The sequence below is a fragment of the Leiobunum rupestre genome, chromosome 4 (genome assembly GCF_980474605.1).
Source record: "Leiobunum rupestre chromosome 4, qqLeiRupe1.1.hap1, whole genome shotgun sequence".
Classification (NCBI taxonomy): domain Eukaryota; kingdom Metazoa; phylum Arthropoda; class Arachnida; order Opiliones; family Sclerosomatidae; genus Leiobunum; species Leiobunum rupestre.
Genome location: NC_143387.1, coordinates 11,400,860 through 11,472,948, shown reverse-complemented (window position 1 = coordinate 11,472,948; position 72,089 = coordinate 11,400,860). Strand labels below are relative to the sequence as shown.

The 72,089-nt window shown below is 38.8% G+C and overlaps 4 protein-coding genes across 7 annotated transcripts; 3 read left to right on the top strand and 1 right to left on the bottom strand.

The window, feature by feature from the left end:
* Positions 1–11,866: 11,866 nt before the first annotated feature.
* LOC149946396 (uncharacterized) lies at positions 11,867–13,156 on the top strand. The gene has a single exon (XM_090170725.1). The coding sequence runs from the start codon at positions 11,867–11,869 to the stop codon at positions 13,154–13,156; it is 1,290 nt and encodes a 429-aa protein (XP_090026851.1).
* A 7,965-nt stretch (positions 13,157–21,121) lies between these two features.
* On the top strand, positions 21,122–36,931 carry Surf1 (surfeit locus protein 1). 3 transcript variants are annotated; one of them, XM_090171489.1, is made up of 8 exons: positions 21,122–21,381; positions 27,262–27,352; positions 27,948–28,097; positions 28,539–28,660; positions 28,716–28,907; positions 28,966–29,086; positions 35,217–35,428; positions 36,798–36,931. In XM_090171489.1, exons 3-8 carry the CDS (start codon positions 27,948–27,950, stop codon positions 36,865–36,867), a joined length of 867 nt encoding a protein of 288 aa, XP_090027615.1. In that variant the 5' UTR covers positions 21,122–21,381; positions 27,262–27,352; the 3' UTR covers positions 36,868–36,931. The 3 variants fall into 3 exon arrangements, with proteins under 3 accessions (XP_090027615.1, XP_090027614.1, XP_090027616.1); XM_090171488.1 differs by lacking the exon at positions 27,262–27,352 and having other exon boundaries at positions 21,123–21,381; XM_090171490.1 differs by lacking the exons at positions 21,122–21,381; positions 27,262–27,352 and adding an exon at positions 23,108–23,255.
* Hpf1 (Histone PARylation factor 1) lies at positions 23,759–25,765 on the top strand. Its single transcript, XM_090171481.1, has one exon. It carries the CDS (start codon positions 23,871–23,873, stop codon positions 25,575–25,577), a length of 1,707 nt encoding a protein of 568 aa, XP_090027607.1. The 5' UTR covers positions 23,759–23,870; the 3' UTR covers positions 25,578–25,765.
* Positions 36,932–40,236: 3,305 nt separating the features above from the next.
* LOC149946393 (peptidyl-prolyl cis-trans isomerase-like 3) lies at positions 40,237–47,836 on the bottom strand. Of its 2 annotated transcripts, XM_090171332.1 has the most exons (7): positions 46,699–46,801; positions 46,518–46,604; positions 46,044–46,249; positions 45,785–45,953; positions 43,407–43,474; positions 41,652–41,770; positions 40,237–40,459 (listed from the first exon to the last, which is right to left on the bottom strand). In XM_090171332.1, exons 2-7 carry the CDS (start codon positions 46,534–46,536, stop codon positions 40,333–40,335), a joined length of 708 nt encoding a protein of 235 aa, XP_090027458.1. In that variant the 5' UTR covers positions 46,537–46,604; positions 46,699–46,801; the 3' UTR covers positions 40,237–40,332. The 2 variants fall into 2 exon arrangements, with proteins under 2 accessions (XP_090027458.1, XP_090027459.1); XM_090171333.1 differs by lacking the exons at positions 46,044–46,249; positions 46,518–46,604; positions 46,699–46,801 and adding an exon at positions 47,737–47,836.
* Positions 47,837–72,089: the final 24,253 nt, after the last annotated feature.

The window sequence follows — 72,089 nt, the reverse complement described above, 5'->3', positions numbered from 1 at the left end:
AGCTGGCATTTGTGTGAATATGTATGCAAAGTGCGAAATTTATGGTAAACTCTGCGTGGTTTCGCCAGTACCGAGGGGGGTTAAAAAGCACGTTGCCCTTTCTTTTTTTTTACCACAGAGCTTGCGTTGTCCTTTAAGTCAACTAGCGAATTATAAAGCCAAGTGCCTGGCCTTAGTATATAAATGCAGGATTGTTTTTTAATTATGTCTGAAAGTCAGTGGGTTTGTTACATCCAGCTTCTTTAAAGTTTGGCGGACATCAGATAGGGAAGGATTAAAATCAGCCATATGAGGGATTTTTAGATCAGGAAGATCAGTGTGCGAAATATTGTCCTTGTTAAAGTTAGTGGTGAAAGTCTCATTAAAGCAGTTGGCCATTCTAAAGTCAGAGTCTGTTAAGTGATTATCATCCACCATAATGTTTAACCGAGATTTAGGGACACGAATTTCCTTCTTCACAAAACGATAAAAGGCTCTCGGGTTGGTTTTCAGGAGTTGGAATTTCTTCTGAGTTTGCAGAGAACGAGCTCTTGAGACCAGAACTTTGACCAGCTTGACTTGCTCTTTATACTCAGGAAGGACAGAGTTGTAGGCTTCTAGAAGATCAGCCTTAGATAGGTGGCGCAGTTTACCCCAGAGCTTGCTTTTCTTACGAATTTCGCGCTGAATATTCCTCGGAAGTTTGATACGTTTAGATGGGACAGAGGTAGAGAAAAGTGGGACACATTTGTGAACCAAGTCAAATATTTTAAATTAAAAAAAAGACCAGGCATCTTCTATAGGTAAATCCGATTGAGCAATCAAAGAGTTTAGTTTTACATAGTCCCCTTTAGAGTAGTCATAGTCTTTTTCAAAAGAAAGCGGAGGACCGCTAGTGGAAGACAGGGGAAAAATAATCTTCAGAGAGTGATGGTCACTTCCACCGATAGTGGGAAAATGAGTAACTTCTGGAGACACCATATTGGATGTAATCACGAGATCAAGAATATTAGATTTGGAGTGCCGAACTTTGGCTTGAGTAAAACGAGTAGGGCGGGTAACATGTTGTGATAGGAGATTATCTCGTAAGCAATCGACGAAAAGTAGGTGATCTTTGGTAGCTTTTTTGAGCAAAGTCATTGCTGGCCATTGAATGTGGGGGAGGTTAAAGTCCCCAACAACCAATATTTCAGAAGAATTTTGTGCAACAGTATTAATATTAGTAAAAATAACATTCGAATCTTCGGTGGAGGTGGACGGAGGCCGGTAAATGCAACCCATAACAGTCCAATTGGTTGCCGAAGGCGGTTTTAAATTAATCCATATTGATTCCGGGAATTGGTCCTCTATTTCCAATTCATGGAAAATGATGGTAGATTTTATATATACAAGCACCCCACCACCAGAGTGACCAATCCTGTCCTTCCGACAAAGGGTAAAATGATTAATCGACAGAAGAGCGTCACTACAGGTGTTATTTGCCCAGGATTCAACTACACATATACAGTATGCATTCCAGGTAGGCGCAAGCTCCCGAAGTTCCGATAACTTTCCCAAGAGAGACTGGGCATTGAAAAAAATTACATTGAGAGAGGAGGCAGCAGGTGATATAACAGGAGAAAAGTCAGAATGTCTATGTTCGGTATAGTTGACAGAATGATGGGTGGTGAAATGTGACGAGGAAGAAGGGTTTAAAAATTTTTTGAAGCATGGGGGGTGGGGAGAGATGATGATGATGATGATGAGAATTCAAATGGAGGTGCCTGTGCATGAAGTTGGTTGGTGAATTCACTTATTTGAGCCGTAGAAAGAACTTGGCACGTTGAAAATTGAGCCTGGGAGTAGATAGGAACATTTTTTGATCGTGAAGTTCAGGTCGCCAAACAGACATTGGTACTGTCTGTGAGGAAAGTTTTGCAGGAAAATCAAAGAGATCTATAGGAATGAGATGGAGAACAGATTGAGAGGGGTTATTATTAATTTCCGGGTTGGATGAGGCAGAAGGTGAGTTATCCCGAGATTTGATAACTCCATTATTAAAGGGACTTTCAAGAGACCCTCTAGTCAATTTAAAATACGTCATTCGGTCGCCGTTCGTTGTGAAGCCAAAGTTACGACCGAATGACGTATTTCAAATCGACTAGGTCTTTCTTGAAAGTCCCTTTAATAAACAAATCAGATTCCCCGGCATCTCTCCTGCGTCTTAGCTCAATTACAAGATTCCGACGTTCATCTCTTTGGCGTTTTGTGCGATCAGGAAAAACTGGGTAATCAAACTTGTCATGGGGGTCACGTCTTAGTTCCGATGTCCGTTGGACAAATAGTTGACGATGGGAACCTTTACAAAATTTAATACGAAGAGGACGCCGGTTGGAGGATTCAGTGGAAAATTGACCTAGTCTGTCAATTTTTAGCCTCTGACAGTCAGAATGTGAGAAACCCATGGGTTGAAGGATTTGGAAGATCCATTTTTTAACGTCAAAAAGGTTATCATCATCAAAAACATTGAACATTATGGCGTTGAATTTACGTTCGTTTATTTCAAGGCGCTCATCAAGTAAACGTGTTAGAGCGGCAGGGTCCTGCTCTGGAAATTTTAAATGAACGACATTCTCATTAGTCTCATTAGGAACATTAGATTCGTTAGGGACATTCACACAATGACTCTGTTTTAATAGGATGTCATCATGACCTTGGAACTTGGCATTTAGGTTTTGTAGATCCTGCGTGAGACTAGAAAGCTGATCCGGGGCAGAAGATAAGAGCTCGACCCTTGAGTTCAAAGTCAATAATTCAAGGCGAACACCATTTAGAGCTTCCATATTATTCTTCAAATCATTGGCAATAGCTGACATTTCCTATTTATTATCAGAATTGCCAGGAACAAGCTTAGTTCATGGCTACTCACCGGCAAAGCAGCAAACTTTTCAAATTTATCGTTGAGGGCTTTGAAATTGTCAGTAAGTTTGGAGATAGAAGAGAGAACAGAAGGACCTGTTGAGCGACAGACTGAAAAAGAAAATAAAGTTGTCTTACCCGGAGTTGACATGTTCCTGATATAGGGAGTCAGAAATATCAACACAGGCTATGTGACACCAGAATCCACATATTTCACAAAGAAGCGCTCGATGATTGGCAGCAACAGTCTGGGAACAAAACTTGTTTGGCTTTTCGTTTTATAGGTTGTTTGGAAGATATGGTAGGAATCTTAGCTTTTGTAGACTTTGGAGGAGACTTTTAATCAAAGGCTTCTTAGGAAGTAAGCGTGCAGAGTTTCGGAGAGTAAAGTGCTTTCGATGTCTTAACACAGTTTTAGTAGCATATGGTAGTGGAGCAGATAGCGACTCTTCAGAGTGTTGCGTACACAGGTCCAGAAGCGAGCTTGAAGAAGAGTTAGTTGAGGTTGGAGGAAAATTATTCCAGCTGAGAACGTAGAGTAGAATTTAGTTGAAAAACATAACGATTTAGCGTTGTTTTAGGTTTGAAGGGGTCCAGCACAAAAAGAGGAGGACCAGGCGAAAAAGGCACCAAATTGGACGGAATAGCGGCCGAGGCCATAGTTCAAAAACACTAACTAGACCTATCCAATATTGACTAAAATACTAACTAGCCCAAAGAAATTAAATAAAATATCAAATAAAATTTAGCTAAGCCTAATTCTTTTAACAGAAAATTCAAAAACAAAATTTAAAAAAACGGCGCGAGAAAAATTTCATACGCTGCGCGTGAACAAATCTTCATGCCAGTTTTCAGTTACGCGAACGAAAAATCGGATTGAAAATAATACTATAGTGGTTTTTAAAGCCAAGTATTACTTTTTTTGTGAAGCCTGTAACGTTGGTCATAGATGAATATTCTGGTCTAACTAGTTAAAATGATATGATAAAATAGTTCAGTTAGAGCCTATGGATGAGTTCATACGTTCTTTGGTGGGACAACTAATGGAAGCGTAGTCGAAGGTAGCAATCCCAAGGCCAAGTTACTTAATAATATTGCCTATTCTGCGAACAGTTACAATTAACTCTTTAGCACGAATACGAAAAGTAGAAGTATATTTTCTCTAAGAAAAACCATTATTTCTCTACAGATAATGGATTATGTCTCTTAAAACAAGTTTACTTTTTGAGGATTTTCATACCTCGTGTGGGTACTTTCAATGGATTATAAACATTTTAATACTTCTTCAGATTAACATTACACTGTTAAAATATTATTTATGTCAGTCTGGGTTGATATATTTTTGGTTGTATAAGTCTGAACAAATCTGGTTTTAGTTTTATCAGTCTGAGCTGATGCGTCCTTGAGTCTTTTATAACTCGGAATATTAGTTTGAGTAGATGATCCAGCTATTCCAATTGAACAAAACAAAACTGGTACATTATATGATAAGCACCGCAAGTCTGAATTTTCTTCCGGGATACAGCAATTTACACCTTTTGAAACAGTTTTTGGTAAGTAAAAACTATAATTCTTGTAGTATCCTCTAGTCCATAATAGTTACGCGCGCATTTCAAACCATAGATATTGAAAATTAAATCTTAAGCAACGAGCACGAGTCTCGAGCAGGGGCACGAGTAAAAAGGGTTGGGGGATAAAACGACATTCGGGATAGGGAGTTCAAACTGTATAGAACCAAATAAATTCAGTCTTATCATTTTCTCCGAGTCTTCTTTAATTACATCATTTTAACAATAACATAATAGCAACCTTTCACCGAGAACACTACATTGGCGACGGAGATACTTCGAAACCCATTGCGAGACAACTACCCAGCATCTTTTACTCCCAAGTCAAATATTCGTAAGCCTAACAACAAGGGAAAAATTCAAGAGAAAAAAATCTCTTTTTCATTTACCCAGTGCTTTGACACGCGCACGTTTTCAAACTTTATTTTAACGAACTTTCTCACAACGATGATGACGCTTCAACCGCCGACTCTCCCACCATTTTCCATCCAAGAAAATCGAGACGATATTTCATCTAGATGGGAAAAGTGGCTACGACGTTTCAATACATTTCTTGTCGCTTACGATATCAACGATCCTGCAAGGAAAAAGTCGCTCCTTCTTCTACATGCTGGGGAAGAGGTTCAGGACGTCTACGAAACCTTACCAAACCCACCACCACCTGCACCGCAAGCAAACGCCCCAGTTCCTGACGAATACGACAACGCTATTCAGGCCCTCAATGATCATTTTTTACCCCGCCGTCATACGACTTACGAAATTTTCAAATTCAGGGATACTCGCCAACGTGAGTTCGAATGTATTGATGACTATCAAACTCGTTTGCGCTCATTGTCTAGGACATGCGGCTTTACTGAACCCGATACCGAAATTCTTCGACACATTATTCAAACTTGCACGTCTCGTCACCTTCGCCGCATAGCACTTCGAGATCCAAACATGACTTTGAATGACCTTCTAGCCACGGCTAGATCATACGAACGGGCTGACGAGCAAGCATCCAAAATTGAAACCCAGGCCTATAAATCTGCTACCTCTGATATATCCGTGGACGCCGTTCAAAACTCAACTCGTAACATGCCTCAGACAAGCCCAGGTGACGGAAGACCAACAACTCTGTTACCGTATCAACGCCACAATGTACCAATGTCAACACATCAAAACGCACCGCCTCATCAATACGGCCCGTCTCGTCAGATTCAAAGGCCACAACCCACATATTTACAACACGGTAGTCGTTTTCAGTATTGTTTCAATTGCGGAGACCAATTTCCGCATCCACGAGGTCGCTTAGAATGCCCGGCGAGAAATACGCAATGTACATGGTGTGGAAGGTACGGACACTTTGAAAAATTCTGTAGATCAAAACAAAATGAAATGGTGACTCAACATTCAAGAAACTCTACTGCTGCCTTTATTCAACCAGAAGATGAAGTTGTCTCACTGGCGACGCAATTGTGTACCCTTACACCATATTCGGACCATGGCTATCAATGCTGCCCTCTTCTGCCCCCATTGAAATCTTCAGTTAGCAACCAATTGATCCAAGTCTTCAACATTGGTGGAACAAACATTAAAGCACTAATCGATACAGGGGCGTGTGTTAACGTAATTAATTACTTAACTTATCAGAGTCTTCAACACGCACCCGTTCTTACACCATCGGAAATTCGGGTATATCCATTTGCATCTATGGAACCACTTCCCCTCATCGGGAAATTTTCCTCTGAAGTAATTTATGGGACTCAGTCGTCCCGGGCCATGTTTCACGTTTTACACCCTGACAAGTCGGCCTACAACATTGTGGGTGCTTCGACCCTTCAGGCTCTAAATATATTCCCAACTCTTTCGAATTTATCATCACGTACTACAGACAGCAATTGGAAATCTACAGTAAATAAATACAAACAACTTTTCTCAGGAATCGGTAAATTGGAGACGTTCAAAGCCCATCTCCACATTGACTCGTCCATACCACCTGTTGCCATCAATCACCAACGTATACCATTTCACCTCAGGGAACTAGTCAAACGAGAGATAGAAGAACTGGAGCGTTTAGATATCATCGAACGAGCTGTTGGTCCAACCACTTGGCTGTCACCAATAGTCATTGTTCCAAAGAAACAAGCCTTAAGCGCACTACCACACAATCGACATCTAATTGAACCTCAAAAACCCCAATGTATCGACAATTCCACATCAAACTCTGGCATTAGAATATGCGTTGACATGCGCCTTCCAAACACCGCCATCAAACGCGAACGACACATTCCACCTAAAATGGAAGATCTAATTTATGCCATGAATGGCATGACCGTCTTTTCCCGCCTAGACTTGACCAAGGGCTATCACCAAATTGAACTGGATGAAGAATCTCGCGAAATAACTACATTTTCTACACCTATCGGTCCCTTTCGTTACAAACGATTACCATTTGGCATAAATTCAGCCGCCGAGATATTTCAAAAAGCGATTGAAGATACTATTCGTGGCATTCCCAACACAATCAACACAAGTGACGACATAATAATTGGAGGCCGTGGGATTGCTGACCATGACATCAAGCTGGAAGAAGTGATGACACGAATGTCGTCTTCTGGTCTCACTTTGAATAAAGACAAGTGTGAATTTGCTAAATTTGAGATTAATTTTTTTGGTCACATTTTCGGTGCTGATGGAATAAAACCGGACCCAAGGGAGATTGAGGCCCTTCAAGCTTTAGCGGCACCTCGCAACATCTCTGAATTGCGCAGTTTCCTCGGATTAGCGAACTATTGTGCTCGGTTCATACCCAATTTCGCAACACTGACAGAGCCCCTCCGTAATTTGCTCAAAAAGGACGTGGAGTTTATTTGGACTTCCACACAACAAACAACATTCGATCAAATAAAGGCTAAAATAACAGAATGCTCGTCCCTGAAGTTTTTCGATCCTGCGAAACGTACGACGTTGATAGTAGATGCTAGTCCAGTGGGTGTCGGGTCAATCCTTACTCAACATGATACCAACGGTCAAGAATATGTAATTGCCTTCGCCAGTAAAGCATTGTCAGCAACTGAACAGCGTTATTCCCAAGTAGAACGCGAAGCACTAGGTATCGTTTACGGGTGCGAACGTTTCGATCTCTACATAAATGGCTCTTCGTTTCAAATACTCACGGATCATAATCCACTAGTTGCCATTTTCAACAATCCCCGCACACTCACTTCCAATCGAATTCAACGCTGGATCCTTCGACTTCAACACTATCAATTTAGAGTCGCTTACCATCCGGGAAAAACCAACCCAGCCGATTATCTGTCCCGCCATCCTATAACACCGCCTTCACCGATCGTAAACGAATTTAGTTTGAACACACTGGATTTCGAAGATTTCGGTGCAATTACCTTGGTCAATGTCGTTACCGAAACTGAGAAGGATCCTACGCTAAAGAAAGTAAAAGAGGCTATTCTCGATTCAAAAATTTGGGAGTTGTATAAAGCCCCCGAAAGTCAATTAGTAACTTGGAACGCCTACAAAAAGCTGCGCCTTGAACTCTCCGAGAACAATGGAATTGTCCTTCGCGGTGACAAAATTGTCCTCCCGGCTTCGCTCATTGACGAAGCAGTTACTATCGCCCACGAGGGTCATCCAGGCATTATTCGCACGAAGCAAATTATACGCGACAAATTATGGTTCCCAGGAATAAACGAGAAAATCACTTCAAAAGTTGGCACGTGCATTGCTTGTCAAGCCACCACGCCACATTACCAACACACCCCACTACAAATGAATAATCTTCCCGAAAGACCATGGCATTCCGTTGCTATAGATCATTTCGGTCCTACACCGACAGGAGAGTATCTCTTAGCTGTAGCTGATGAATATACCCGGTATCCCGTTATAGCAACAGTCTCATCTACATCCGCCACTTCAAACATCAAAGCTCTGCGTAATATTTTCTCCATGTTTGGTATCCCGACGAACGTTAAAACCGACAATGGGCCACCATTCAACGGCGGTGAATTTTACAAATTTGCAAAAGAATATGGCTTCAATCACCATAAAGTTACTCCCAGATGGCCACAGGCTAATGGGCTAATAGAGAGGCAAATGCCAATGTTAGCCAAAACCATCCGTACCGCTCTTCTGGATCGTACAAATTGGCAAGACGTCCTACCAAACTATCTCATGAATTTTCGAGCCACAACGCACCCAACAACCGGAAAATCACCCGCCGTCCTATTCTTCAATCGATCAATTCAAACTAAATTGCCCACGATTTTACCAAACTCTCCACTCGACGAGGTGGTGCGCGAAAAAGACAGCTACAGAAAAATTCAAATGAAAAATTACTCTGATGAAAACCGCCACTCGTCTCCTCATGGCATTGAAATCGGGAACTCCGTCCTACCCAAGCTGATCCAGCGAACTAAATTTGATCCCCTCTATGACCCACACCCGTGGACAGTAATTGCGGTTCACGGATCATGCGTTACTATTCAAAATAAGGAGGGAAAACAGCTAAAAAGGAACTGTTCTTTGTTGAAACCTGTGAAGAAACAACACATTGAACTGCCACGTGATATCTACGACAGTCCTTACCACGAAAACCTACCCCTACCAGCACCACCAACACAAACACAACCAAATAATATCTTAACACCACTTCGAAGAAAAAGGGGCCGTAACAGCGCACCAGTAAACCATCAAAATTCCCAGAATCGTCAACCCAATCTTCGCCCACGTGAAAGCATTAGACCACCGGAACGATTCCAGCCTTGAAATGGGAATATGAATATGAATATAGATTGGCAAAATTATTTTTCTTAATAATATTTTCTTTATTGTTTTTGTTTTATTCGGCAAAGGGAGAAATGTAGTATCCTCTAGTCCATAATAGTTACGCGCGCATTTCAAACCATAGATATTGAAAATTAAATCTTAAGCAACGAGCACGAGTCTCGAGCAGGGGCACGAGTAAAAAGGGTTGGGGGATAAAACGACATTCTGGATAGGGAGTTCAAACTGTATAGAACCAAATAAATTCAGTCTTATCATTTTCTCCGAGTCTTCTTTAATTACATCATTTTAACAATAACATAATAGCAACCTTTCACCGAGAACACTACAATTCTCAACCGCATCCGTTTCATTTTTAACATTTATCATTTTAGAATTAAGGCTCTCATCCACTTCGATTTTTATGGTAATATGTTCAATGTTTTCAACGCGCTTATTGAAGAAAATTGTTGGTATGTAGTTGGGCTTATAAGGATGATCACTTTTCACTCCATCGACCAAATGCTGGCTGCAAATTCTAGCACTCTTTTTAAAATATCATTCATTAATATAACCATTAATCGAACTCCTGTAAAACCAATTTTGTTAAGATAGTAATTTAGTAAATGCTTTTTTTTGGTGGAAAGAGATGGCAAGACTTCTTCTTCTTCTTAATTATATGCACCAAAGTCGCCAGAGGCTGCTTGTAGGCGCTCAGAGAGTGCGAAGGTTGTTGAGGAAGAGTGGCTAAGACTTGAGAGACACCGTTGACTGTGGAAGCTGATTCCAAAGTGGGACAGTGCGTATGCAAAAATGGTGCTTGCGGTTCGATGTGGTTACACGCGGCACAAAAAGTTTTTTGTCGTGCCCTCGAGTAAACGTTGTAGAAGAACGAGTGAAAAAATCACCTTCTTGTAAAATATTTGTGCCCGATAAAATTGAAAAAACCTCTCCCAAGTCAGTAGCCAAGTGACGTTCCTGAAGAGTTGGTATATGAAGATAATTTCGTCGGTACACAGCTGTTTCGTTCCGAAGGGCTGGCACTAATTTAGTGAGATTGTTGACTGACTTGTTTATGAGGTCCAAGTCAATTTTAAGTGAGGGGACCAAACTGGTGAAGCAAAATCCAATAAAGGTAAGATAAAAGTTGTAAAAATGGTTTTGATGACTTTAGGGGTTTTAAAGTGAAAAGTGCGTCGGACAAGACCAGTGAACATGTTGATTTTCTTTGCAATGATCCTGCAATGACCAGAGAAGGATAGCTTTTCATCCACTTGCACGCCAAGATCTCGAACAGATTTGACTGACGGTATCGCTTGTCCATGAAGGTAGTATGTTTTCTTTGGGTTATCTTTACCGAGGTGAAGAACAATGGATTTCGATGTGTTGAACTCGAGACCAGGCTCAGCAGCCCATGCCTCCACACTGAAGAGATCTTGTTGCAGTTCGGTAGAAGAGGTTAGAGATGCTAGAGCTTTAATTAGTTTAGTATCATCAGCAAACAGGCTGGCAAATGAGTTTAAGACGGTAGAAGGTAAATCGTTAATATAAATTGCGAACAACAAGGGAGCCAACACGGACCCTTGTGGCACACCGCTGTAAACTGCTCAGGAAGTAGAGCTGGAACCACGTATGACAACGCGTTGTGTGTGATCTGAGAGAAACGCCATTAACCAAGTTAGTAAATCTCCGGTTATTCCTGCAGACCGAAGCCGTTGAGATAATGTATGATGGGGAACTTGATCAAAAGCCTTTTTAATGTCAAGATAGATAATGTCGACAGGTTGACCCTTTTCTAAAGCAGCAGTCCAAATGTTTGTGGCTTCCAACAGGTTAGTGGTGCATGAACGCGATGGTAGAAAGCCATGCTGATGACTTGAGAAAAAGGCTGACTCAAGTAGCACTTTTAAAAGCGCGTCGTTTATAATGGATTCCAGAATTTTAACAACTTGGCTGGTGAGGCTGATGGGTCGATAGTTTTCCGGAAGGATTGGGTAGCCTTTTTTTGGCATAGGAGTGGCATTTGCTGATCTCCAACAATCAAGTATTTCCCCAGTAGCTAGACTTAGATTAAATATATGAGTAAGAGGCCATGAAATTTGATGAGAAGCACATTTTAGGAGGTTAGGGTGCAAGTAATCCGGGCCTGGCGCCTTGGTTGAGCAAAGACCTTTGAGTTTTTTAAGGACGTCACGTTTGGAAACTGGAAACCGGTCAATTAAGGTAGCTTGTGCGTTGGAATTTGGAGATACATGAACCGTTGGAATTTGCCGCGGAGAGAAGACGGAAGCAAAATAGTTGTTAAGGGAATTTGTAATGTCAACGTCATTGATATATATTGTAATTTAGTTTATGTCGGTAGCACGAGATGGCGTTGTAGTCTTGGACTCGAAACTAAAAGAGAACCTTCTGGAAGAAGTTACGACATCACTACCGCACCGGAGACAGTTTATTTGTATAAAATATGTAATAACGTCGCAGCATATTAAAGCTTATATTTTGTTACGTTAACTAACGTCTAGATTAGTTATTCTTACATAACCGACTAAATAGAGGTTCTAGTTTAATATTCTACTAAATAAAGGAATATTACATGGTGTCGGAGTGAAAACCAAGCACATTCTAGTCTTCGTTTGCCTTGTCGCTTTCAACCCTCGGCTATGAAACCGCCACCACCTTTCGCCCCGGGCGATACGCCGTCCTCAGCGTGGGAGTTATGGAAGGAGGCTTACGACCTTTACGCTGATATTGAAGATCTCGCCAACAAGCTAGTGAGTTTACAACGCTCTTATTTCCTTCATTGTCTCGGTTTAGAAGGGCGAGAGTTGTTAAAGACGATAACTATACCACAACACGGAGATTTCCGTACAGTCGCTGTTCTTATGGATGCGCTGAGTCTATACTACAGGCCATTTAGAAACCGAACGTATTATAGACATAAATTTAATGAAGTTTCCCAAGGGACTAGAAGCATCGATGAATTTATAGCAGACCTTAAAACTAAAGCGAGGGACTGTGAATTCGATACCCAGGAAGAATCTCTTATCGTTGATAGAGTGATTTGTGGTTTGCGTAGTGCAGAGTTAAGAGAAAAACTTTTACAAGAAGCTAATTTGTCTTTAGCTCTGGCTATCGATTTAAGCAGATGTTGTGAGCGTTCTAAGGAACAAGGTAAAGAATTAGGTGAATCCTCAAAATTAACAGTCGAGGTTTTAACTAAAAATAAACAGTCGACCAGCGGTGTTAAGAATTTCCGGCTAAATAGAGGGAAATCATCGGCCGCGCAGAAGCCGTCTCACGTTACAAACAAAACAGCGGCTCCGAGTTCCGAATTCCAAAAACCCTGTTATAAGTGTGGACGTTTTCATAAAATAAGAGAGTGCCCAGCTTTTGGAAAGCGTTGTAACAACTGTAAATTACTGAACCATTTCGCGAGCGTTTCTATGAAAGCTAAACAAGTACAAGCGTTACATTTGGGAAGGTCACAAGCTAATTACGATGAAGAAGATTCACTCTTCGTGGGAGCTTTGACAATGAATAGCTTAGAACATGATACGTCTACAATGACTGCTGATATCACTATACAAGATAAACTAGTAACGTGTAAAATCGATACCGGATCACAAGTAAATCTTCTCCCGGTACAGATTTATAATTCACTGAAGTCAAAGCCAAAGTTGCAAGCTACGGATGTTACTATTTCCGCGTTTACAGGGCATAAAGTAGACGTTTTGGGAAAATGTACTCTGTGGTGTGAAAGTAAAAGTACACGTCAAGCTGTTCCATTTTATATCTCAAAGGTCAGCACTTCACCCTTGATTGGCGCTAAAACTTCAGTGGAACTGCAACTAATTGCTAGACTGGTCAACATTATAAAGACTTCATCTGGAACTAAAATGAAACTAGAAGAAGCTATAAGTCCAAGATGTAAAGTTATCTTAAAAAATTAACAAGATGTATTCGAAGGCCTTGGAGAACTGAAAATGGTGCACACCATTAGAATTAAAAACGATGCAATACCATACATTTCAGCGCCTAGAAGTATACCGTTAGCGCTACAAGATAAAGTCAAAACTGAATTAGACCGAAAGGAGAATTTAGGAGTTATCCGAAAGATAGATGAACCTACAGAATGGGTTCACCCCATTGTGGTTGTCTCTAGACCGAATGGCACGGTCCGAATTTGTATGGACCCAAGAGAATTAAATAAAGTTCTCCTGAGAGAGCATCATGCTATGCCTACACAAGAAACTGTTCTAGCTCAATTGGAAGCAGCTAGATTATTTACAGTACTGGATGCTTCTGACACGTTTTGGCAAATAAAATTGGACGAAAACAGTTCGAAACTATGTACTATAGCCACGCCGTTTGGAAGATACTCTTTTCTTAGACTCACCTTTGGGTTAGCCAGTGCACCTGAAGTGTTACAAAAAGCGGTGCACGGAATTATCTCAGGATTGGATAGATGTACAAACTTCTACGACGACATTATTATCAAGGGAATAGATAATAACCAACACGATGATGTATTAGAAGCGTTGCTGAAAAGAGCTAGAGAAGCTAACTTAAAATTTAATAAGAAAAAGATGACCGTTTCCTCACCAGAAGTTACGTTTTTGGGACATACTATATCTGGAGCTGGTATTAAAATACACCAAAGTAGAATGGAAGCGATTCAAGCAATCACGTCACCTAACAGCACCGCTGAACTTCAGAGATTCCTAGGCATTGTCACTTACGTTTCTAGATTTGTGCCGAACCTCTCTGAAAAAACTGCGTATCTTAGAAACCTATTGAAGAATAAATCACAATGGCTATGGGACTCACAAGCTGAAAAAGTGTTTCATGAATTAAAGCAAACGATTTGCAGCACTGAGGGTTTGCAACTCTTTGATCACAAGAAAGAAATTGTATTATCCGTAGATGCCAGTAAATATGGCCTCGGTTTTGTTATGTTACAAGACAATAAACCAGTTGCTTACGCTTCGACATCGCTATCCCCGACACAGATGCGATATGCTCAAATAGAAAAGGAACTTTTGGCAGTCACTACAGCATGTGAGAAGTTCCACTATTATGTCTACGGCCGCACCTTTACGATCCAAACTGACCACAAGCCTCTTTTAGCAATAGTCCAGAAACCTCTGGATACTATATCACCTAGATTGCAAAGAATGCTCCTTCGATTGTTACGCTATCAATTTCGCCTCGAATATATTCCTGGGTCTCAGCTTTTAATAGCGGATGCGTTATCAAGAAACCCTATTAAAACAGATATGGTGAACACCGACTATCTAGACTGCGAAGGTCAAGCGGTTTTAGCGATTTCGGTGGTTATTCCACCAAAGGAAGCTCAAATTAAAGAAGCTACCAGTAGGGATGCCACACTAAAACTCGTGACTGAATATATACAAGACGGATAGCCTACGCATAAAACAGTAGCCAAGTTATAAGTCAGAGAATATTGGAAGGTTAAAGACGATTTGTGGATGAAAGATGGTCTTATTTACAAAGAGACTAAAATAGTGGTTCCGAAGGAAATGCGTAACGACATTCTCAATATATTGCACAGCGCTCATCAAGGAGTAGTATCATGCAAGTTAAAAGCACGAAATGGGCTTTACTGGCCTGGAATGTCTAAGGATATTGAAGATTTCGTACTGTCCTGCCAAATCTGCCAAAGCCGAGCAAAAGCTAATGCGCATCAACCATTATCCGTACATGCTATTCCAGAATTCCCATGGGCGAAAGTGGGAACGGATTTTATGAAAATAAACAACGACAACTATCTGTTAGTAATTGACTATCATCCTAAATATGTGGAGGTTCAACACTTAAGATCAACAGCTAGTGAACCTGTTATTCAGGCCATGAAAGCGATATTCGCTCGACATGGAATATGAAATGAAGTGGTTTTACGACCAATGGGGAATCACGGGCCTTACCTCTAGTCCTAGATATCCTCGGTCGAATGGAATGGTAGAACGCCATATCCAAACGGTGAAGAATATACTGCTGAAAGCTAACGCCGACGGGAAAGATTTATACAGCGCATTGTTGGAATATCGAGCTTCTGCAACAGCTTCTTTACCATCGCCCGGTGAAATGTTGATGGGCAGAAAGCTTCGTACTACCTTACCTATGCCACGTACGGAACTTAAGCCAAGTTTTCCAATCGCTGAAAATATTCGGAAGCTGGAATTAAGCCACGGAACTATGTTGAAATATGGTAACCAGCATGCAAAACAACTATCTAAGTTTGCGGTAAATCAGGATGTCTGGTATACAACTAAGACTAGAAATTGGCTACCAGCAATCATTCAATCAATTTGACCGACAGACAATTGCTACTGGATTAAAACACCAAACGGCTCGATGTTCAGAAGAAACCGAGAGCAATTGCATCCTCGACGATTACAAGAACCGACAATGGGACAATCCGGACACGCACCCGCGTCTTCAGTAGAGCCTATAAGTTTGTCTAGTAAAAACTCTGGTGACCCAGTATATGCGCAACAGCAGGGAAGTGGGACTGCTCAGACACACAGTCCAATTCGTCCTAGTAAAACTCCTTTACATCACTCACCATCACCGGAATTGACCCAACCAGAAGACTCAGTCGTGTCGACATCTTCCGATACTCAACCTACTTTCGACACCCCGAAGATACGTACATATATGCGAACTGCGTCAGGTCCACAGATGTCCAATGTTGTACGAACCCGAAGTGGCAGAGCCGTCATACCACCAAAGCGGTTTTAAGAAATGTGAACATTTGAATCTGTCTATTTGAAATTGTAATATGTTATAGTTGTCTATAGTTTTGTTTGTTTCTTAAATGTGTGTTTTTTTTTATTCAAGGAAGAAAGGGCTGATTGAGTCTGAGAAGACCGCGAGCCCGGCGAAACACCATCTGATTAATCAGGGCGAGATATGTGTAACGGCCACGCCAACGGGGGGATACGTGGGGACAGGGGTGGGGACACCCGTGGCGGAAGTATTCCGACCACCCGTTGGGGAATTGGTAGTCGTCCTCACACGACCATCCACAAACTCTGCCTCCCGGACGCCTGGGATTACAGGAGTGAGCCACTACTCCCGGCTTTCTTAAATGTTTCTTTTAAAAAAAAACAGCGTGATATATATTGTAATTTAGTTTATGTCGGTAGCACGAGATGGCGTTGTAGTCTTGGACTCGAAACTAAAAGAGAACCTTCTGGAAGAAGTTACGACATCACTACCGCACCGGAGACAGTTTATTTGTATAAAATATGTAATAACGTCGCAGCATATTAAAGCTTATATTTTGTTACGTTAACTAACGTCTAGATTAGTTATTCTTACATAACCGACTAAATAGAGGTTCTAGTTTAATATTCTACTAAATAAAGGAATATTACAGTCATCAGTGACAGTTGTTCCATTCACTCTGAGGTTCTTCACTCCATTTGTAGATTTGCGGTTCGTATTAATGAATTTTTAAGAAAGCTTTAGGATTATCCTTTATGGTTTTAGTTATAAAAATTTCGTGCCGTTGCCGAGATTTTCTAGCTAGGTGAGTGAGGTGGTTTCTAGCTCTCTTATAGTTATAATGTAGACAGGCTATGTTGGGGGAGTTAAGTTTTTATGTTTACGAAAAAGTCGCCATGCTTGTTCCTTGGATTGTTTTGCAAGTCGCAGTTCTTTGTTAGGATATTTGTGGCGACCAATAGTTTTGATAGAAAGACATGTGGCGGATGCAGAGAGCATTTAATTTTGGAAATTTTTCCAGCACTCGGTGGTCGATTTATTATGAAAAAGATCATTCCAATTAACTTGAGACAAATGATTTTGTAGAGTTTAGGTAGTCAATCTGAGTGACAGGACTTAGGTGAATTGGCATAGGCAAACGTAGATCAAAAGAGACCACGCTATGATCACTTGTGCCCAACGGAGGTAAACATTTCACTCCAAAAACCAATAAAGGGTCAGTGGAGAAAACCAGATCTAAGGTACTATCGCGTTGAGTAGAAAGCCTGGTATGGTCAGAGACAAATTGATGAAGACCATATAGAGAAAGTGCCGAAATAAAGTCTTCATCAGAAGAGGCCTGGGGGGTGACTAGAGATGTCCAGTCAACGTCCGGATAGTTGAAATCACCCACCAACAATACACATTGTTTGTTTGTAGCAGCATAATCATCAATATGCTTAAGTAGGTTAAGTAGATCGAGTTTGTTATTGAAGGACGAGGAGCGATATATGCATACCATGAGATACGACATTTTATTTAAACATAGTTCCACGGCAGAAAAGTCCAATCCATTAAAAGGTTTAGCAATACAGGTATCACAGTTAGTAGTGAGGAGACCACATGAAACAGGAGCCGATGAAAAAGAATTGGATATGTAGATAGCAACACCGCCACCAGAAGTGTTTTTAGCATCAATCCATAGCTTTTTTCTACCAGGAAAGCGCTTATCTGATGGAATATTGTAAAACCTTGTACCTTCAGGACACTTTTTATAAGAATTACTACATCCTGTAACGCCACAGTGACTACTACTCATTTCCAAGACTTCATTAAAGAACCACCCTAAAAACTGAGAAAGAAAATTTATATAATAGAGAGAAGTGGAAGAATTATTAAAGGGCCTCACAGGCGTTTGAATTTTGCTAGATTCCCGCGCGAGACCCGGAAATAGGGGTAAGGATCTCCTAATCATGGGATCAGTGCCGTGCTTAGGGGCGGTCGCCCAGGGCCTCTAAAATTTTACCATAGGGATGTATATACCGGAGGGCCGCTACAATCAGTTTCGCCCATGCATTTGGGGTGGCGGAGTGGTTAGCACTTTCGCCTCGCAGCAAGAGGAGCCGGGTTCGATCCCAGCTTGTGGCACTGGGTGAAAACTCGGAACAACTCCTTCTGCGTAGAGTTTGCAAGTTCTATCCCCACTGGTTTAAGGGGTTTTCCCCCGAGATCTTCGGTTTCCCCTTCCATAAAAACTTGTTGAGGTTAACGGTAATAGTTAGTGTAGGGAGCTGTTGGCTCGAACGCGTGGCATGCAGGGCTTGCCACCACCCTCCTACGCATTGTAACCCGGCCACCTGAATTAATGGCTTCAAAAGTCGCTTGATGACTTAGGCCTAAGGTGGTGCCTTGGGTATTAGCCTAGCTGATGATGATTATTATTATTTCGCCCGGGGCCGCAAGACCTCTAAGCACGGCCCTGCATGGGATAAGGAAGAGGGGTGCTACTTTATTTTAACCCAGATTTCTCAAGAGTAGGTGTGGCCCTTTAAGGAACTCTTGCTTGGAATAATAGGTGAAGATGTCGCTATATTATGATTGAGCTTCGTTACAAGCAGAACTACCTTTAATTATTACAGTTTAACAGCAAAATCCCGGTTGGCTTCAGCCTTTTCAATTTAGATAGAGCCACCTAGCGGATACCGCGAGAATTTCATTCGCTATTGGATTTTCATCTGAGAAGTAGATGTTTCACGCTATTTAAAACCACGCTCACAGCTCTGACTATAAGGCTCATTCTAAAACAACACTGTGATGCCATCATGTCAGAAACCAAATGGGGGTAAGCACCGGGTGTTTATTGACGCTTGAGAATTTCAGATGATAAAATAGTAGCTTTAACGTTATCACTTCTGTTGAAGTAAACAATGAAGATATATGGTTTTCATAACATGCGTTATCTTATCTAATATGTTTAGTTTGTTTTTTAACAAGATAAGGCATTACTATAAAACGTCACCGCAGTAATAGTCAGAGGGTCATTCAGCTTCTGTATTTTCAATAGTAATGGCGCTCACTTATTAACTTAATTATTGTAAATAATTTTGTACATAATGTTTTTAACTTCAATAATAAATTACTAGTTGGAATTGTATTACGTAGTCAGTTTATTCACTCTTCAGTGGCTCTGCTCAGTGTGCGTTGACACAAAACTCAACAACTTCCAACAGTTTTTTTACAACAGCTAGCTAGACTCTGATCCCTTTTTCAATGATCTTTCGTACACATTAAATTTGAAATGGGTTACATCATACAGCATAGCGCCGATTTAATTTCGGTCGGCGGCGGCATTTGGCCTAAAACACTTTCAAAAATCCTCGGCGGCGGCGGCGTGAAGGGGAAAAAAACTGTCTCCTCCCTTTTTGAAAATTTCAAAAATAAATAACAAAATGTTTTTGAAAGATTAAAAATGTGAAGTTACGTAGGAAAACTCGTTTCGGCGGCTGGCACAAAATTAATCGGTGGCGGCTTCGGCGGCGCGCCGAAAAGTAAATGAATCGACGGCGGCGGAAGTGTGTTCGTAATTTTTTAAATTAATATTTGCGAGTTTCATGGAATTTTGTAAAAAAACGCTAGATGAATCGAAGCCAATTTCTAAGGGCCTTGGTTTCAAGGAAGCATTTTTATAAACCTTGGTACTCAACCACAGTTCTTTTGCCTTTTCCCACTTATCAAATTTACCAACAAGATATATTTTCGTATCATCACGTTTCCGTTTTTTATTTGAATTAAACTCGTTCATTTTAATTACATAATACTAAAATACTAGAACCAAAACCACGTGCACGAAGACCCCAATATCTTAACTCTTACACGTTCGTTCGCGTATAAATACCTCCCACTAATCTCTCTCTCGGGTCCGCTCCTCACTATTTTCAAAACCTCTCCATCAGAGCCAAATTCATCAAGCGGGGAAAAAAAGGAAATAAAGCAGGGTCCGGATTTTTTTGGAGATTCTACGTCACTAGACGATTTCAAAACCCCACTTTCCAGCCCCTTTAAATATCAGCGAGAGCGGCGTTAGATGGCGGCGCTAGGCTCTAGTTACATGGGTCAAATGCAGTGAGTTTAAATAACGCTTTCGAGCGTCTGATGTTTTTTATTTCAAAACATTTAATCTAACATAACTGGCTAGCCTAAAGGGCCACTCCGGCGTTTGAAAAATTTGGGTGAAAATCCAGATAGCATATCTGGCGAATCATACTCAGGCATTTTCTAACCCAAAACTCGCGTTGAATACTAGTAAAATTCAAATGCCGGTCTATAATTACGTTCCATACGCGTCACTTAGTTGAAACTGCTGATTGCTATGTGTGTAGTGACGTAGAATAGATGGTATCATAGATATAAGGAATGTATACACCTTTATATACATTTCCTATATCTATGGATGGTATACACAAAAGAAATCAACGCCTCTAGCGAGAAACACAAATAAAAAATAATAATTATAATAAATACAAAAATAATAAATATAATAATAATAATAAATACAATAATAATAAATATAATAATAATATATAATGAAATGAAATCTTTATTTAGAGTGCACTTTACAACAGTACGAATTGTACCAACATGGTAATACACAGCAATAATATAATAATAATAAATATAATAATAACAATAATATAATAATAATAAAAATAATTACAAACTAATATTATTAGATAAACCATAAGCGCTTCTATGAAGAAAAACCCTAAGCTGACGTAATTTTGACGTCAAAGTAGCACACGTGTGTGGTTTTTAACCGGCTGTTAGGTCAAAAGTAGAGGTTTTTTTTTCTTTTTAGTCAAACTGCTTACTTAATTATTGAAATTGGATTCTTCTATGCATAACAGCAGCTTTTATGAGCAAAATAGTGTTAGCCCTACCTTTGATCCTTTTGAATTTGAAATATCTACTGACAAGTGAGAGCTAGTCTGATCATCGACTACAAAACGAACTAGAGGGCTATGTACAATGTAATGAAATTTTTCTCTTTGGTCTTTGGGTCAATCGGTATTCTTTACCGCTCTCCTACACCCTCTTTTTATTTCGCGACAAGCTCTCAGTGAAAAATATAACGTTCTGGCACAATTTTATTAATTATGTGGCTTTTGATAACAGTTATTACACAGACCACACAACATTGTCTCGAAATATAGGGTCGTCACGACTTCAATCTCACCCGAAATTTGTCAAGTTGGAAACATTGAAAATACAGATAAATCTTACTGAGAAACCCAATATTTAGAAGAAATATTTATTACGGCGTTAACTTTGCTTAATGTTTATCTAACGTTAACTTAAGTATAGTAATTAGTGAAACGTTCGAACGAAATAGAAAACGAACGGTGAAAACGTAAGGTTGCAATTCCAACTAAGCCTAACATTACATAAGGTAAGCCCATTTCAATCTCTTAAATGAATCGGCATCTAGCATCTATTTTCCCAACGTGATGTATCGGACACAGTAAAGACCGACTATCTCTCTGATTATCCTATGGAGGAAATAGTTACGGAGAGTCAAATTAGTTAATTCCTTGACCATTTCTTTTAAAATTACAATTTTATCGTCAGATAACGAGATGGCTCTATCAATTTATAGCCATCAATTAAAGCAAAGATAATATTAACTTCGTATCCAAGATTCGAAATAACTACCTAGCGCGTAGTCAATAGCGTTTACCCACTTCCTGACGGAATTCCAGAAAATTAACCAACTATAGATAAGACCACGGTCAACTTGGATGACGTGCGGTTCGCACAACAGCCAGTCATCGAAGTTGGCCAAGATAGGACTATGGCAGCGACCGATGGAGGCTATTTTTTCGTAGGTCTCGTGATTTAAGTGGATAAAAGTTTTGTTACAAAACCGTCAATCTGAAAACTCAGGGTACGGAGTTCTATAGAGTAATATCGCTCTGTAAGTTTGGGCTATAGCCGCCATTTTGAGGGCATGGGTGACGTCGACATACGTCACGATGATATTACTCTAAATTATCATGAATGTATTAATTTCAACCATGAATATCGAACTATATCATTACCCTTTCTACCATCTTTGGCTCAGAGGGGCGGTGATTTTCTACTATTTACGTAATTACTTGAGACAATCGAAAGACAGGCGTTTGTCGTTGACTCGATCCGCAAAACGTTTCCAGGATTGCGCGATTTAACCAGTGAAGAAAATGGCTGGTGATTTCTAGAAAAATACTTGTATTTTAACAAAATTACATGATAATCATAAAAAAGAAATTTATTACTAATATTCTTAATAATTTTAGAAACTGAATTTTGCGCTAAGTCTTGGCACTGAAAGTTAGTCAAATTTTAAAACGTTCCCCTTCAATACAATTTTTGAGCGGCGGTGCGTGACCAACGTCATAATAACTAAGCCCCTCCCATCCTAGTGACTGAGGCTAGAACATAGTTTGCACCGAAGGGAGGGGCCTATGGTCTCCAAGAAACTGGGAGGGCGATCAAAAATTCAAACAATTTCGCGCGTAGCTACTAAATAGGTAGCCATTTTGTTGGTAATCTCGTCAAAGCTACAAAACTAATTAGATTTATGCTTTAAAATTTTAAATGGGCCCTAAACAAAGTCAGATAAGATTCTAAGGCCGGGTTATTTAAATAAAATATCAAATTACGACAGAAATATCTACGAAAAGAAGTTGACAAAGCTTATCAAAGTTAGGCCTTTGCGGTCATCCTTTTTACAATTACCTTCGCTATCGAATAAAATAAACAATTTTCGCTCTCCCTTGGTAATTGAACTACTCGAACAATTTTTAACCAGGCAGATAACCATTTTTAACGTGAAACTAATTTCTTAATCATTTGAAAATAATTAAAATCCGCAAACAGACGATTGAAACTGTTAACCCTCCCGTTCTACTAAGAAATCTACACCGGCAAAATGGCGGCATAGAATCGTTCATTCTTGCTCAAATGGGACCACTAATCCTAAGTTTTTGAGTAAATAAAGTGGTTTTTGACTACTAGACCCCCTTATTTCCGAGCTTGGTCAGCAGTGACGTCTCTTTTCAAAAATCACCTGACAATCAAAAGGTCTTTGTAAGTATTCATTTATAACTACGAAGATTATAGAGTTGCAGCATACCGATTTCTAGGCGTTTACGCGAACTTCTACCAATCTCCTGAACGTTGCAGACGTTCGCGTAAACGCCTTGAAATGGGTTTGCTGTTTGCTGTAACTCTAATAACTATGTTGAAAGAAACAATCCGCGAACATCAATCGCGTTGGAAGACGTAAGTTTGATGGAACCAATAACATTTTGAGCCTATTTGATTGAACTTTAACTGGGTGTCCATGCATTTTTCTTTCAAATTTATTTATTTCGCGTAAAAATGAATAACCATTTTTAAAAAGAAATTTCATCCAAAAACCAATTATTTTTATGTAAAATCGCAACGTAATTTGAGTGCACGGTCTATAAATTGTAAGATCATTGTCAAATTATTCAAATATCAAAGTGACTGTTTCCGCTTGATTCATAGTTCAAAGGTTTAGCATACGAAATTCTTAAAGATAAGTAATTTTTCAACTAAAAAAAATACAATTTGGCAATTAAAAGTTAAACATAGTCTATTTAAGAAATTCCAAGTCCTTTTAAGTTTACTGCTCGTGATTTCCAGAATTTTACTCTTTTCTACCATATTCTTTGTTTCTATACATCATCAGTTCGGCTTTATCCCATTTACGAAGACAAGACCGACAAGTTCAATGTATTATATTTATATTGTTATGCAAAAACGAAAGCGCGCCTAAAAATTAAAAATTGTCTAGGCGCTTAGCCCTAGCTTGGATTAATTAAACACAAGGCCCTAGTTTCATTTCAAAATCAGTTTTGCATTACTGTTAAAATGGGAAAAAATACCAGAAAAACAAAGGTAGATAAACAATCGCCGTCTCAAAAAAATACACTCGCGAAGTATTTTCAAACTAGTGAGAAGAAAGTGGACACAAGAACTTTATGTAAATATGGTGTAACTTGCTACCAAAAAAGTGAAGACCACGTAAAGAAATATAAACATCCTTCTGGTAACCAAACACCAGATAAATCATCAAAGAAAAGTAAGGGAAATTCCGAAAGCGATGAGTCTAATAAGAAGCGTAAAGCACCAACTTCTCATTCCCTATCAGCTACAGAGTCTGATGAATCTACGACCGAGACACCGAGAAATAAAAAACTCAAAAGATACCACCAAAATAAAACACCCATTGTTAGCCAGGATAGTGATAATGTTGACCCTGAAGATAATATTGAGTCACTATCAGATTCATCTGATGATGGTAAAAAAAATGTAAAAGCTACGATACAAACATCTGGCAAAAAGTCTCCAGTAAAAGCAGCTACTAAACAATCACAGGAAAAAGTAACAGCCAATTATGAAACTGATTCTAGCGATGACATTACTAAGGATAGAAGTGTTGAAACTCCAACCAACGCGAAAAATGAAAGAAGAATTCACAAATTGCACAATTCTCCAATTAGTAGTAGTAACTCGGTAAAAAAAAATAAAGTGCTAGGAGGAGATGAAATTAAACCTAGTGATCTTGACAATATCTTCCAAAATATTTACGGTATAGAGGGAATGCCAACCGACTTCTATCACTTTTGGAAATTTTGCTCCACTGTAACTCCGACTGATCCAACACTTGCCTTAAAAGATGCCTTAGGTTTTAAGCTTGTTGGACCTTTTGAAATTCTCTTGAATCCGGAAGATTTTCAAACTGACAACCAAGAAGAGAAAGAGGATATACTTTGTAAATATCGTTATTATTACGATCCTCCTGAATTTCAGACCTGCATAGTTTCCTTGAATCATGAAGACTCTGCAGCGGTAAAAGATGAAAAGCTTTTTGGTTTTCACTTGGGCTACTATAGAGATGATCCCAGTTCAAAATCTTCATTCGTTGCCTTAAATTCACCCGGAGTTCAGTACGGCCCTGCTTCATACAAGATACAGCCAATGGGTGATAACCTTTTTGGGGCGATTTGTTCTGAAATAGCGCATAGATTACAGCAATTACCAAAAACTGACAAAAAACGTGGTGGGTTAGAGAAACTTAAAAATCGCATGAGAAAATTTTTGAGTGACCGAGATTTGACAACAACATACAGTTTGGATAGACAAACTAAAGGCACGAAACTGAGGCAAAAATCAGTCGTTGCTAAGGGTTTTCACGGTGCAGGGATATATGTCCCGTTAGATTCCAATAATGTTGGATATAGAGAACTCCCTGAAAATGATTCAACCTTACTTAAAATTTTCACGAAGATAACAAATAATAAAGACAACCCAAAGAAGGACATTGATGATGTTATGGCGCCTGTTCATGAAATCATTAATTTAGTGCAATTTGCAAATGATGAATGTGATTTTGGAATGGGTCTTGAATTTGGGATTGATCTTTTTTCTTACGGGGATCCCATTTTCAATTCTCGTATTAAGCATGTCTTGCCAGTTGCTTACGATTTATTGAAAAGGTCTGCTTACTCCCGTATTCTTGTAGCACATTTAAATCATCGAGATAAAATGAATGGTTCTACTCATTGGTGTTCTTGAAATTAATGAATTTTAAATAAAACATTTTGGTGTCCAAGGCCTTTGGCCAACACCAAAAAAAAAAATAGATAATTTCTTAAATACAATTTTTCTTTCTCTCTTACTGGTTAATTCAAAAGATCATAAAAATGTACAAAAATTAATGGGATGTATTTTTGTTACTCTGCACTTCACATTTTATGAACAGTTCATCACCTAGTATGTTATCTGTTTACTAATATGTTACATGTGTCATTCTTACTTTAAAATAAACCACATAAGCGAGATTTTATTTTTTCTTTACTTTGCATACATCTCTGACGAAATATTTTGGGTTACTGAAAAACAATTTTTAAAGTTAGTTGTTTGGTTTTTTAAATTAACAAACTGTCCCAAGTTTGGGGAATTTACTGAAAACATTGGCCAGGGTCTGGTATTTGTTGGATTTCATTTTTTGCGTAGTAATCAAAGTAAATTTACCTGATTTTGCTTGCGGTCAAAGGCGTTTAACCATTTTTGGTATCCCCAATTTAGTAGTTGAGGTTTACGTCAGTTGTTTAGGTACTAAGTGTACAAAAAGTGATGGTTTTTCCAATAATAATTTTGAGATACTTTCCTTTGATCCTTTTGCAGGAAAGTTTGAATAATAAAACCACCTATTGTTTGTTTTTTTTTAATAAATAACACTGTCAATGGCTACACTCAAGTTTTATACCTAAAATTTAATATTAAACGTGTTTTATTTTAAAATTGTTTCCATCAGTGTTAGGTTCCAGACATTCTTGAAACATGGTTATGCGTTAAGGTTTAAAAGAGGACAGCTTACCTATCATGACCCCCTGAACATATTCAACACATGGGTTATTTACATAAAAGAGATAGTGTCAGCTTGGACAAATTTCCAATTTTGTGATTAAGGGTACATCATAAGATAGATTTTTATGTCCAGAATTCTATAATATACATGTTATAGCGCCTAAAACAAATAGTTATGAAAATTAACTTTAAAATATTAATATGTTTATCACTTCGCCACAATTTCACCCATTGTTGACGTCATAAATTGTTGTGGAGAGAAAGAAATTAAGAAGCTTTCCTTCCTAATTCCTACTGTTCTAGTTATTGTTAGGATAAAATACATGTATAAAATTATGTTTTGATTCTTTGGGCGTGCGCTCTTGATATTTTAGAGAAGTGTGGCACGCTCAATAACTTGAACAGTGCATCGAAGAACAGCAAAAACCAGCAATGTTTTTCTAAAGTTTATTTAATTATTGTTTCTTTTGGAAATATGGTATTTATTTATGTTTATTGATTATTTAAATTCTTATATGTAAAACAATTGTATGATTTTATTAAAGGTAGAATTTTGATTGCAATGTTGTATTAGTGTTCTCCATAAGGGTTTAAATGATTTTTGAAACTCCCAAAGTTAGGCTTAAGATATTATGCTCGTGAAATTTTTGTCTTGCTATTTTCTCTCTGGTTTCCCTCTAAACATTATCTCTTGGCTCACACTAGTAGCAACCAATATAAACATCTCCTCGCAAATTACGTCAATAATAGGCACCCAAGAAATGCCAGGGAAGCCTACCCTTCCCTTTTAAAAACTTCAATGTTCTAGTGAACATTTATTTTTCAAGTAAATTTGTCATTACCATTATCATAAGTCTATAATATTGTTCCATATGTTTGTCACTTTCAGGAATATTTTACTGACAGCTAGTAATGGAGTGACATGTTAAAATTGAAAATTTCCGCCTAGCGAGCCGGCGCTGATAAAGGCTACATTACATGTGAGGCATTAGCAAAATGGTGACAAAACCAGTTAAGCCGTCTGTCTTGTGAATAGCTCTCAGTAAAACTTTTGCATGTGAAGAATAGGAAGTGTCATACTTTTGTAACATTTTTTTAATTTATGCCAATATTATTATCATTATCTATTTATACCTCATGCAAAAATCTAATGCACGTAGAAAATTCTGACACTATCTCTTTAATGTAAATTACAAATTTGTAATTATTAAGTAGGCTCAGAAGTTTAAAATATATCTTTTCATCTCTGGCAATATATTTTAATATAACATTCAATTACATTTTCGCTGGAGTTATCAAGATCAACATTTATTTTTTCAATAACGAATTGGTGGAATTTAAATTTAGCTGAAGAATAATAAATAAAAAACGTACAAGAATAGTAAATTTCCAGATAATACCAATTTGTCTGTAGCGAGGAAAGGTGATACTAAAAAATTCCCAGACAAGGCTACAATGTCAAAATTTTGTGTATATTACTTTTGCTGTTGTATTTTATTGCATTCCAAAAACATTGTTCAATTACATATCAAACTGCTATTTTGACAAAATAATAACTATACTCTCTCATTACAGATGCTTGGAAGGTACCTCCAGATATCCATAACTGCAATACGCAATGTTAAACAGCCTATGAATATAAATAAAAGATTAATTTCAGTTAGGTCACTTAAAATACCAACAAAAAACGCTAATAAAATTGGCACTCTTGGATATTTTCTTCTGGTAAATGTATAATAGCAGAAGTACTGAACATATCTCTTGGAGAAGTATTCTTCCTTCAATATTGCCAATGCTTTTTGCTTGAAACATTAACCTTCGGGAGGAAAAATTATGTGTGGTGTAATACTTTGTTATAGTGATATTCTGTTACATTCGAAAAATACGGTGTATAAATAATATCCCTTGGCAATGTACATGTAACTATTTTGCATTTCACAATGTTTAGTGGAGAAATGTTAGCTACAATTCCAAGGCTTGGCAAGAAAATAACTTTCTTGGAAAATTAATTTAAGCATGTTAAGATGCATGTTTCATTTTTATGTCCTAGTTGAATACTTCCATGGTAGGAGATATATTGTATACTTTTGATAATAGTTATTTAGATTGTGGCTTTTATTAGCAAATTGTTTTCTTTTGTAAAAAAACATATTTCTATCAATTTAGTTAGTTCCTGGTACAACGTTTTGTCTTGGAACATGGCAAGTTCAAAGACGAAAATGGAAACTGAATTTGATAGAAGAACTGAAGCAGAAAACTATGGCCCCACCCATAGAACTTCCAGAAAAGTATGTGTTCTATGTTCAATTTTCTCTTTGGGTTGTTTATGTAAAATTATTTCAGTTTAGAAGATGTAATGGAACTGGAGTATCGCAGAGTTAAAATTAGAGGGTTTTTCTTGCATGAGCAAGAAATGTATGTTAGACCACGTTCTCTTCTAACACCAGAGGGTGCAGAGAAAGAAAGCAGCGGTCTCATGTCTACCGGTCAAACAGGCGCTCATGTAGTCACACCTTTGAAACTTTCTGACCGAGAGTAAATATATAATTTTGTTATCCCAAGAATAATGACATAATTATCTTTTTAATCTTAGAGACACAATATTAGTGAATCGAGGATGGGTACCACGAAACAAGATACCCCCTAAAACTAGACCAGCGAGCTTGGTATCTGAGGAAGTTGAAATTATAGGACTCGTTAGGAAAACTGAACCAGTAAGTCAACATAGTTTAAAATTTCCTTTTTGTATTTCACTACTGTTTGTTTGTTAATGAGCTTCAATTATCTTGGCAACTCCAATGTAAACTAAATAGAGGATTGCGATTTACCTTGAGTCCCAGTGTACCATAAAAGGCCTTCAACTTTGTTTCAAAGGGATATGTGATGTGTTCTCGTAGGAAACTATGGATTGATTTTCCGAGGTTTTACCTGCCTCTTTATAGATTAAGTCAGACAGTAGCGTCCCCTGTTCAAAAATACTTTTATCTGATCATCTTACAAGATTATTATTATTATTATTAGTGAAAGGGGTGAAGTTCTAAGGACATGAATGTTCGCATACTTTGACCAGTGGTCCATTTTGCAACCCCGAACCTTAAGACTTAAAAAGCCTGATATCCGACACAAAACGGAGAATCCTCTTGGCCAGCATATTATAGAAATCAGAAGTTTCCAGCTGATGCATACCTAGATGCTCAAATCTTTGGGCTGCGTAATAATCACACCTGCAAAGCACATGAGAGGCGGTTTCCTCCTCAGCCTGACATGCCCTACAGATTAGATCATCACTGATTCCAATCAGGTAAAGGTTAAGGAGACAGTGACCTGTTAGTAGGCCAACGACCAACCTAATATTAGATTTGGAAAGCGAGAGCAACTCCTTAGCTCTCTGCCTAGAGGGGACTGAGATAAACTCTTTTGGGTGGTGTAGGCACGTTATGAACTCTCGGTACTGCTCTAGCCGGTGTCGCTGCATTAGGCACATGGGTAGGTGCAGTCGTGGTTATCCGAACATGATTCAAACTCTGGAGTGGTATTAAGTGATATCTGTTCCTTCGAACTTGACCATTTGGCGTGGAAACAATGTACGATCTTGGTTTATCAGATTTCTTAACAACCTGTCCTTCACTTCTCATATCTACAATCCACACTCTCTCCCCCTCTTCAAGATCACGAAGAGGTCTCACACCTCTGCGCTTGTCATAATTGACTTTTTGAGTCCGTTTCAACGACACTTCCCGCGACTCAACTTGACATTGCGGAGGAATTTTGGAAGTCAACAAGGCGGGTGCCGTAGGAAAAGTGGTGCGAAGCCTGCGGTTCATCAATAGTTCAGCAGGGCTAAATCCATTTGGCAAAGGTGTCGTGCGATACGACAACAAGCCCAAGTAGAAATCATCTGATTTCTTCATCCGAGACTTGACAATTTTTACAACTGCTTCCACGAAACCGTTGCTCTGTGGGAACCGCGGACTCGAAGTAACATGATGAAATCCATACTGTTTAGCGAACGTGATGAACGCCGCCGTCTTGGTTGGGTCAAATTGAGGTCCATTATCACTTCTGAGAATTTCGGGTATACCATGACGCGCGAAGATACACTTCGTTAGGTCGATGACAGTTTCTGTTCGTTGGTTTGGTAAACGTGCGATTTCAAAAAAACGCGAATAATAGTCGGTCAAAAGTAAAAACCATTTTCCTTCCGCATAAAAAAGATCCATGGCAACGACCTGCCATGGTCTCTCCGGAATCGGAGACTGATTCAAAGGTTCATGACGATTGGTTGATTCCTTCAGACATGTTTCACAACTTCGTACCTTATCTTCAACAGCACGGGACAATCCCGGCCACCATACCGACTTTCTCGCTCGGGCGCGACACTTGGTAATCCCCAAATGACCTTCGTGAATGCGGTCCAATATCTCGGATCGCAGATTTCTTGGAATCAAAAGTCGAGAATCCTTCATTAGAATTCCATTCTGAACCGTGATAGAATCACGAAACGGAAAATATTTCAGGCAGTTTTGCTTAACTGTGGTTTTCGTTGGCCATCCAGATTGCACATATCGTTTCAGATCCGCGCATTCGTCATCCAGTGTTTGGGATTGCCAAATCTCTATCATTCTACTGTCGGTTGCTGGTATTTGAGTCATAACGAGTTGAACATAACCTTCGATATCCTCTTCCAGTTCAGACTCGCCAACAGTTTTAAGCAGACTTCTTGACAAGGTATCTGCCGCCACCAGTGCCTTTCCAGGTATGTAAACTGTCTGGTACTGATATCGCATCAACCAAATGCGGAGTCTTTGGAGACGAGGTGACAAGTCATCGAGATTTTTCGAGTGCAATAGAGTCACAAGAGGTTTGTGATCAGTTTTGATTGTAATTTCAAGCCCCGTTATGAAGTCTTTGTATCGCTCACACGCCCAAGTTATGGCCAACGCCTCCTTTTCTATCTGGGCATAGCGTTTCTCAGCCTCAGAAAGTGTTCTCGACGCATATGCGATAACTTTGTACAAGCCATCCTCTTGCTGCTGTCGCAACATACTTCCAATTCCATTAGCCGACGCATCAGCTGACAGCACGGTCAGATTGTTAGGGTCAAACAGTCCAAGTACCGGGGAACTTGTCAGTACCTTGTTCAAGGTTTGAAAGGCACGTTGCTGAGGTTGTTCCCAGACCCAATCATTCTTCGTGCTCAATAACTCATACAATGGACGTAATGTTTGAGACATCTGCGGAATAAATTTACCCAGGTAACATTCCGAGTAGTCGACGTAACTCTGACACGTTGGTAGGCTCTTCCATCATTTCAATGGCTCGGACTTTTTCATCATCGGGCCTAATTCTCGTTCCATCCACGATGTGGCCCAGAAATTTTACGGAGTCAGTTCCAAATTCACATTTGTCCAAATTCAAGGTAACACCTTTGTCCTGTAGTCGTGACAGTACTTGCCGTTATTTAGCATCATGGTCATCGACATCACTTCCCCAAATAAGAATGTCATCCTGGAGACTGACACTTTTCGGAATGTTGTCAATATACATGCTTATTCGTCTCTGAAAGTGTTCAGATGCAGAGCTTAAGCCGAAAGGTAACCTTTCAAAATAAAATCTTCCAAATGGAGTTAGAAATGTTGTTAAAAGCTTTGACTCTGAGGCAAGAGGTATCCGCCAATATCCAGAATTACAATCCAACTTTGAGAATACCTTGGCACCAGATAACCTTCCTAATGTGTGATCCACGGTTGGTAGTTGAAATCTTTCTCTCTTGATATATTCATTTAGCTTCGTGAAATCAACGCAAATGCGTAAATAGCCATTTGGCTTCCGTACTATGATCATAGGAGTGCACCACTCGGTCGGAGTGTCGATTGGAGAAATTACTCCTAGATTATTCATCTTCTCAATCTCCAACTTGACCTTTTCCATCAACGGAATCGCGACTCGTCTCGGGGTAGCAATTGCGTAAGGAACGGCATTTTCATTCAGCTCAATTCTGTATGGATCTTTCATATTTCCAATACCTGAAAACAGTCGAGGAAATTCCGTCTTCGGGTCAACCAACGTCTTGCTACTAACCGTGTACAAACGCTGAAATATCTTCAGACATTCACTGGCGTTTAGACTCGGAAGAGGTTTTTCCAGATTGCGAATAATATATATTTTCGCACAAGGCTTTACTTCACGAAAAGACATTTCTACCTCCGTCATGCCAAGGCATTCCAGTTTAGACTTTGCCGGACCCAAAAGCGATATGTCAGATTTCATATACTTGACATTCTTAAATTTTACACCAAACAACATCTCTGGAATCGCCGTTACCTCGGCACCGGTATCCACCTTGAATTGTATTGGTATCCCATTAACTTTAATGTCATTATTCCATGACTTGTTGTTAGAATTTTCGGTAACCGAACCAATGTCAGCATCAAAATCTTCAGACAGTTTCAGTGCTCTCAAAAATGCACAGTCCAATGCCGATTCTTCTTGACTCTTTTGGCTTCCTTTAACCTCATTAAGTTGCCTTGGGTTTCGACATTGTTTCTTCAAAAGCGACATAAGACCCAAAAGTGTGTCAGTACGGTACAACGTTTAATGAGAGCTTGTCGCGAAGTAAAAAGAGGGAGTGGAAGAGGGGGTTGAAAATACGTCATCAAAATTTGAAATTTCCTCCACTCCAGCGCCAACGAGTGAGGCGTTTTAGAACGTATGTCTACGGGAGAATAAACCGAAGAGATAAAATCGCGCCAGACTATAGACTAAATAAACCGTTGCTAGTACTATTCCAACTAGTAGGTTATGTAGTCTATTGTGAGACTAGCTCTCGGTAAATATTTTAACGGGCGCAAAGGTAGAGTTAACACACTTTTGGGTCTTATGTCACTTTTGTTTCTTATAATGCCCCTTTTTCTTGCATCGAAAACAGGTAACATTTCGTGCTGGACATTTTTCTGGCATGTGATACTCTTGGGATCCACACTTCACACATTTATATTGCCGTGGAGTTTTACTTTGATTATTGCTGGCGTTAGAAGATGTGCGTTGTGCAAACTTCTTTTTGTTTTGGGAACTAAGTTTATTAACAGATGCATCCGCTTGACCCGACTGACTTCCATTCATGAACTTCTGTGTTCGCTTTACCTCCTCATATTGTCGAGCAGTGATAATAGCTTTATCCAACGTCATAGTACTGTCAAGCGGCATTTTCTCTGATAATTTCTTATCACGTATCCCAACATTATTCCGATCCCGTATTAACTCATCATGTAAAGTTCCAAATTCACATGTCTCAGCGAGAGCATATAGAGCCGTAATATATTCCTCCATGTAATCCCCTTCGTGTTGGTTTCTATTATTCAAAGTCGCCCTTTCAAATATAACGTTCTTCCTCACCACGAAATACCCATCAAATCGATCAAGGACCGTTTGGTAAACCGCCTGATCAGCCGCACTCAACCCAAAGGACTGAAAAATATCCTCGGCCTTGTCACCCATCATATAAATTAAAGCATTGACCAGCTCTGTTTCGTCTTTCTGACTCAATCCAGAAGCCACACGGAACCTTTCAAAACGTCTTTTCCATTTTGGCCATTCTCCTGGAGTTGAAAATGGGTAAACATCCGGCGGCGATACTTGAAAAGAAGTGACCATCATTGTAGGTGCAGCTGTTGTCAGAACCGCCACAGTCCGCTCGAAGGTGCAAAAAAAACCAACACCGGTCTTTATCGAAAGTTAAGCCTCGGCCGTGAACACATAGACATTGCTCTTTGGTAATAAACTCACAAAAAACACGAAAAAAATGGTAAACAGGAACTCTGTAAAGTAACTGGCGAGATTCGTAGCTTTCTGACACCATGTTATGTTCTTTAATTAAGTTGTACTACCTTTAAGTCGAACATATTTAATAACACTTAAAATTTACATACTGATACAGCTCCCTCCATAAAACAACATAAAAAATATTTCTTCTGGAACCTTCTACCTAAGAACTCCCCCGTTACTGAGATCGTGGCGCCATCTGTTGTCTTCAAGATAAACTACTATCTAATAATACACTAGTTTAAACTTAGATTATACATTTATATATGTATTAATATTGGCTAATATCACAGATACTGGAGCTACTTTCTTTTCTGGGTCAGTTGGTGTTCTGAAAGCTTCCTTTAGTGGTAGGATTCAAAGCCGGATCTAGTTTCGATGCCTTCGCAGTTCTGATAGGTTTTACCATTAAGGTGAAATTGATAATGCGCCTCATTATTAGACAGCGAAACTAGTCGTCATTCTCTCTATTGACTATTATAAACATTTGCTACATTTTTATGGAAATTAATTTAGAATTTGAGACCTGAATGCATATGGTTCGTATTCAGTACCAACTTAATATGCTAATAATTCTTTAATATGTAAATTGTTTAAGTTATGGTCGTTAAGTAGACAATTAACCTCTTCAATATTATCACTTAAAATTAGTAATAACAAATCAGCTAGGCTAATACCCAAGGCACCACCTTAGGCCCAAGTCATCTAGTGACTTATAATGCCTTTAAACAGGTGGTCGGGTTACAATGTGTAGGAGGGTGGTGGAAAGCCACACAAGCCAACAGCTCCCTACACTACTATTACCATTAACCTCTATAAGTTTTTATGGGAAGGGGAAACCGAAGAACAAGTTAATACAATAGCGTTGCCTGAAGAGATTATAGATAAGATAAATAAATAAATTACTTTGCCAAGGTTAACATAGGGCAAACCAAAGGGTTAACCTGGTATTCTATGCTTATGGTGCTGCGTACTTTGGATCAGTCTTTTAGTCATATTTTTAAAACCAAGTATTATTTTCAGAGACTTCCCCTTGGTTCTAAGCAATCAGAGACTGAGGGAAACGTTTTTTGGGTATTTAGAGATGTATCAAAAATGGCTAGGGCAGTAAACTGCGCACCAGTGTTTGTGGATGCCTGTGTAGATCCAAACAGACCCATTGTACAGGATGAGCCAATTGCTGGTCAAACAAAAATAACACTAAGAAATGAACATTTATCATACATCATAACATGGTAAGTATTTAGAATGGAACTTAATTGCTTAAAAATTCTTAACAGGCTAAGACTTGTTTTAGTAAAATTTCTATGGAATACTGCTTTAAAATAACATAGTCTATGATCATATATAATGCTTCCTTACTTAACTCTGTATTATTTACATATTTTATTACTGCAATTTAACTGCCCCACATCACGGTTTAGAAGGTTGTTTTTTTCAAGTTAGGAACTAACATTATATTATTTGATCTGCTACTCTCCAATAGCTCAACCAAAAAGCCAAATTAAATCTTGCTGCCTAAGTTCAAAAGCAAGGTAAACTGTATAACTCTTATGATATAGACTTGTGGCAGTTTTCAATGGGAGCAAATATCCCACCAAATGATGCTTGTACACGCCAGTTTAATTATGTGAAATGTAAAAATGTTCCTCATATAACAACCATATAAGAAAATAACTGTCGCATTATAGGGAGATGTTTTCTTGCCATAATAACCATTGTTTGAACAAAAAATATAGTTTTAAAATTAGATTTTTTGGCATTCTAATGTTATACAATTTAATTTCGTATTAGGCAGTACCATAAGTCAATCATTCTCTCTAAGTAAACAAATTCCGGGTCTCGGTCGGGTATCTTAGTCTGGGTTTCGTGACGTCAGAACTTGTATAGAGAGCAAATTCCAAAGAGAAATTTTTTGAAAATATTTCGGCGGAGGCGCCACCGAGTGGTCAAGACGGCAACTAAAGGGGCGTTTATTGAACAAAACTCTACCCTTGGCTCTGAAACTGACCTTGAACAAATATGGTATAGGTTTTTTGGGGGGAATAATTGAAGTAGCCAAACCCCAAAATTTCTCTCTCTTGGCCCTCGGGGACACGTTTCAGTCGTGAAACTACGTTAGATTCGGCAGTATCAATTCAGAGTGAAGTTGAGTTGATACACAGTATAGGGCGGTTGTAAAGGGCTGCCAGACCGACCCGGACAAAGACTCTAGTCATAGGTAGCATAGCGTTTTGTCTACTTAGAGAGAATGATCCACTAATGGCAGTACCTTTGTATCAGGAACAGTATAATTTTGTTCTTTTACTGACTAATAATTTGTAAATAGATGTGCCATTAGGTAAAATCTTAAGTCTATGTTGTTTTGATAAATTAAATTGAGAAATATTCCTAGAGTGGTGACAACAGAAAGAAAATCACCCTTTAAAGCCTACGTAAAACACGAAAGCCAGCTTTAGAATTCTGCAACGGGCTCTCAATATAATATTTTACATCCTACTTATGGTAGTACTTTTAGAAAATGCTTCTTTATGCAATATTGGTTTCCAACTTAAACTTAAATAATTTAATTTTTTTTTAAATGCCATTTTATTTATTTTTTAGGTTTTCTCTTAGCGCTGGAACTGGATTTCTCTGGTTTAGTCGATTTATTTTGGGCAAACCCTTTATATAACACTATCATAATCTTCTTTTACCAATAGATTCTGTAGTTATATGAATAAAAGGTTTTTTCTGTCTGTCTGTTTTAAAATTTAAAAGGTCTTAGAAAATTTGTTTCTTGTTAAAGGCCGGTTTTTGGGCAAGGATTTTGTTACAGACTGAAAATGATTTTTACGAAGGACCTCGGTGGGGTGAGGTGGATTATTATTATAATTTTTATTATTGAAAGGGGTCCATTGTGCAACCCCCAGCCTGTGACTTTCAGTGGATACCAACCGACTTTCTTTTTGCTTAATTTCCCTACATTTCAAACCCCAAAGACTTTGAGAGGGACTGAGATGAGACCCAAAGAGATATGGAAAGGACAAAGGAGGGGCTCTTTTATTGGTAGGTAAGTGGCCTACACTATAAGAAGTAGCTAGTGTTCGATTGAACTGTATCAGTCTACGTCCCAAAAATATGCAATCTTAATTGCCTGATGCACTTTTTCTTTGAAACATATTTGCGAAATAGCCTAGAAATTAAAAAAACTACATGACTTTCTGTGAAAAAGGTATAGTCATTGGATTTTGGATCGGCTTATATTGGAAACTAATCAATGAGACATAATTAAAAAATATTTCTCATTTTCATTATAATACGGCAACTCAAACATATATCGAAATATAAACATGATAAAATATTGCTAGAATTCAAATTACAACAAAATTAGGGCCAAATAGAATAACTTAAATGTATGAAAATTTGAAAATAAATTATCTGATGTGCGAAGAAAACCTCTAGGTCTTTCTTTATCAGTTATATTCAAAAAAGCCATGGAGTTCTTGAGTATATATAACATCATAAATCACCAACAAAACGGTCTAACAAACGTTGAGTTATTAAAATCAAATTTTTCATGATCGGATTGTAAGGAGGTACAATGTCACCCTATAACCCATGCTGTAGATATATCTTTCATACCTGAATCAGCACCAATAACCGAATCAATTTTTTATAATGGTAACTTTTAATGGAATTTTTAAAATAATGATAGAAAACCTTTAAATGATTATGCCCAAAATGTAATTGTAAATTTAGAAACTTCTCTCCGGATTTAATAATACGCAATGAACCCACTTTTTTGACTGCTCTTCACGAAGTTGAGAAACACTCTCGCTATTGTGCAAATAATCTTAGTGTTGGAAACAAAAAATGTATTGTCTTGTTAAAATCTACAGCGGTGTGTGTGAGAATAATCACATGGTTAATATTACATCATCATCACAATTCGTCAGTGCCAATAATTTTATAGTAGACTGGATTTATTGTACTATAATAATTAGTCTTTGGATTTATGTACGTTTGTTTTTTTTTGTGTCCGGTATGCTGGCAGTACAATTTAAAAAACAATTGCAAACTTGCCAAATTCGGTAAATTGCCAGAAAGTTGGAGAAAATCAGCACCATTTTGACTGGATTAAAAACTGAGTCAATTATAGAGGCACTCCTCGAGGAAACAAAAACAGAGATGATCCCAATTTATCATTGCCTGTAAAAATAATTTACATTGAAAGTGACGCGCAATACGGTTGCAGAAAAAATTCTTTTCATATAGCGATATCGTTGTTCTTTGGAAAAATGCGCTAAATTGTAGCTACAGAACATGTCTCAAAAAATTATGAAAATTCAAGCCAAAGCACGAGGCGGTTTGGTGTGCGTTAACTGTACAAACATTTCGAAAAAAAAGGTGCGACTTTAAAAGATCACGCCCATGACCTCAACACAACAGTAAACGCCATAATTAAAACTCAGTGACAAAGGAACCACAAATACCAATGATAGGTGGCACGGGTTAAAAAACTAAAATGAATCGAGGGAAAACATGGCACCCACAGTTAGAGGATAAAAATAAATAAAAAACCACGTATAATAGGCTTTGGACAATTGTGATTCCCGTACCGTGAAACTAAAACACTCATAGATAACTGTGTTGATCATTTTCAGGGATTACATAAAAATTGTGCTGATGAATCACACTGCAAAGATCCAGAACACATTCCAAGTTACATTGTTGTAAATGACCCAGTAGCAATATTAATCTTATCAAAATATTTGAAATACACCAAGAATTTTGTACATGAACCAAAATCATCAGCGACCAATCTCGGTAACGTTGGATTCATTTTCCCATTACTCCCTTAGAAGAGTATAGGTAATCCCCCTTAACGGTTTTTTATTCCCCCTCCAGGTCTCGAAGAGCTTTGGAGTATGCCACCTGGCGTTACTAATGGTAAAATTTTAATAAACACGGACTTAGAAATTTACTTTGGAAAGTATCTTTTACAGTCCATGTCGCAAACACACCAGTTTTATTAAGTCAAATTTTTTTAAATTAAATAGTCAAAATGTCGAGTAAAGAGGTATTTACGCAGTGTAATTGTTTCTAATGAACAAGCCTAAACTAATAAATCAGTGGGATGTAATTTAGTTAAAACCTCGGTAAAAACACAAGAAAAGCTAAAGGAATTGACTATATTACCAATACCTAGCTGTTAAACCTTGGAACAAAATCAAAACACCGATTTTGATGAAACTATAGGGGTATGTAGACCTTGTGTTGACATGAAAATTCACCAAGAGAAAAGTTACTATGGGCCTCCGTTTTGCCATGGCAATCAAAAACGTTTTTGGCCCCTCAAAACGTAAAAATCCACATTTAAAAAAGCATGGGATTTTCTTGGTTTCAAAGAGTACTTAATTACCAGTTTACTCAAATTCACCAATTGGGTAATTAGCCTTCCACCAGCCATTTTGGTTAAGCCTATAGGCACCTAAAAAAGCAGCTTCCTCAATTAAATGTACTACCATAAGGTCTACCAAACCCCCGAGTTTCAACAAAATCGGTGATAACCACCTCGGGTAGTCTCCTTGTAAGGTGTGCCATCTATTTAATATAAACTTTTTTTAAATAATATTGATACCATAAATTTTTTTATAATAATCTTGTATGCAGATGGTGCAAATATATGCATGCACATTAATTTTCCTCCCAGTCTTAAACTGATAAATTGGTAACAACATTACCTTTCGAACAAAATATACCATTATTCTACATGTGACTAATTATAGCAATGGTTTCCAATTTGGATTAGTCCAAAACCTTCTTACAATGCAAAGTAATGTTTTCGAGCTATAACAAACTTGATGATCTATAATGAAATTGCGAACTATCACTACGTTAAGTCACTTTTCTCATTTAATATGCCCTTAAATTGCAGGCAATAAAACTAGTATCTTTTAAATCCTATCACTGGTTATACCACTCGGTGTTTCTATAATCATGATTAAAATTAAACCATCTTATCTTTATTAAAAATTATTTAATAATGTTTAAGTGTAGCTCTTAATTTTAAATCATTTTGGTGTATCAAAACAAATGACTGATTTTAATGAATATAATACAAATGGTTTGATTTGAAACAATGTTTCCATCTTTTCTACTTAGCAAGGGGATTGGCATGTATTGTCACTCCATTTATTCTGGTTTCATGAATTGGTTTGAAATTCTTTGGATTAACAGGCATTTTTTCTAACTCATCCAAGGCATCATTTCCATCAATCACCCTATAAAAAAGATATAATGAAACATTGTTTTAGATTTTAGTTAATAAAATCCACAGACGCAACAGGCTCAAAAGGGGATGAAAGTTTGTACCAATAAATGAAGCACATACAGCATGGGCTCAGGTTTGAAGAACAGAGTACCATAGTATTTACAATAATAACAGCTGGCTTATTGTCAGAAATTATAGTTTTACTGGGGCCCAGGGCTGCTCTTGGAAGCCCTGTAAATCAAAGGAATATTTGAGAAGATATAGGGGGAGCCCTCACTACTTAGGTAACTTTTTAATCCGCAATCACTATATATTTAATATTTATTAACCCTTTTGGAAGTAGAGGAATAGTGCATTTAAAATAATAAAGGTAGAGTTTATAAATTTTGAAGATTTGAAATACTATATCCAGTGGCGTAGCTGAGAACTCAATTTTTTAATGGTGAATGGGGCCCCGAGTTTCCCCCGCGCCGCGGGCCCTGCAGACCATCAGCTACACAACTGACTATCGCACACTATGTTGGCGCTTCTAAAAATAATAATATCCACACATGCATTTGTATAATAGTTGGGTCTGTAAATTTAAAAACCACAAGGCTGCCAGTGGTAGCGCCTTAAACTTTTTATATAAAGAGTGGTATGGGCCTTCTTAAATGAAACTCAGTGCCACCTAGGAGCAACAAACACAGCGCACCACACAAGGAGAAGGAAACCCATCAAAAGTCGTGCATTTTCTTGCATAAATTTTTCATTGGTTAGATGCTTTAGCGTCTGCTGCCATTGGAATGGGAAAATTTGTAAATTGTGAGACGATCAGCGTTAAGGCTCGTCCAATGAAATTTGTACACAACACTGCGTTAGCGTGTTTAAAGGCTAGCTGCGTTCTCCTTGTGTTTGTGCCACAAGCTTGAATTCAACAATCCAATCTCGAGGATGCTTTGATTATTTTTGAGGAGGCAAATAAGTGTTTATGTGCTTTTGGCACTAAGCTCCCCCTCAAATACAGCCAGCTCTGAGTTCTAACCACTCTGCCTGGAACAGCTGTAACCAGAGCCAGGAATTTTGAATGAAAAGGTACCCACAAAATATTCCTCTGAATTCCACCCACTGTTCATGAAGGAGTTATCTAAAATATTTTCACAAGGTGGAACCCTTAGTTATTCTGGGATAAATAATTACAAATACAACATTCAAGCACTTACTTTCCAAAAACAGTATACTTCATGTCAAGATGGGGTTGTTTAGAGTATGTTATAAAAAATTGAGAAGCATTAGTGTTGGGTCCATTATTTGCCATTGAGACGACACCTCTGACATTGTGCTGAAAATTAGAAAACCAATAAGTGCTCTGATATTAATTTAAGAGGTTAACGGTAATAGGGATCAGCTGTTGGCTTGCGTGGCATGAAGGGCTTGCTACCACCCTACTACACAATTTAACCTAGCAATTTAAGGCAATAAAAGTCGCTAGATAACTTGGGCCTAAGGTTTCCTTCAAAAAATTTAGGAAAAGTTAAAAAACTGGACAGTTACAAATAATCTAAAAATTTGGTTTTGTCTCGCTATAGGCATCCAGACCTTTTGATTTAGAGTGCTTAAACTTTGTATAGTTGTTCTCAATGTACAAAGTAAGCAATTCATGTACACTCTCCAAACCTGAAGTCCTCTGGCCACAATGGTCTGTTCCATGGAACTGCAAAGTTTTCAATATTTTTTGTGAGTAGATAAAAATTATTTTCATTAGTGAATGCCAAAAAGACATGCGACAAAGCAAGACACACCAAGCTACTCATGAGGCCAAACCATTGTGTATTGAATTTCAATTTTACTACCATTCCATAAATATTTTAACTTTCACCTCATGACCTTGGAGAAAGTGGAGTTTTAAAATTTGGAAATGAATGACTAAAATCCTAGCCAAATTTGGATAGAAAGAATAATAGCAGAAGAGCCCTACCATTGTGCAAAATACTTGCTTACAATAATTTGAAGAAATATTTTTGTACTATGCAAATTTTCATTATTTCCTTATTATATAAATATAGGAATATTATTTGTAACCAACCATTTTTTAATTTTGGAATCTAGCTTTGAAACACATACTATTGTCAAAATATTTTCATGCTGAGCATATGAATCAATCAGTAAAAATTTGTAACACCATTACCAAAGTAATTTGGAGCAAGCAGAAATGAACTGATTAGACTTATAACAGTTCTACAAAAGTATCCATACCATGGATTTTCATGAATGAACTGTTAATTTGCTAGCTCTCAGATTTTTTACAGAAAAAAGAATAGAACATAGCATAACTATTATATCAGTAAAATATGATTTATAAGTATATATCCTTAAGAGGTGATAACAACGTATACTTTCATGGTTGAACAAGAAATTCACACCCTCAGAATAATTGCTTCGAAGCTATGAAGGTAAGTGTTTCATTTTTATGGCCTAGATGCATACTTCACTTGCTAAAATACATTATATACCTTCTGATACAGCTACTCATCACCAAATGATAGAGTTCTTTATTAGCACTTTCGCCTCGCAGCAAGAGGAGCCGGGTTCGATCCCAGCTTGTGGCACTGGGTGAAAACTCGGAACTACTCCTTCTGCGTTGAGTTTGCAAGTTCTCTCCCCACTGGTTTAAGGGGTTTTCCCCCGAGATCTTCGGTTTCCCCTTCCATAAAAACTTGTTGAGGTTAACGGTAATAGTTAGTGTAGGGAGCTGTTGGCTCGAACGCGTGGCATGCAGGGCTTGCCACCACCCTCCTACGCATTGTAACCCGGCCACCTGAATTAATGGCTTCAAAAGTCGCTTGACGACTTAGGCCTAAGGTGGTGCCTTGGGTATTAGCCTAGCCGATTATTAACTAATAACTAACCATTTGTAGAGTTTCACCTTAACACGAGATAGATAAAAATCAAAATGAAGCCTTTAAAAAACTCCAAACCTTAAGGTCTTCACGAAACTCGTCTTCAAATTTAGAGCCCCATATGCTTGTTCCACCTTTTCCAGTACCTGCAATAATAATTAGCCTAGCTGATTATTATCATTATTATTATTATTATAATCTATTTATATATAACATCTTGTGGTAGTTTATTAGAGACGAGTCGGGCAGAATTAAATTTTAATTTTTACGGGTCGGGTCAGGCAAATTTAATTTTTGAAAATTTCGGGTCGGGCCGGGTCGGGCTAATTTTCAATCGGGCCCGGGTCGGGCCGGGTTTTGTATATTTTAAAACTAAATGGACCCGGTCGGGCCGGGCCAATTTTCAAACGGGCCGGGCTTTTAAAAAAAGGCCCGACCTGCGTAGGTCGTGTGAAATGTTTCGGCCCTTCGGGTGTTGTACGAAGAGAGAGGGGTTGGAAGAGAGATAGTTGAGTTTGGCGAGCAGCGCGACTAGCGTCTATTTCAAGGTCGTCTCAGTCGTCCGATTCGCCTAAACTTTTCTTACGTTTCGTTTTTACTTTTGATTTCACGGCGTTAAATTGTGTCTCGGCGTACTTTGAAAAAATATAGGTAAAAGAATTCTAGATATTCCCGCGTCACGAACGACTAACGAGTGACGAACGTGTATTTTCCAGCACGGGACTAACTCTTGGTCCTCGAAGAACGATTTAAAAGGTTCAACCACGGACTGTAAATTTTAGAGGACCGGTATTCCCGAGGTATTTTACGCCCCGTTCACCGATCAGGCTGACGGGAGTCGCTCAAGGTCATAAAAAAAAACTAAAGCGCGTGTCTTTCGGTCGGCCAGATTTCCAGATAACATGCGGGGGGGGGTCTATCTCTATGCGTGGTACAAATGACCTTGACGGACTCTCTCTCTCTAGTTCGAAGTGATTGATGCTCGGGGAAAATAAAATTCTACAGGGGAAGGCTACGCTTTACTCGTCCTCTAAAATTTACAGTCCATGGTTCAACTCTTTCGCAACTAACTGTTCTTTTCAAAAATGGTTTAAATAAATAAATGCCTCTTGTTATATTTTGTATTGCATATCTACATCTACACGAGGGGCAGGTCACTTCAATTTTGGGTGCGTCTTAATCATAGTAAAATGATTAAATCAGGGTAATCAAGATTAGAAAATCTAATCACGATTTAAACGAGATTTAATCATTCTAATCATGATCTAATCTTTTTAATCAGGATTTAATCATTTAAACGAGATTTAATCATTTTAATTCGATTTTATCATGATTAAACGTGATTTAATTAACTTAATCGGGATTAAATTGAATTTAATCAAAATAATCACGATTAAATCAGAATTAATCTTTCGAGGGGTGCGTCGTTAATCAAGGAAGTGACCTGCCCCTAGCATCTACAGTATAAAAAAAGCTTTGCTATGGGTTGCGGGTCTTATCGGGTTTCCGGGCCGGGCCGGGCAAAATCGATTTTTTAATTTATCGGGTCGGGTCGGGTCGGGTCGGGTCGGGCAAAAATTATTTTCATTTTTTACGAGTCGGGTCGGGTCGGGCAAAATTTAATTTTAAAAATTTCGGGTCGGGTCGGGTCGGGCAAAATTTAATTTTAAAAATTTCGGGTCGGGTCGGGTCGGGTCGGGCAAAATTTTATTTTAATTATTTCGGGTCGGGTCGGATCGGCAAAATTTATTTTTACGTTTTTCGGGTCGGGTCGGGCCGAAAAAAAAGGGGGCCCGACTCGTCTCTATAGTTTATACACAGCTTTAATTCTTGCCCGATTTTGGCCCAACTTTGGATATAGGTTCGACATAATCCAAGGACGGTTTCAAAGAAATCTAACTAACAATAAAACATTACCGTTTGATTTTCTGACTAAAAAACCTAATTTCCCCGTATCGCTTACACTACCTGCTCATATAAGCCAGAGCTATGCTAAAGCTCTCCCAGTGGGTGCCTAAAGTTCTTCGCTATGTGTTAATAAACCAGCGCTGCAAGGCAGTCACTCGTTGTTCTTTCATATGTGTTATAGGAATAATTATCTCACTGTATCCCTTTCACTGCCAGCTTAGATGCCACTGCATGAAAGAGATATAGAATTTGGAATGCTTTCTTTATCTCTCTAGCTAAAGGTCACTAAGTTTTCTTTGTTTGCAGGTTGGTCATATGATCAAAGTATATGGTTACCCCTCTCTACTTCCGCATGCATCATGTCGTCCATACTGCTTTTTAATCATTTTTGCCAGGCATAGAATAGATTTATTTAGTTTTAAAATTTTATTTTACATTTCGGCTAATAGTTTTTCTTTATACACAATTTACTGACGTGTCTTTTTGATTTTGAAACAGTTAAAAATTGACACAATTTACCTTCATTAAATCTAAATAACAAACATTACCTGTTGGATCGCCAGTTTGCACCATAAATCCTTTTATATTTCGATGAAAAAGACAGCCTTCGTAATAGTTACTGGCACATAATGCCAAGAAGTTTTCACATGCTCTAGGGCACTGCTCACAGAATAGCTCCACTTTAATATCACCAAAGTCAGTATGGAGAGAAACTGCCTGTGTGTAAAATGAAAATATTGTAAATCTAACTAAAAATGAATATTACAAGTAAGTTGAACAAACATAATTAAGTTGGTTTCTTTTCACCTGTTCCGGGATTTTGGAGTAGGGTAAGAAGAGTAAGGCTACAACATCATTTAACTCCGATTCTGTAAAATGGCTGCCTGGGGTCTTTTTAGCAGATAACAAAATACGATTGACTCCTATACACCTCCTTTTCCAAAGAAGTAAAAAGAGTAGCCCTAATACTCCGGAACAAGCAAATAGTTTATAGGGCAGAGTAATTCTCGTCCCTGGAACAGGCGAATAAAACGTTTTAGGTTACTAAGAGTAAACTTTTAGTCCAAGAACAGGCGAAAAGAAACCACCAATAGGCGTAAGTAAAACTTTAGGAGAACTCCTAATTTTATAATAAATAAACATATACAAAATTTAATAAACATTTTATAGTGTCATGTATGATAACAAAATTATTAAAAAAAACTGTCATAACACTAGAGGTAAATTGCTAATAATAAGCATCATTGTTTTGCACAAATACCATAACTTCATGAACAATACCTCTGAAATTTTGGTTCATTGAAAGTGTGGTTACTGTGGTACTGGATTTGTGAGCGTAAATCAAAGTGACATTTCAGGCCAAGGTTCCTAGAATTTTTACTAATTCAAGCAACCTCCAATAAGAAGAATTTCAATTCTACTTGATAATAATAAATGCTTCATGATTCTATGGTATTCTTACCATTATATGAAGTTCAAATTTAGGAATATTCACCAAGAACTTGAATATACAATACTTAACATTTCAAACTATTTAAACTAGAACATTTTCTAAAACACAGACTATGTAGCAGACAGGTCTCCATTTAATACAAAGTAGCAGACGTAAATTGAATTTCAGTCTTTTAAGCAGGGCTGTACCAAAGATTATAGGTGGTTTTTTTTCGCTTGTCCGGGGACAAAAAGTGTAAACTTTTTACCCTAAGACGTTTTATTCGCCTGTTATCGGCCCTGTCCCGAATTTTGTTCGCTTGTTCCGGAGTATTAGGGTTACACTTTTTACTCCTCCTCGAAAGGAGGTGTAGAGGGAGTAATCTAGTTTTGTCGTCTGCTTAAATTTCGTTGCACGAAAATATGACGGGAAACTTTTTGTAAATAACCTTTAACCTTTAACTACTCCCTTCCTACTCCAACTCGTTTTTTTCGTCAAGACAGAATTGAAGTAAAATTACATGGCTACACTTTTTAACCTTCTCAAAAAACCCAGAACAGGCGAAAAAAAACCACCTAATATATTACGTACCCTAGGATTCGAAATCACGGCGTTTCTCTATAGCGCGTTTTCTCGTGAGGCTTTTACTGAGTTTGCGCCGGAAGTCGGAAAAATCGGGCTCCATAGCAGGGTGAGAAATAAGGAATTTCAATAGATAACCTAAGATTATATTACTCACCTTTAGTTTTCTTTCGCTTAGAAACATTTTTAGAGCTACAGGCATGATCCATTATTGTTTTAAAACAACAGAACGCAGAAATATCTGGTATCTTGAAAACCACGGCGCAATTTTCACTAAGACTTTACGATAAACCTGCCAGCTCTATGGAGGCAGTTTTTTACGACTTCCGCCGGGAATTCAGTAAGAGCCTGCGTTTACGTACCAGGAGCTTAATTTCGAATCTAGGGTACGTAGTTATATTATCTTTGGCTGTACAGAGGTATTTAGTCATGTCAGGAACAAATATAATTAAAATTTTGGGTGATAAAAAAAGCACCTTTAATTACCGCATTTGATCGTTTCCTACCCATAGTTAAAGTTCCTTTACAGATCATAGAAAACTTCCCAGGCACTTGTTTACGTCGTAGCTCTGCATGGTTTGAGCAGAGTTTCGCCCGGGGCAATTTCTGAGTGAGCGCCAACAAATCAGCTCATAACCCAAAGGGAAGGGCTGCAAATCCGAACATCTCATTTTAGTCCCGAGTTAAGCAGCTTGCTAGCAGTAGCAGGCCTATCTCTACCCAATGAGGTAGAATAAATAGAGATCCAAATCCGCCTTCCAGGACCTACCGTTTCGCGGGACAGTATATGTTGAATTGGAGAGTAACGCCAAATCGTGTTGGCGCCATCTATCGTGTTATTGGAAAAATAAACCTTAATATATTTTGCAAAAGTGTCTGCTTATAGAAACAGATGACACCAACAGGATTGGATAAAGTTGTACTTAAGCCTAATTCTCCTACTCAAATAAAATGTGTTTGGATCTCTATTTATTCTACCTCATTGATCTATAATAATAATCAATAATAATCAGCTAGGCTAATACCCAAGGCACCACCACTAAGTCGTCAAGCGACTTTTAAAGCCTTTAATTTAGGTGGCCGGGTTACAATGCGTAAGAGGGCCAACAGCTCCCTACACTAACTATTACCGTTAACCTCTTCAAGTTTTTAGGAAAGGGAAAACCGAAGAGCTCGGGAAAACCCCTTAAACCAGTGGGGAGAGAACTTGCAAACTCAACGCAGAAGGAATTGTTCCGAGTTTTCACCCAGTGCTGGGATCGAACCCAGTTCCTCTTGCTGCGAGGCGAAAGTGCTAACAACTCCGCCACCCCAATCTCTACCATTGGGCTATGTAGGGCTAAGCCCTTTATATTTTTTTTATAATTTAATTCGCGACCGAAACAGCTCTAGGTGGCGATGCGGTGCCTTAGTTTTCCCGCCACTTCTTGTGTGTGTAGCGTCTGCTAGAGCCGAAAATAAATACATCTGGGTCTATGACGTTCTGTATTGTATTCTAATAATAAAACTAGTAACTTCTAAGGAAAATATTATGTATTTTTATATATTTCAGCGCGATTTAAAACTTTGATTGTTAGTACCGTCTGCTAATGCGCGACCTGTTACTGCTTCCGTCTGCTGCCGAATGAGGGCGTATCCATAGTTTTCGGTCGCGAATAGTAATGTATTCAATAATGACCCGCACCTATGAAAAAGGGCGCCAGGCACCTGATATTATTAGTTTAGGGGCACCTGAAAAGTATAGTTCCTAGTTACTGCCTTATTTCATGCATTTCAAAAATAGTTTTGATATTACTACTTTGGCGCCCCTATTTGGGTTGCGCCCAGAGGCCACTTGCCCCTTTGTCCCCCCCCCACTCTTAATCCAGACCTGTATGATTTGAAACAGGTGCTTCAATAAATGACCTTCTTTCTTTTTATTTTCTTTCCTTCCCTACGCGCATCATCGCATGCGTAAGACACTGAAATTGATAACGCGCCCGCAATTCTTTACTTCCCTTCTCGCGCCTACGGTAATTGGTAATAATATTAATAATAATAGAGTAATATCAGTTTTTAACTTTGACCATAGCCGCCATTTAATGCGCATTTGTTTCTCTATGTCGAAAAGCAAGGGTGAGGTTGCGTGGCGTCACGCTGATACTTCTTTATAAGCTAAGCTATTACCCAAGACACCACCAAAGGCCTCAATGATTTATTTCAGGTGGTTGGGTCTAGGAATATGAAAGACCCGTATCCTGGAATTGAAAACGGTATTCCCCTATACTGGCTCCCCGTCGCACCTACGGTAACGTAGTTCGAGCTAAAACTTTAACCTAAGCCTGTAGCGTCATCATATGCCAGGCAGTGTTACTAGATTAACCTATATGAATGTATACATATAATTTCGTCTGCTAAACGTTCGAAATAAGAAGTAGTAACGCGTTTTTCTTTGTTTAGTAGTGGAAAGTGATTTTAATTAGTGGAGGAAGCTGAATGTTTTGTTTTAGTAGTAAAATATTGTAAAATCTAATTAAACAATAAATATTTACCATTATTTGTCTCTTTTTTACTTTTTGAAAAAAAAAAACAGTATAGTTGTGTTCTTGGAAAATTACATTGAACCCTTTTCCTTGTTTCATTGCAAAACTATAAAAACACGCGGTGTGCCAACAACTAGCAGACGAAAATATTTTTTTAAGTTTAAACTATTTCCTCTATATGTATTAAATTCAATATGGTTTAACGTTGCCTAGCCTACCCACCCAGTCAATTCCATAATTTCCATCCTCCTAAGTTGGGTTATATTGCGTAGCGGAATCCATAACGCTACTTGGAATGAATATCTCCCCATATGGTATTTTGTGACGGAACATTCTGGGTGGGGCCAAAAACGCTTATACCGCCTTAAACGACGTAATATTCGGTGACGTGAAATGACTTGCGGCATATAAACTCCGCCTGTTATGTTCCGTCACAACGGCGGGGAATCAAATCCGTTATTCATTCCAAGTAGCGTTATGGATTCCTGTGCGTAGGAGGTAGTGTTTGTACAGCGATAAAATGGAGTCGGGGACCAGGACATAAAATTTGGTAAAAATCTAAAGTAGCAATAAATGCCTTTGTTATCGATATTGTGACCATTTTAGGCTGTATTTAAGTAAATGAGTACAGGATACTATTGTCACAGTAGTATATGCACAGTGCAATTTTTTTTCATCTAAAGGCTTCTCAAAATGAAACCAAATCACAGAAGCTTAAAGGGGAACGGCCAAGCTTTTCCAAAAATTGCCGTATCAAAAGATTAACAAGACGTTCAATATTCTAACATGTACCTTTTGTCTTGAAGAAATAGCTTTTGGCCCAAAAAGTTGAAACGAAAAATAATGCCAGGTGTTTGGGTTTGAATTTTTGCTGCCATCTTAGGGGCTGCCGCCAGCGCCTTTAACCCCGTATGAGCGATTTGCGAACTATCCTAACTTTTAAAATCGCGCAATTTAGGCTTATGTCTCTTATAACTGGAACGCGCCGCGCGTGTAAAACAAATTTTTTGAGTCTTCAGCAGCGCGCGCCTATACGTTGTTTTTCTGTCTCACCGATTTCTCACCAGGTGTCACGGTGGACGCGCGCTTTTCGCTTTCCCGAAATTTCTTTATTTTATTAAAAATTAACCACTCAATATTTTTTGATGCGGTTTTCGCCCTTTTTAATGGGCTATAGGGCTATCTAACTGGTTAAAGCTTGACCGTTCCCCTTTAAGCATTTTCATATAATTTAAGTATTTAACTTAGAAAATAAACTTGGAAAAACACGTCACTTACAATTAAAATAGGTACATACTCAGAAAGACTAGAGTGAAGAGTCACTGACTCACTACAAGCATGATTCAACAACATCTGTAAGCCATTAATCGGCCGCATTTCGTGTTAGGCATCAATAATACAAATGTTTAAATTTCGCGGGTTTGTTATAGAGCGTCATCTATTATGTTATATCATATTACATTGATTGTAGTTTCCCTTTCATTTTGTGTGTGAATAAAGCTTCACGTTTATTTCGTTCAGTCAGATATAGTTTTAATTCTTTGCGACCGTGCATAATAACAGGTTATGTGTTCAGCAAGCGATCCAAAGCGCTGAGGAAACAAAAAGAGGCAAGAAATACGTAAGAAGAAGAGCGTATAATATTTAAGATTACCATTGTAAAGAAAGACCCTTGGAAGTCTCATCCAATCGTGCAAACTTCGCGCTTAATGACTGCGCCCTAATATAGCAAGTAAAAGTAAGTTAGTGGTGGGAGACAAACAGTACGGTGCTTTGATTTCCACAGCGTTCAAACAACTTATGGCTGACGGCGAGTTTACCTATATTTTGCACAGTGGCGTAGCCAGGGGGGGGGCACATGCCCTCCCCCCGAAACGTATGGTCGTACGTACAAATATTTTTATTTTTTTACTTTTTTTTCAATGGTGTGCCCTCCCCCCCCCCGAAACAAAATCCTGGCTACGCCACTGATTTTGTAGTCACATTTCTTAACCACTTTCTCAACCCCAAACGCGCAGGATATCCCTGAATTATGACAAACAAATAAGAGTTTCACAGATATTTCGATTTTTAGAATAAAATCTAATTGGTTGATTGCCTAAATTTGGATGAACCCTGTTATATCATAAACAGCTTACGAAAAAGTTCTTTTCAAACTTGATCTAAATCGAGAAATACTCCTTTTAGAAGGTGAGATTTGAAATAATCGTGTTTGTCGTGGAATATTAGAACTTGTTGTGGAAGAGCTACGCAAATTTTTGGTCTGAGATGATCCATCTATATATTGAAACAACATGACACTTTTTCCTTATTTACTCCAAGTTTTTTAATACCTTTTCTCTTTGAATAATCGTTTTTCCCATTATACATTTCATTCTTACGTATCAAGGAGTCATGCTCGTCCCTAGTTTAAATTGAACATGATATAATATAAAAAACACTACTAAAAATGCTAGATTCGGTTTATAATCAAAATTAGACTCACCATTTATTAAATGGGAAATGGCAAACTTTGTATATCCAAGTTTTGATCTTTCGTGAGTCCACCTCTCTAACGTTTCACTACCCATACTCACTTTGTGAGTTTCACGCCGTTTAGTATTGTCGCCGATAATTATATGACGATTATGGTTAAAATATGCTTAATCCGCGTTAAAGCATGAATTCCATCCGTACAAACTATTAAACATATAACAACTGCTATTTCAATAACTTATAGATATGAACAATTACGATTTTCCGCGCCGAAACTCATTCAAACAAATAAACTTTCCTCCTGGGATAGTGATTGAACCCACCCGCTCGCTGAAGACGTTTAGAGAGAGAAGTAAGAGATAAGTACGTACAAAGAAATACGTGTTGTCTCTCTGACCTGCCCATTCTACCCTCATTTAAAAAAATGAACTCTGCCATAACTGGTCTAATATTGACCAGGTGGAAAATAAAACATGCCAGTGTGATCAAATCTTTTATATAACAAAAGAGGTTCCATTTAGATAGATGCGCCATCTATTTCAGACAAACGAACTATTTATCCGAATTTAAAAAAAATACCCAGTGATAATGTACCTTTTATCCTCGCCGGTCCACGCGAAATGCTCCGTCTGAGTCAAGAGTAAATGAAAAAATCTGTATATTCTGTGAACGCGGTAAATATAAATCTGGAACCAATACCCGTGAGCCACTATTGAAATCTGTCGAAATGAGATCGGATAAAAAGTTACGCGAAATTGTTATTGAACGAAGTGATTCAAGAATGATAGCTCTTACATCAAGAGGTAAACCTTAAATTTTGTTACAAGGATTACACACGCGAAAAGCCATTTACGTGTCTGAAAGGTGAAGAAGGGAAGAGCTCTACTATAGAACCGTATAAACTGCCAAAATATCAGCTTTAGCCCACCTTTTTCAATACTTGAGGGATAAATTAATTTCGAAATCCTCATTTACTTCACTGATGTATCTTACAGTAAACTTAGTTAATCTAATGAAAAACGAAGGTGTACCAGAAAACCAAATACTAAACTAAAAAAAAACATTTGAGAAGAAATCTTGAAACAGAGTTCGGCGAGGCTATTGTTTTCTTCACCGTGGATAACAGATCCTATGTCAGGTCAGATAATATGTCGCTTGATTCGCTACTTGAGGATAACATTAGATTAAGACGCAAATTCGAACAGCTGAACGAAACATAAAATTGTTTATTCGTCAAGCGGCGACCTCTTTGCGGCAAGACGTTAAAAATGCGTTTTTCAGCAAAATTGGCCACCCGACCCACGATAATTGGATTCAAACTGTCTCGCGATACCAGAATCTCTAAGCCAGTTTCTAAGAATTGTTTGGCGGGAGAAAACTAATTCGTTTCTACGAAATTATCTAGGGTCTTTTGGTCGCTATCCAAGGACGTCGCATACGCTATTTCATTTGGCAAGGTCTTAACCCTTACTGGAAATGTGGAGCTTATAAAAATTATAAATAGCTTGGGTCATTCGAATCTACTCGAAGCTTGAAGAAATTGATACTGCTCTATGTATCGAGAAGTTAGAGAGCGTCGCTACCGATTGCGTTCCACTACCCTCCAACGTCCACCCAAATGTCCCCACTGTGCTGGCCTTCGATAATATTGACCGCCAAAAGGAAGTTCTAAGTGGTGCTGGAACATCACATAGAGTTGACGGAATACTGGTTCAGAATGCCTCCCATTCGTGTTTATACCTCCAAGAACGTCTTCGGTAATCAGTAAGTAAGAAAAAAGAACTCGCATACCAAAAAGGTACCATTACCCACCTGCAATATAAAAAAAACCGTTAAAAATACCCACCCGCCCCGTCAATAAAAATACCCAACCCAAACCCGACTGGGTATACCCGCTAAAACAACACCCAGCAGCGGGTTACCCTTGGGTACCCACGAGTAATTTTTTCCATGTTATTGTATAGAGTAGTTCTACACCCCCACGCAATTAAAGTAATTTTTACAAATTGGTGACTATGAACAAAAGTTATTTAATAATAGGTCGTTGCATAAGTAACCAAATAGTCATAAGTATGACAAAGAACTTTATCAGTAAGTGAAAGTCCGTCGGAGATAATTGGAGGATTCGGAACCAGAAAGTCACCACCGTTTTTCTCTTTGTGGAATTATATACAAGACTAAAGATGTCTATGTCTCAAATTCTAAAATAGGTACCGATTCAACCAGCGCAGAGTTAGCCACATATCAATATATAGTCGTTGGCGATACAGGTTATCAAAACACAATAGCGTTTGGAGAATAGGAAGTCCCATACTGCCATACTTATTTATTATGTTACTTATGATCGTTGTATATTGGAAACCAACGAAATAAGAAATGTAAACAATTTTATTAAATGAATTTATTTTTAAACCTTTGGGTAATTAGCGATGTTTTATGTACAAATGTTAAATCGGACAATGTCGAGCCGTTGAGCTCGGTTCGTCTAGGGTTCAAAGTGTTTCCAGTACACGAAAACGTTCTCTCATCAGTGGCCTCGGAAGCTGGAATGGCTAAAACCCACGAATCCACCTTTCTTAGTTTCGGGAATTGTATCGATTTCTTCCGAAATTCCATTAGATCAAAGTCTGTACCATGTACAAAAAAAGGAAATTTTAGATTTACCGCATGTACACGGTATATCATTGTTATTCTCAAACCGGATCGTGGTAATCAGTGGCGGCGCCAGGATATTACTATGGGTAGGCTACTTAATTCTTTAATTTGCCCCCCCCTTTACATACACTAACTAAACAAAACTGTGACAAAACCGGTTTATTTTTAATAATTTACAAAAGAAATGTACATGACTGTTTGAATGAACTCGGAAGTTATTTTTTTTAGTCGATGAGCATAACAATGCACATATGGGCAACATCCTCCAACAGCATTCTCCATTTTCACTTATAATTGTTGCAAAAACACTTGCCAGTTGCCACGCTTTATTTTATCTTTATTTTGGAAATAGGGACTCGGAGAGTCGGAAAACCGCGCAATTTATCATTTGTCTAACGATTCCACACTTTTTGAAGTACTTAGCTAGTTTAGCAGCTACAACGAATCAAGGCTGCGCTCCAAAAAATATTAGAAAACACTGTTCAGTGTTCGCAACTTAAAAACAGCAGGATTTTCATTCGGATTTTGATATTTCTAGTTCCGCAAATCATTTTAGGGGGCTGTTCGGGGCCCCTTCATCTAGATTTGGGGCCCCTACAAGCGAAATAAAAGTAGGCTGTATCCTGCGTAGCCACTGGTAGTAATGAATGTCCAATGTACAAAGTAAGCTCGTCAACTTCTTCTTCGGGATCTTCAAATTTTTCCAGTACAGATCGTGACAATGTTTTGGGTGGACCATCCTCCACGTCTTCTTTCGAAAGCATTACCTGACCAACCTCTTTAGTAGTTGTTTCCATTAAATTTTTGGCTCGCTCCCGTCTGTCGTCGCTGGTAAATTGTAGTTTTTTATATCTAACAAAGAAATAATGTTCTTACCAACAAATGTATTATGAGGACCTAATACATTGGATTTTAACTGTAAACATCATAACGTCAAAATATATTTTTTAAAGATTACCTTGGATGCAACATACACGCAGCATAGTAGATGTCATCTAATTCGCGGTACTTTTCGAACTAAACCTGAACTTCTCTCTTAAAATTTGTCATCAAGGTTGAATCTGTGTCTTTGGGAACCAATTCTTCTCATAACACCTCGTACCAAATCACTACAATATTAATTGTCGGACTTTTCTCGGCGCTCAATTTCTCCGAACAGGTTCGAAAGGGACTTAGAAGTTTAATTAATTCATCAACCAGATTATCTTTGCTATCGGTAATTCTTTGTAGTTGGTTCATTTTCAATAGAGTTTCCTTTACCGGTTGTGAATTTTTCTGATAAGACTCGAGCGGAAATTAACTTGCTGTTCCAGCGGGTAGTGACGTCTTGTTTCAAGGTATAAGGACGCTTAGAATTTAAACCCGGTTTTTTAAAATAGGTAACTAGTGACTTTAGACTGTCGATAGTACTTTTAATAGTTGGAAACTTTTCAGCAAGTATTTTATCCTTAAATGAATGTTCCAGGACCAAATTAAGTTTGTGGCATTGACAGGGTAAACGTCATGGGAAAACACTGATCATATTTGAACCTCCGTCGGTGACTGCTACGGATTGACTCATTACTTCAGACACGTCATCCGACGGAAAATAACTTTGCCAAATCTTCGTACATTGACCTCTAATATTTACATTTGTTTTTTTCTCATCAGGAAACTCTTCCACTGCTAGAAGATTGTTATTAACCGAAAAATCGTTACCAATAAAGTGAATATTTAATGATAAAAAATGGCGTTGTTTATATTTTTCAGTCCACATGTAAACGCAAATCTCGGGTAAGATAGCAGCCCCTCTATCGATTCCACGAATTGACTCTTAATACCCTTAACCACATCACAAAGATGTTTCTCCTTTAAAGTCTTACGATGTTGCAAAACGTCTTTTATGTCTATGGTTCCATGGTGAGCCCCAAAATTCGTAAAAGCCTGCGCAATACGTCGAAATCCTTTTGCTTGAACACTGTATAATGGTCGTAAGTCTTCCGCCAACCCGATCAGAATGGTCTTAATCAACTCATCAACGGCATTTTCCGATACGGATTTCTGCGGTACATCAATTCCGATTGCACTGGTTGAATTGGACTCGGCTATAACTGTAGCGCGATTTTTTCCGCATGCTTCTAAATGGTTCAACAAGGAATGCGTGCCATTCTTTTTCTCCCACGATAAAATATTCAAACACGTCTTACACTGAACGTAGCTTGTTTCTTTTCCATCGACGGAAATAATTAGGAAGCTTCGCCAAACTAGAGATTTTCCACTTACGTTAGAATGAAACGAAACGCGATTAGTTACGGAGTTATTCCTGATTAATTCCCTAAGTTCCTTCTTGGCCCAATTGAAAACGTCCAAAGAAATAGCTGTAGCCATAAATAATAACAAGCGATAATAAATATATTATATAATCAGTCTTGTACCGTACATATCGAATCAAGTGTCCTCGCACAGCGATCAACTGCTGGAAACAATATTAAGTTTCTCGCTCGTTCGTGACTCAACATTAAAAAAGCAATCCTAAAAATATTAAAACATGACTGCAAAAATTCAATACGTTTTAATTTAGGAAAAAAATTGTAGATCAAATATCGGGTTTTGACGGGTACCCGCGATACCCACCCACCCTACCCGTACCCGCAGTACAAATTGGTCTAAAAAAACCCGTAATACCAACCCACCCACACCCACCCGCGAACGGGTGGGTTATTTGGGGTACCCAGTATTCGGACTACGGGTTCCCACCTCTAAATTGAAGCTACGGAAAAAATCTGTCGATAGTACAAGATATCGTAAAGCAGTGTTTAACAAGTTGGCAAGCCAAAATATACCTCTCCTCGGAAGAATTGTTCCTAGTGGTATTAATTTCTCGAGATAACCCTTAAAGATTTATCTCCGCAATTCAAAGTATAAAATTTTAATTATAATTAAAATAATTGAGACGAAACAACCAATTTTAATTTATTCAGAATATTATAAATAAATTAGTTACAACAGTGAGTTAGACGTACTATAACTATGCACAATTGAATTAAACCCTTTTTACAGAACAAGTTTATCAGTGGAATATAATACGAAGCAAATTTTAATGAAAGAAATATTTCTACAGAGGGTATTTGTATTTTTCTCGCTTACGAAATACTATAGCCACACCTTTAACGCTCATTATATTTCAACACTTGCCCTTGATGAAGATACCGTAGAAAAGCTATTTTCGACATCTGGTAGTGGACGACTCGTAGACTTCCAATTGACGTTGTGACACATACCGCATGAAAAAGACCAATGCCGTATAATTTCCAATATCCCCAGGAAACCAATGACTGTATTAGGAATCGTAGATATCCAAATATCCACACCAAATGTATTAACAAGAAGCAAAAACCTTACCATCAACAAAGCACAGAGAACCACTTGACTAAACGCAAGCTCGAATTTCAATAAACGTTAAATGAACGCCTTCGCTGTATTGCAACTATATTTAAGACGATTATAAAACCCGTAAATAAATAACAAAAAATAACAAAGTGGATCACCAACAGGTTTTACCCTTTAAACCTCTTATCTCTGCTGACCGCGCCAAAAAAGATTTGACCTTAAAAATTTCATACGTAAGCAAGTTCACAAAAATAAAACAAGTTGGCAAGCCAAAATATACCTCTCCTCGGAAGAATTGTCCCTAGCGGTATTAATTTTTCGAGATGACTCTTAAAGATATATCTCCGCAATTCCGAGTTATTTACTAAAAACGTAATCCCGGTTCAATCCCGCCCGGTATAAAATTTTAATTATAATTAAAATAATTGAGATGAAACAACAGAGTATAATTTATTCAGAATATTATAAATTAAGTAGTTACAACAGCGAGTTAGACGTACTAAAACAATGCACAATTGAATTTAACCCTATTTACGGTACAAGTTTATCAGTTAAATATAATACGAAGCCAATTTTAATGAAAGAAATATCTACAGAGGGTATTTGTATTTTTCTCGCTTACGAAATACTTTAACGCTCATTTTATTTCAAATTAAACATCTTAATCAGTCGAGAAAACGTTTAAAATAAATAACGAAGTAATGACGACCCAGATAAAAACCAGACCAACATAAGTGTAAGCGCACGATGTATACAACTCGATAAAAATATACGACTGAAAAAATAAAATACAAATAAAACGAAAGATATTTAAAATTAAAAAAACTGATCCTAATAAAACGTGAAAATACCCTCCACGTCACGTACATTCGAAATACGCAGAAGTAACGTTATACTATATCCAGTTTAAAATATTAGAGTATCAAAAAATAAAAATAACGAATAGAAAAATACACAATAACAACCCAATCAATCAGACTTCAGAAACAAAACTCATAGAAAAATATTATAACGCAGTCAAGCAATCAGACTTCAGAATCAAAATAATTCATAGAAAAATATTATAACGCAGTCAAGCAATAAATTAGTTCAAATATTTAGAAATCAAGCAATAGAAAATATAATATCAAGAAGCGCAACACCTTACCATTCACAAATACGATTTTTCACGTTATTATAATGAAACCGGATAAGCTTTTGGGCATGACTTACGCTCTTAAAGGTTCCTCTAAGACTGGACGGTTTTGCGGGAAAAAGGAAATAAAACTTAAAAAATAGTAGATACAAATATAAGACAGAAAAAACCAACAATACCAAAGATTAGACAAAAAGAACGTAATCTCGATCAGTTAAAAAACACAACAAACAAGATTAAATCAACATAATTTCATTCGTAAAAAAACCAGATTAGGCCTTCATAAATTCATTCATAAAAAAATGCAAGACTTTATTACCTATTATGCTTACGATGAGTGTCTTATTTTCAGTGAAGCTAAGCAGCTATCGGTGGTTCTGTGATAGAGCTCTCGACTGCCAAGCCGAATGGCCTGGGTTCGAAACCTGGGTGGCGCATTTGTTTTTAATCGATAGAGAAAACGCTAAATTATAATTTTTTCGATGCAATAATTTCAATTTCAATTCTATTTCAATTAAACCAAAATTTCGTACTCTATTAAATACACTTCCGATAAAGCTGAAGGTCTAATTTTCATTGAAGCGTAACAAGTGTCGGTGATTCTGTGGTAGAACGTCCGCCTGTCAAGCAGGGGGTCTCGGGTTCAAATCCTGCCTGATGCTATCGCAAATTGATACTAAGACGAATACCGTAAACAATTGGTGGAAACCCTGCCATTGGATGTTGAGAGGTTGCATAACACTCAGCACTTGGTCCGTCCCTAAGTCATTAAGAAGAAGTTGGAGAGAAAACGCCCGTACAAACACAACAAACACAACAGACTCAACATCCACAACCATCATAACACAAACTCAACACCCACAGCCGTTATAACACGAACTCAATATTCACAACCTACACATAAACATTACAATAACGAAATATCCAATCAAACTGAATTAAAACTGTCGCGACGGTGAGCGTTGACGAAAAAGAGACAATCCAAACCCAACCCAACCGCAAATAAATCCGTTAACGATCACCGTCACAGGGTGGTTTTGCCAACCCTTCGAGAAACTGCGAACACCGAAATTTCGAGAAACTGCGTACGCAATGATTAACCTTTGCACGGAAAATGCGAACGCGTTTGCAGGACAGACAGACAGACACGGTGATTGTATAAAAATTAAGGACTCCTAGGGTCTGGAAAATATTACCAAGCTCTCAACACTAAGGCCGCGGAAATTGTATGGAGTAACCACGAATATTTAAAAAATGTGGTGATAATGATGGGAAATTTCCACGTAATCTGTAATTTTCTGTTTAATATTGGTAAAATGTTAGGGGACTCGGATCTACGTGACTTAGCGGTGGAGTATGGAGTGAACGCTGAAGGATCTATTAACAAAGTCTTGGATGGTAAATAGTATAACAGGGCCGTCCATTTTCACAAATGGACTTACGAAGCACTGATGCGTTTGGTTTTGAAAGGCTTCGAAACTTGGGTTGAATTGGAACACGACCAAAATGTTCTTACAAAAATCTATGGTAAAACTGCTTTTTCAAACAGGACTACATACACTTCGGCTCTCGAAAACGAATCTGGCGTGCTTATATTCAACAAACTCGATAAATATATGAATTTGTTGCGCCAAGAACGTGGCCCTCTCTCACAATATTGGATGACGTACATTGACATGGTCGATACGTTGCTTAGACCTAGGAGCAACAAACACAACACCCCACACAAGGAGAACGCAACCCGTCAAAAGTCGTGGATTTTCTTGTGTACGTTTTTCATTGGCTAGACGCTTTAGCACCTGCTGCCGTCGGAAGGGGAAAATTCGGAAATTATCTTCCCCCCGCCCGTAAAACGTTCATCGTAAAGGCTCGTGACGCTTGTCCAATGAAATGCGTACACAACCCTTCGTTAGCGTGTTTAAAGGCTAGCTGCGTTCTCCTTGTGTTTGTTCCTTCTAGCTTAGACTGATTCGAGCCGACAGAGAAGGCAATTGGTACCTCCATTTAGCAGCTATTCGCAATATTATTCCTTGGGCTTTGGTTCTGGACAAAAAAAACTACGCAAAGTATTTACCGATCTACTATGCCCAAATGACCCAACTCGAAAGTACAGCACCAGATTTACAGGAATATTTTCTACGTGGCGGTTTATCCGTACAACTTCGAGACCAGAACCCGTTCGGTAGAATTGCAGTTGACCAAAAGACTGAGAAAACCGTCAACAAAGATACCCAGACGGCGGGTGGAACACGAGGTTTCAGTCTTAGACCAGGCACGGTTTCGAAATATTATCTTACATCCGAACATAGAGCATGGGCCTTACGACAACTAAGAGAAGAAATTTCTAATCAGAGTTAATTTTTCTCATCACGATCTGCAAAACTCTAGAATTAAAAGGGATGAAGATGACGTTCGTTCGATATACGAGCTATCTACATAATAAAACTCTAAGACCCTTTCGTCGAAGTTTCCCCCAACTTTCATTCGCGACTCTAACGTGACATCGCCGAAGGTACACGGAGGTACACAGTGAAGGTATACCTAGCGCTTTGCCTGAATACTAGGTCATTGAGTATGTTTTATAAATCGGGTCTAACGTGACATCGCCGAAGGTAATTTCTCTGTGTATAACCCGTGGCCGTTGCGCTTCGCCTTAATACTAGGTCATTGAGTATATTTTTGTCATTGAGTATGTTTTTGGAGTTTTGGATCGGATTTCGCACTTTTGTGTTAAAAGGTTAATATCTCCCTGAATGTTTGCTTAGTCTGTCATGAAGCCAAAGGTGGGGCGACGATGAGAAAGACAGCGCGGGATGGAGAGAGAAGCTGCTGTCTTTCGCTTTGTTAGTGGCTCAACTGTAGCCTTTGTGTGCTTTTGCTTACTTTGTGTTTTTGCTTAGTCAGTAAGGGTACCAAAGGCGGGCGGCGAACCAGGCGAAGACAAAGGCGGGCGGCGAACCAGGTGAAGACAAAGGCGGCACGGGACAGAGAGAAACCGGGACTGCCTTTCGCTTTGTTACTGGTGGTGGTTCGACTAGCCTATAGGCTTCCTATTTTTCTAGCTAGAGAGGTAGCTTTGCCCACCCGGGTATCCTGAGGGTGGTCGGCGCCCGAGTTTTAATCCTTCAACTTAGGATGGTATTTTATATATCTAACGATAGGAAATCACATGGCCTCAACAGGTTTTGTATTGCTTTGCCTACCGCGTATCCTGAGGGTGGGTGGCGCCCAAGTTTTAATCCTTCAACTTAGGATGGCATTTTATATATCTAACGATAGGAAATCACATGGCCTCAATAGCTTTGTATTGGTTTGGCCACCCGCGTATCCCGAGGGTGGGCACCGCCCACCCTTTAACATAGGATTGTAAATTATATATCAAACAATAGGAAATCACATGGGCTCAACAGCTTTTATATTAGTTTGACCACTCCGGTCTTCTGATGGTGGGCGGCATCCACTCTTTAACTTAGGGTGGCAATTTACATATCAAACGATAAGAAATCACGTAGCCTCAACAGCTTTTGTATTAGTTTGCCTACCTGTGTCTACTAAGGGTGTATTGGTTTGCCGACCCGAATACACCGATGTGGAACTAGTATTACGGCCTGGGCCGACTTGTTTCTTATTTTTGCGGGGGAAAAGGGTACCCCGGTAATTCTGGCATGGGGAAAAGGGGGAGGGGTGCCTTTCTGGGGGGTTTGAGACGAGTTTTTTAAATAAATATTGCGAGGGAAAAAGGGTACCCCGATAATTCTGGCATGGGGAAAAGGGCGAGGGGTACTTTACTGGGGGTTTGAGACGAGTTTTTTAAATAAATATTGCGAGGGAAAAAGGGTACCCCGATAATTCTGGCATGGGGAAAAGGGCGAGGGGTACCTTACTGGGGGCGGGCCTTCAGCTAGTTAAATAGTAATTGGACTAATCCATTTAACCAAGACCAGTCCGATATCGTCAGGATATCCACTGTAGCCTTCGCAACCCCCCCTGTTAGCCAAGAAGCCCAAGATCTCTTGAATGCTTATCAGAAAGGAGAAGCTGCTTCTAAAAGCTCTCAAAAGAATCGAATCCAGCATGGTAAGGGTTTCCATGAACCCATAAAAAACTTAACTAAAAATATTTTTAGCTAAGAAGTATCGATCAATGACAATAAAAAAAACCAGGGAACTATTTTAAAATCGGATCAAAGGCCAATATGGTTTTAGTAGCAGGAAACACAAGTTAGATATGCAAGAGGTATCGTGTCACCCACTTGGTCCTATACCTTGGACTCTCGCGAACGCGGCTGGATCACTAAAGAAAACTAACAAAGTGTCTTTCGCGAAGTTTCTGGAAAACAAAGTGGCTCCGACTGAAATTATTAGCGGGCCCAGAGCCACCCTAATCGACGCAATGGCAATACTTCAGAGACTGGAAAGAGAAAATCATACTTTTGAGGAACTTTCGATTCAAATATTTCGGCAAATGCTTAATGTTGGTAGAGACAGTGATCGAATTGAGGTAGTGTCTGATGTTTATAAGAAAGTTTCAATAAAATCTGCCAAGCGGGTAAATCGAGGCTCTGACGACGGGGTTGTTTTTCACGATATTAGACCAGGCCACAAAATTAAAAATTGGAGACGACTCTTAATACACACTGAAAGCAAGTAAAATCTTACAACCTTCCTGGAAAAAAATTGGAAAACTCAAGAAATGAGAGAATAACTGTTAACGAAGACTATAATCGTGTCATGCAACGGTAAATGTACGATACTGAAGAAAGAAAGCGGCGAGGAATTTCAAGAACTAGAGTCAGACCAAGAAGAGACCGATACAAAATTTTGCACGCAAAACATGCAGAAAAAGAATACCCGACCATAATAGTTGCCGCTGACGACACTGACGTCCTTATTTTGTGCATAGTTTTCAGTTCTAAAATTTCAAGTAACATTTTCGTAAGACGAGGTACAAAAGATAAAGTAAGAATCGTTGACGTAACAAAACTAACCGCGGCCTTGGGGTCAGATATATGCAATGCGCCTATTGGACTTCATTGTTGGACAGGCTGCGACACTGTAAGTGCCCTCGTGAGCTCAAAGCGTTTAAGTGCATTTCGTTAACGTGCCAAATTTATTGCGCCAAAACAAAATTCGTTGACGTTAAAGATTTCCGCTATCAAATTTTCCGCTCTAAGAAAGGCCACATTGAGTCGGCACAGTTAACGCCTTGTAAACACAACCTTAGACAGCATACCTTACGCGCTAATTATCAAACTGCTATTTGGAAGAGAAGTTTGATTAGGTCTCCAGATATACCAGATCCCAATGCGAACCACGGATGGAAATTGAACGGTAGGAGCCAACTCGATATCCTTTGGATGATCGGACTTAGCCTAATGGCTTGCAGCTGCACCAGAGTTTGTCATCCATTACACTGCACGTGTGCAAACTTCAAGAATGTACAAATATAGATGTAGAAGAAAACATTTACATTCCATTTGAAGATTCTGGTGAAAGCAAAAGCGATTAAAATTTTAGATTTTGTTAAAAACTAACTTTAATTGAAATTTAATTTTTACCAAATATATCAGTGTCGTAGCAGCACACAATTTAATAAAATAATTTAAAAAGAAAAATATTGTTCATATAACCATAAGTGTGGGGGGGGGGGGGGGGATAGCTAAACCAAGAATTTATATCGAACGGGCAATTGCAAGGATTAAACAATTTCACATATGTCACGGAACTATGCCTATTCGCTAACGAAAACTCCGGCAGCGCCCCCTATCCACACTGCGTGTAACTGTATAGTGGTGATCAGCATTCAACAAATAGTGGTGTGCTACTGATGAGATGGTATTATATACGTTTTAACAGCGAATTAGTGTTTTCTTTTTAAGTAGGATTGAATGTCAAGTTTAAAGACATAATGTTTGGTTCTAATTATATACTGTCATTAAGATTTGAAGTCCTTTTGGATTTACTTAAAACATTGTTAGAGTAGGCCCTGGAGCAATATTGTTCATCTCAAAAAGGTATGCTAAGATTTAATTGGTATTCTTTTATATTATCCTATTTTAACCTTTATTTATTCCATAATAGTGAATCTCACCATGGTTGAAATTTGGAAATACATTGGGGAAAAGCCAAGAGCCTTAGAAGAAGGAGAACGGATGTTTAGAGAAAGCCCAAAAGGATCAAAATGGGAACAAAATGGAGAAAGTTGCTCGGGCCAAATTTTCGTGGCTTAAAAAAGTACAAGTATTGGAATATGGCCTCTTAATTAACTTAAATAATCCATTTCTAGCTTTTAGTCCAGATGGATTATACATGGAAAATGGAGATATAAAATTACTCGAGATTAAGAAGAAAATATCAATTGAAGATGCTGTCGCTCAAAACAAATTTAACTTCTTGAAAATTGGAAAATACGGAATTTATTTACCAACTAACGATTGTAGAGGCTACTATGCACAAATTCAGCTTGGCCTTTATGTGTTAAACATAAAAACATGCTCATTTTTCTTGTATTCTCCCAAGGGCTATCTTTTAATTGATATTCAAAGATACGAAGATTATTTGAAACAAAACATAGTCAAATTGTGCAATTTTTATTTCAAATTATATTTACCATTACTAGTCAAGAGTAAGTGGTTTTTAAAACAAAAAAGTTCCTATTTTGTACTGTGCCAATTAGTATTATATAAGAAAAGTAAAATGAATTTGATCAAAGTCTTATTTATAATAAAAGATTTTTAAACTTATTTGATAAAAATTAATAAAATAATCATCATCGTCATTAAATAAAATTTAAACTTAGTCATCAAATTTACTAATCCACATATGACCTTCAGAATTTCGTCACAGTAGGGAACTAAATCAAGGTCAAATTTATCATTTAAAATTTTAAATAATTTGATTCTTTGAATGGTTATCTCCACGTGAACACATGGAGGAAAGAGAGGTGTAGAGGGTTGGCAGGGGAGAAAAGGGGCATTTCTTCCCTTGGAGCCTCATAAGAGGCAGTAACACTTTTGTATCGTTCCAATAATATCATATTGTATATCCAAAGTAATTAAATATTAGTTGTAAGTAATCGAATAAGTACCGCTTCATTCATTCAAGTTACAAACACAACAAATGGCGACGGAGATGGGATTGATGAAAAAGGATTAATCGAAATCGAAACTGGATGCTATTCATTCTGCCCACGACGTACAAAGAAAAAAGGACAAGGGAAAATCCATAAAGAAAAAGGACAAAGGTTGGAAATCTTTATGTAAATAATACTTCTGAAGTCAAAATTCCATTCCGCGGCCGAATAAACGACCACGGAAACGAGAAAAAGGCCTAATACAAGAAGACAAGGAAGCAGCAAAGGCTTATACCACTAAGCATTTTCACCACGTGTATAAATCGCCGTGGACGAAACTACGAATCAACATTCCAATATGGGAGATAAAGGAGCCAGATTACCAATGTTCGACAGCAGAGAAGAATCATGGAATCAATATTCGATCAGGTTAACTGCATTTTTTACTGTAAATGACACTAAAGACGAAAAGAAGGCTTCATATCTATTCACTGTCTTGGGAGCCACGGAGCTCTCCCTGTTAACCAATCTTGTCCTACCTAAAGACATAATGACAGAAAAATACGATGATCTGGTAGCAAAGCTAAAGGACCATTATAATCCGACACCATGCAAGTACGTTGAACGATTCAAATTCTCGAGCAGGAACCGCAAGGCTGGCGAATCTATAGCAACATATCTATCTGAACTCCGCCGGTTAACACGCTATTGTGGATTTGAAGGAGATAATCTAAACGAACGCCTGCTGGAACAGTTGGTACTAGGAATAAACGATGTCCAGATGCAGAACAAGATATTTGAAGAATGCGAAAAAAATGCGAAAATAACGCTTGATGAAATAACTAAAGCTGTCCAAAGCATGGAGCTTGCATCGCAAAATACCCGTAATGTGGCACTACCAAATCAAAATCAAAACTTCAAAGAGACTTCTGCAGATAGCGTAAATGCAATATCTCATCATCAGCATCAACACCGATCGCATCCAGCAACTCAAAGCAAAGTCAGCAATCACTCGCAACACCCTCAAACTAAGAAATTGGGAAACAAAAAGGTCCAGAAACCAGGAGGCACCCGCCCATCTCAAGGACCATGCATACGCTGCGCTAGACAAGGGCATATTCCAAGTGAATGCCCGTACATAGACGAAATATGTCACAAATGTCAGAAAAAGGGGCATTTGGCAGCAGCCTGCAGAACGCCAGCGGAAGAGATTCAGCGACATTCCACCAAGGCTCCACGTCACAAATTCCATAGGTCAAGTCATTACATTCATGGGGGCGATCAGCTAAATAATACCCTCGGAGAATACGGATACCCGGTGTACAACATCACGAGCCAATCCTCAGATAGTACAACATTCTCCGAAGAAGATAATCACATCCCGCCAGCGGAAGTCGCCAAATTTGAGGTAAACAACACGATTGTACCTTTCGATCTGGACAACGGCTCAGGGCATGCAATGATCACCCACGAATGGTTCAGGAAGCTAAAATCAAAATCTGAAGTCACTCCTTATACAAGTACACCTATTCAAGCATACACGGGACACAGCCTGAACATCATCGGTAGAGCGAAAGTCACCGTCACGTACAAGGAGAAGACCACAAATCTTCCAGTCCTCATAGTGGAGGGAACCGGCCCAAACCTCTGCGGTCGCAAATGGCTGTACTCCGAGCTACACATTCTACCTTCCATTTATTCCATATCCAAAATAAACAAGGTTTCGCACAAGACAGAGGAAAACGCTACACTGAAAGCTATCCTAGACAAGAACGCAGACCTTTTCTCACATGGATTGGGAAAACTGAAGGGAGTCAAAGTACATCTTTACTTAAAGAATGACGCACGGCCCAAGTACTGCCATGCTCGTACAATCCCCTATGCATTGAAGGCAGACGTCGAAGAGGAACTGCAAAGGATGGTCGACATCGGCATCCTAGAACCTGTTGCATTTTCCAACTTCGCGTCACCTATCGTTCCAGTCCAGAAGATAAAGAAAATTGAAACCCAGGAACATGGAAAATCAACACCATCTACCTCACGCTCTATTCGAATCTGTGGGGATTTCAAAACAACTGTAAATCCGAACCTGGACACGGAAATATACCCCTTGCCACGGGCAGAGGAAATATTTTCAAGGCTAGCGGGCTGCAAGTTTTTTACGAGAATTGACCTCAAAGAGGCTTACAACCAGCTCGAGTTAGACGAAGAGTCACAAAAATTCACTGTAATAAACACTACAAAGGGGCTCTTCAGGTACAAAAGACTTCCCCAAGGAATCTCGTCTTCTTCAGCGATTTTCCAACGCCACATGGAAAACATTCTACAGAACCACAAGAACGTATCACCGTTTCAAGATGACATCTTGTTGGGTGGCAAAACGGAAAAAGAGCACCTCTCACACTTGGACGCAGTCCTGTCTACCTTAAAGGACCATGGACTGAAATTACGCATGGAAAAATGCCAGTTTCTACAACCCAGGGTAGAATTCTTGGGGCACCTATTAGACGCAGAAGGATTTCACCCGCAAGACAGCAAAATGTTGGCCATAATGGATGCCCCGGCACACACCAATGTAGAACAACTACGTTCGTTCTTAGGACTTTTAAACTATGTAACCAGATTCCTACCGAACAACGCCACCAAACTAGCACCTTTATACGACCTGCTACAAAAGGACACCAAGTGGTCATGGGCAGAGCCACAGCAAAATGCCTTTGACGAAGTAAAGAGTACAATAAAGAACTCTAATTTACTCATACACTATGATGTTACCAAGGAGGTACATCTAGCAACAGACGCTTCTCCAGTTGGGGTGGGGGCAGTGATATCGCACCTCAATGCGGATTCCATCGACCAACCCATAGCGTTTGCCTCCAGAAGCCTCACCAAAGCCGAGCGAAATTACTCGCAAATAGAAAAAGAGGCCCTTGGAATCATCTTCGTAGTCCACAAGTTCAGGGATTACCTATACGGAAGGAAATTCATCTTGCACACAGATCACCAACCCCTAGTCACTCTTTTTGGAGAAAACAAACAAATTCCACCCATGGCAGCAGCGCGAATTCAGCGCTGGGCTTTAATCCTTGCCGCATATGACTACGAAATACGGTTTCGAAAGGGATCACTGAATGGGAACGCTGATGCTCTCAGCCGGTTACCTCTGCCAACATCAATGATCAACACGCCACTGCCATCGGAGTACGTCTTGCTCCTAACAGCGATGAATGGAGGACCCGTAAGCGCAAAAATGATAGAAGAAGCTACAAAAAGGGACCCAATTCTTCAGGAAGTGTGGATAAACATGCAAAATGGATGGAGGAACCGAAACATTCCAGCAGAAATAAAACCATACCACAGAGCACGGGAGGAGTTGTCAAACGTGGACAATATATTACTGCGAGGAAATAGGGTTGTAATTCCAAAGTCTCGCCAGCCAGAAATGCTGCAGGAATTACACAGCACCCATCAAGGCATTGTCGCTATGAAGAGTTCCGCCAGAGCCACGATCTGGTGGCCAGAAATCAATCATGATATTGAAACCACTGTACGGGAATGTGCAAATTGCCAAAACAATGCACCCATGTCGAAGTCAACGCATCAACCATGGCCCAAATCCACAAAACCATGGCAGAGGGTCCATGCCGATTTCGCAGGCCCCATAGAGAACAAGTACATCTTGGTTACCGTAGACTCATACAGCAAATGGCTGGAGCTAGATATCACCACGAATACGTCCACTGAAGCTGTAACACGGGCGCTTCGCCAACACATAGCCAGGTATGGAATAATGCAAACGTTGGTCACAGACAACGGAACAAGCTTCACAAGCGGCAACTTTCAAGAGTTCACGGAACAAAATGGTATCAGGCATATCAAGACGGCGCCTTACCATCCTGCCAGCAACGGCCAGGCAGAGAGATCAGTACGGACGGTAAAGGAGAGCTTGAAAAAAAATAGGAGGAGGATCAAACGAGGCCATTGATGCCGTAAATGAAGGTCTAAGCAACTTCACAACGGGCAGCCTGGAAATCCGTTTGGCAAGAATTCTTCTAAATTATAGAAGGACTCCAACCGTTTTCAACAAATCGCCTGCTGAGCTCATGTTGGGTAGAGCCATCATAACAAGACTCGATCTCTGCAACCCAAGGATACAAAGAAGAAAGGACGAACTGGAAAAACCTAAAGAATACAGTCTCAAAGGGCAACAGCCAGGAAATCTAGTATTCGCCCGAAATTTCGGAAAAGGAGAAAAGTGGTTGAAAGGGGAAATTAAAAACCGAATTGGGACCACAATGTACGAAATTGAAACAAGTTCAGGAACAACAATTCGACGGCACAAAAACCAGATCCGCCAGAGATACTCTGAGCAACAAATACACACCCCGGATCCAGTAGCTAATCCAGAGAACCGAGAGATATCGCCTAGATGGACTCCGGCACTTTTACCGCAGTCCTCGGAACCAATTGGGATACCATTGAGCAACATAGAGGAACAGTCCACAACTCCGGCAAGCATCGCTGAACTCCCAGCAGTCGAAAATTCTCCAGCCAAATCATCCACGCTGAACCCGGTCGACAGAGAACACGGCACAATAAAGGTCCGCATGGATTTCGTTCCATCATTAAGGGCATCCGAACCGCCAGACAAGCCAAACCCACCGAGAATGGATACAAACCAATCAGACGGAACACCAAGCGAAACACCAAAGCCGAAAACCATTAACCCAAAGGATACACCGCTCAAGAAAAGAATGCAACCGGAACGCACTAAGAAAACACCTGCGCGTCTCCGTGATTAGCGTAAAAATAAAAAAAAGGGGGGGAAGGGTAGTGTTATGTTACAAACATTCAAATATAGTACACATTCCCACCACCAGGGTGGCACATGGAGGAAAGAGAGGTGTAGAGGGTTGGCAGGGGAGAAAAGGGGCATTTCTTCCCTTGGAGCCTCATAAGAGGCAGTAACACTTTTGTATCGTTCCAATAATATCATATTGTATATCCAAAGTAATTAAATATTAGTTGTAAGTAATCGAATAAGTACCGCTTCATTCATTCAAGTTACAAACACAACATATGCATACCTTTGTCAACCATAATTCCATCAATAAATTGTTCACAAAGATTTATGACCCCACTCTCAATGGTGACGAGCGTGATCATGCCAGAAGGTGAAATTCCAATGATAATTTTTATTGTGTGAGTTCCTTTATAATGGCTGTAGGTTGCCACTCTGTCGTGAAATGTGTTGGGCTTCATCATAGGTACATACTTCTGAGCAGTCCAACACAATGCGAGTATTAATAAACTCTTTAAAACATTTAGGAAAGTTACTTCTGATATTTTCCATATCCGGCCAAAAGATAAATTTCTTCAAAACTTCAGCAAGGGCACAAAGGGTTCTTTTGAAATATGTTGAAACTGTTCGATTCGAAATGACAAATAATGAAGCCAAAGCGTCAAATGTCAAATTTGACTTAAGCTTCATTAGGGTTAACAACACCCTATCTTTTACAGGCATTAGAAAATTAGAGAGCTTGCTCTGGTTTTCAAGCCCTAAAACCTCACTTGAAAGGCTATCAAATAGTTCTTTCCCAATGCCAGTAAGA

Excerpts from the sequence above, each read along its gene's own strand:
- Surf1 (XM_090171489.1), top strand. The coding sequence starts at position 27,948 with ATGCTTGGAAGGTACCTCCAGATATCCATAACTGCAATACGCAATGTT. Across the intron at positions 28,661-28,715 it reads CCCATAGAACTTCCAGAAAA|TTTAGAAGATGTAATGGAAC; the intron begins GTATGTGTTCTA and ends AAATTATTTCAG. Across the intron at positions 35,429-36,797 it reads TTATCATACATCATAACATG|GTTTTCTCTTAGCGCTGGAA; the intron begins GTAAGTATTTAG and ends TTTATTTTTTAG.
- LOC149946396 (XM_090170725.1), top strand. The coding sequence starts at position 11,867 with ATGAAACCGCCACCACCTTTCGCCCCGGGCGATACGCCGTCCTCAGCG.
- LOC149946393 (XM_090171332.1), bottom strand. Across the intron at positions 45,954-46,043 it reads ACTCCAAAATCCCGGAACAG|GCAGTTTCTCTCCATACTGA; the intron begins GTGAAAAGAAAC and ends TTTTACACACAG. Across the intron at positions 43,475-45,784 it reads GCAAACTGGCGATCCAACAG|GTACTGGAAAAGGTGGAACA; the intron begins GTAATGTTTGTT and ends TTATTATTGCAG.
- Hpf1 (XM_090171481.1), top strand. The coding sequence starts at position 23,871 with ATGGGAAAAAATACCAGAAAAACAAAGGTAGATAAACAATCGCCGTCT.